The 72,089-nt window shown below is 38.6% G+C and overlaps 1 long non-coding RNA gene across 1 annotated transcript; it reads left to right on the top strand.

The window, feature by feature from the left end:
- Positions 1-30,108: 30,108 nt before the first annotated feature.
- Positions 30,109-60,320, top strand: LOC112946201. The gene is made up of 2 exons (XR_003249182.1): positions 30,109-30,155; positions 60,225-60,320. It is a non-coding gene; the product is annotated as an uncharacterized LOC112946201 (long non-coding RNA).
- The last annotated feature ends 11,769 nt before the right edge of the window (positions 60,321-72,089 follow it).

Below are 72,089 nucleotides of genomic sequence, written 5' to 3'. Positions count from 1 at the left end.
GGGAAATAGTTTCTTATTTGAGAGAAAAATGTGACTAGAAGCTACTGAATAACATGTGGAAAAATGCTTTGGAGTCTTGATCTGTTCCCTGTATCTGCACTGTCCGGGAGGAGTTGGCCAGAGGTGCACTCTGAAGTGGCGTTAATGCAGGAGACAGCTCAAGCATCCTGGCTTTGTACTTAGACTGTGATGACCTGGATTTTCTCTACATTCATTTAACTCTTCACTTGTTGCAATGTTGATATGTTAGCTTTAATCAAGGCAGTTTTTACCCAGTGTTAGAAATGTTTGTAGTGGAATACTTTACTTAGTGTGCCCTAATTCTTTCTTTCTTGACTTGTTTCTCATTTTTTTTCTATCTGTTCCCTCCCCCTGTCTTATTGAAAGTAGTGCAATGATGAAGCAAAGCATGAAAATGCAGTGTAATAATCTAAAAATAAAATAATAAAGCTTCCCCTCCTTCTGTCCTATATTCCTTCTCTCCATCCTGTGATTCATCTCGTAGGCCAATCTTGAACTGCAGTGTCCTTACAGACTATTTGATTGAGGTAGGAGAGCAGAGCTTAATTTGAGCTTAATGTGGTCATAATAATGATGGAGATGATGGGGACATATCAATTATATGTCCTCAGTATCTTTAGAATAATAACCAAATACTGTATGGCAAATGTATGTAATTACCTTAAGAGCTGCATAAGTAGCCTAATGTTTGTTCTTTTATTAATGATTAAAGATAATAGTAACAATTATTACAGGAAAGCAACACGTCTAGACGTTAAAAGCTTGTATTTTCACTCTGGGCACATACAGCAATCACAACAGGAAGTCCAGTGGTTATTTACACCTGCTGTGCAGGTAGAAGCTGATTTAATGTTAGAAGAAGTGCAATAATAGGCTGTGTTATAAAGCTCTATGCTCTGTAATGAGACTTGCAGACTCTAGATACAGCAGACAGTTTATTATAGTTTGTTTTCATAACATTCAAATTATCAAAACATACTTAAAATATGAATGCTTTGTAAGTATAATACAACAGAAGTATGTAATTTAAGAGAAAAAGGTGAAGCTGAGGTCAGCTGGGGGCTGCTGTTCCTGGGCTGCCCTCAATTCTGTTTATTGCTTCCCCTTTTCCCAGCAAATCCTGCATCTAAGAAGGATTGCAAGACCTATGTAATCATTGAGGATTTACTTCCTTTTATGCCTCAGAGCTGCTTCAGCAACAGTGCTGCTGTTTCATTTGTTTTTAAACATGCATGTAATGCACCTTTGCATGGCACAGATACATGTTATTGGGAAGTGCTTTGGATAACATGAACCGTAGATTGTTTTTCTCATTTGAAATTAACTTAGGTGTAGGTTCAACTTTTGTTCTTTGTGCTGACAGAGGCACAAATAGTTCTGCAGGAATCTGAAGTATACAGTTATGTGACTGATGTAAATTGAGATTCTGACTAATGAGGTCAGGTATCTTTGTTTCACATGTGCTGGTACAAAATTCTGATTTTCAATTTTGATATTAGAATGTAGGAAGACACTAATAGAGTTAGGGCTAAGTGAAATAAATTTTGAATTCTTCTTGCTGGCAAAAAAAAAATGCTTTTGTCATCTTTGACAATTGTAGAGGATGGTACTTGAGAAATTTACAGGTATGTCAATTCTAAGTGCTTAATGTTTCTTAAAAATGTGATGTGTATTGCAGTTAAACTAGTAGCTTAACTGGAATGCTTTAGAATTGTGATTTACTTCACAATGATACTAGTCTTTGCTGTAATTAAAAGTAGAACATAGAAAGAGAGAGCATATCTAACTGTCAAGCATTGCAAGAAGTAGTGCATTTGGTAATGGCAGAGTTTTATTAATGAAAGATATGGAAGGTCAAGAGGATTTTCTTTATAAATAGAAATTTTGATATTAAACTACTCCATCTAGTGGTTAACTGCTATACCTAATAATGTTTCTTTAGTGATTATTCCTTTTAAGAATTTAAGACCAAAATTTCTTTTTCCCTGGGAAGTAGTGTGCCAAGTGAACTCCACATGTGACAAGATACAGAGCTTTATTTTTCTTCAAGTTAGTTTCTAGGAATTTTACCATTTACTTCAATGATGGGAAACCTTATGTATTGCCAGAGATCTCTGATTCTCTGGCAGAGAAACACAATTAAGTGTAAATCATGTACTTGGTTAGGTGTGCAGAAATACATCATACCTTACAACACCAGACTGTTGCAGACTGTTTCATCCAAACCCGAAAGGGCATTTCTTGTGATAATGGCAAACAAACTGAATGATCTGTTAAAGTCAAGATGCCTTGTAAACAATTGAAATGGTTATGCCAATCAGAGAAAAAAGCCTGTGTTTCCCAGCTATAGAGAATAACGAAGAAGTTAAAAAGGAAAATATCCAAGGAAATATTTAATCCATATATCTCTGATGCCTTCTTTCTTTGCAAACCTTGAAAGGGGATATTCTGACAAAGCATAAGGGAGCTCTTCAGGAGACTTGAGACCGCTGCTGCGGGCTTGTGCAGCTGCCTTGTTACGAGGAACTCATGTGCCTCAGAATGCAAGCTCACGGAACAACAAAACAGTTTCATGGTAGTTATGTGCTATGGATTTTTTTGTTTGTTTGTTTCAGAAAGAAGCCCCAAACTGTGCAGCCAACAGTTGAAGTCCTGCAGAGAAACAAAAATATGTTAAAAACAAAAGCAAGAAAAAGTGCAGAAATAATTGAAAACTGAATTAGTCTTGAATTAAGTCTTAAGTTCAAGAAGAAAGAGGGCTTTCTTGGAGAAAGTCACAGATGCAGTGGACTTGTTGGCTCCCCATCCTTCACTATTTTTTTTTTCTCACACTTTTTTTTTTTTAATCTGCCACATTAATTTTAAAATCCTCTCAATCCAAGTCTGAATGCTCCTTCTAATGTTAAGATTTTGCTCTACAATGCTAGAAAGAATTGCACTTTATTCCAAAATACTTCCATAAAATCTGCACTCTGCTTTTTTTTCCAAACTTCCTCTCCGTGCTTAGTTTGGTCACTTACAATTGCAGTTCCAATTTCTGGTATATTCAAGAACTCTCTTTTTCTAATAGCTGATGGATTTGGGTAACTCTTCAGAGTTTCGGCAGATAATCTGTATTCGAGTTGTCTATAATCCATATCTTTCCCTAGTGCTGGTCATCCACAGCAGTACTGACAAAACACTGAACAAAAAGCTTTGGACTTTTTACCTTCTTCTTTTGGACTGGGGAAACTCAGAGGTAACAGGGACTTTTTTTGAACTGGTAGCATTCAAGGGGTGTGTTTGTGTGGGTGAGTGAGCTACTAAAAGTTCTACGAAAGTGAGGAAAGAAAACCTTTTGTTTGAATACTTAAATTGTTTCAAATACTTCGGGATCCACAGATCAAAATGGTTTATTCTGAAATAGTGACTTTCATGCAGTTTGTCACTTTGTATTGTTTGAACCCTTTACAGTAAATTAGAGCTATTTGATAAATACTGCTAACGTGGGTATGTATTCTGCCTGCTATGTTATTTACAATTGCATGTTTTTAGCATCTTCTCCTAAAGTTTTCTTTTTTAAGAATAATTTAGAAGGACTCCTCTTCAAAGTAGTTGGAAACAAATTAATGCGTATTGTACCCTTGAGAGGGAAGGTTGGTTCTTGCCCTGATTGCTTTGACAATCAGTCTGCATTTATTTTGAAACAAGATTTTTGGAATATTATCTAGCCTTAGATTGCACTATTGTGACAACATCATATTTTAAAAAAGGCCTGTAGTACCTGTCTTGAATCTGTCATCAAGATTCAATTTGCAAGTTTTGTCTCTGAATGTTACAAACTTAGATGTATGTTCTCAGGAGGAAATTGCCAGGCCCTGTTAGACAATGGTAATAAATGGCTTATGGTTTGGTTAACATCAGTGTTTCACAAATGCACGGATGCTGATGTTTTCTCAATTAACATTTTTCCTATCAAAAATAGGAACTATATTGATCTTCTGTCTTTGGTTATATTTAGTGTAAGGTATATTCTTGGAGGTGATCAAGGACAACATAACTTTTTTTATGTTAAGGTCTTTAGCTGTGAGGAACTTTTTTTTTTTAATCGTTTAGATTTCAAACTTGTATCCTATAGAACTGAACACGCTGGAACTTCATAATTGCTTTATCTGAAAATAGCAGAAACTTACTTTGAATAAGGGGGAAAAATGTATTTATGAAGACATTCTATTCCTTCTTGCCTTCTGAGGCAGGCATATTATCAGAGTATTAAGCTTTACAAAAATTTGCTTTGGGGCACTATTGCTTTTTTTTCTGGAGTTTCTGTATTATGTTTTTCTATTGATTTTGATCTTGAAGTCTTAAGCGTAGTAGTATTCGTCTGATCAAGAACATCTAATTTTCCTCATAAAACATCCTGGGTGTTGAGCATAAGCCAAGCAACAAGAATGTAGGGCAACTGTCTCAGCATTGGTCATATTCAGTATTGGTCTCCTCTCCTTTATTTTTCCTCCACAGTCCTGTACGACTTCCTTTGCATCTTGCATGAAATGTTTTTTTTTAAATATTATATAAATAATGCTTAATATATTTGAAGTATAACTACGTATAAACCAGTATATATATATATATATATATATATAATAAATAATATATTAAAGTGTTATGGGTCTCTCCTGAGGTGACTGGTTTTATATCTTCATGCAGTTTAGTGAGTGCACCTATGTGGGACTCTCAGATGTCCTTTTCTCTGAGCACCTGCTTTAGGGCACTTGAATAGTAATGATTTTACTTAGCTTATTCTGTGCTTGTACCACTCAAAACTGCTTTCATATGCCTCTTATCGAGTACAGTATTCCAGCTGCTGTGATATTTCCATAGTCTTCTCTAAGCCTTCTCTAAAATAATGGAGCAACTATATCAGCTCTACCTGTAAGCAGAAATAAACTCTGTCATTTTTTGTGGTGTGTATTACAAAAAAAAAAAAAGGAAAAGCAGCATGTAAGTTCTTGTCTCCTACATGTTTCTTCACTGTTGAACTCAAGATTTATTATTTACCACAATACAGTGTGGTCATGAGGAATCCCTTCCCAGTCTTCTAGCTAGTCTGACGTAATTTCCAGCTCTGTATTTCCTGTAGCTGCAGACCAGTCCATGGCCAGTCCTGGTGCTTCTTACCAGGTCTGCTGCTACCAAAGCAGAAGTGTGTATTCAAGGGCACATTTCCAATCTATCAAGCTCTCCATGAAGGCATTTTGCATCTGGCTTATGCTTCCAAGGAAGGATGAATGGAAGCTTTGCAAGTGTGACATGAGACATTCTTACACTTGTACCAGGTGGAATCATGTCACATGAGGCAGACATAGCTACATATGCCCATGTAGAAGTTCTGATTTTTCCAGCACCCCTGTAGTGGTAAGGACTGCTCAAATAGAGAGCAGAAAATTGGCGCTTAACCATAATCTACAATACTCTTTTTTTTTTTTTTTTTTTTTTTGCCAAAACCTCTCACACTTCCTCAGTGTTTATTGCTAATGTGAGCTTCCCACTGTTTCACTAAACAGGCTGTTTACAGCTTACTATTTTCTTTAACAGATTTCCATCCCAGCAGTTATTGCTAGACCTGACGGAATGGCAGCTGGAGCTGTGAGCCAGGTGTAGTGGGAAAAATTTAGGTGTTTAAAAAACCTTATCTGTTTCAATTGCTTTTTTTCTTGATTTCTCTAAGCTTGTTTCTGTTTTTCTCCAAAATTTGAAATGTGGGCATTTTCTCCTTTCCTGTGAATTGCAATATGCACATTGATGAGGAATAGAAAAGAATGAAGGTTTGCAATGGAAGCAGATACCCACTAGAAGTATGTGGCAGGTTTCTCTTTCTAGAAAGTGTCCTTTTGGAGAACAGCTGCAAAAATGAGAGCTGGTTTTCTGTTTAACTGTTTGGACAGGGATCAAGGAGATAGAAATTCTGCTCTTCTTTCTTTGTGTAAGGCCATTTCTATCTCATTTTCCTCCCTAATGGGAACAATAGTCCTTTTTTCAAAATCTTGTTTTTAGATTGTGTTCTTTTGGACACTGGTCTCTTTGTGTGTGTATATATATACAAGTCTGAAAAATAGGGTCATAACATACACAGTAAACCAGAGACTACTGAGTTATTTTATTTTGAAGTAGTACTATGATTTATTTTGAAGTAGTACTATGATATTCTTTTCAGTTTTCTTTTAAGTTTTTTTAAACAGCCAGGAGAAAAATCCTAGCATGCTTTCATGGCCATTTGAATTGGAGAGAATCTGTTTTATATCATCCATCTTTGAGGTGAATGAGCTTAGACTGTCTTCTTACAGTGAGTTATGCCAAGGCAACCCATAGCTTTTAAACCCCCAAATGCCAGACTGTTTGGGGATCAACTAGAAATGTACATTTTTTGAATACAAAGCTCCTATAAGGTAAGATGACAGATGTAAAAAAGCTTATATGTGGCTCTGCTCTCACAGTCCTTGCAGGCAAATTTTGCTCAAAACCAATACAGTGAACTTTGGAAAATGGCAAACTTGCCTAGTCTGTTCTTGCTTCTGGGAAGTTGTTTTCCTCCCCTCCTGGGCCTTGGTAGCTAATGCAGCAGTCCCCTAGTCCATGCGTGAGCTGTAGGCTCCTGGCTTCCTGCTGTATCCTTTGTAGCAGCTGGAACTTTCTTTGACCCAGTTTAGTTACTCCCCAAATGGGAGAAAAATCTTCCTATCCCTGCTGGCTGGTGCATCTCATCTAGTCTTTTGTGAAAACATTCACACTCACATGCAAAACAACTGCTGTTTGCCATGGTTTATTTTGCCTGCCTTTTTGCCCTTACTAGGAGGTCTGAACTCTTAATCTCTCTTTTTATGTTGACTTAGTTATGAATTTGGTGTTGCTTAGTACTTGGAGCAAACTTCTTTGATCAACTTACTAAAGCAGAAAGATAGATGAAATCTGCTTTCCAAAAATCAACTTGAGAGATAGTGGAAAGCACTTGGGGGAGACTTTTCTTTGTTCAGTGTGTTGAGCTGAGTGTCTTGGCCCTTTTGTTCCTCCGTCTCAGGGCATGAGAACTTTCTAGCTCCTCATTGAGCTGCGCATTTTATCATTGATGACCGAATGGGCAGATGCAGGCATAGGAAGTTAGCTGAATTATGATGTTTATTTCATCTTTATTTTAACTATTAAGACTTCAAAATAGTAATCCCAGCTTTGGCATTCAGTTAAATCTCACAGATGAATTGCATTCTATGTAATATCTTTCTTACGGTGGTTCTAATTCTACTGGTTTTGCTTGGGGAGAATTCTTATCCAGTCCCATGTAAGAGTTCTCAGATCAGCATTTAATGTTTGCCTCAGTTTAGTAATTGTTTTCTTTTATGCGACTTTTAAAAGCACTCTGACAAACAAGGAATGAACAGCTTATCTTATCAAGATTTATAGTCAATAGCTTTTGTAGTCTTGTGAAGAAGACATCTGCTGTGCAAATAGCAAGGTTAAAGTGATTGCGCATGAAGCACATACAAACTTCAGCTAGTATTTCATCCTGAAAACCAGTCTGAACAATACTTAGATAACTTCGCCTAATGGAAGCCCTTTCATAATCTTGACCCATAACAGTTTTGTCAAATTCAAGGTCAGAAAGAATTTAAAAAAGAAGCTTTATTTGAACTTTTGTAACCATGATTTCACATTTGTGAGCATGCCCTTTAATAAAAAATACTGTTGTTTTCATTTTTTAAAATTCTTATATAGCTCTCAGTCATAATAGAAAAGAAAATATTATCTGTTTGTTTAGGAAGTGTCTTCTAAACCATTACAGTTGCAGGCAAAAGGAGTTCATTTCAAATTGATGAATGTACTGCAAGTATTTGCAGTTGCTTGGTCCAGTCACTTTGTTGCTTTTTCATCTCTCTGAACAATCAAATGAAGCATCTCTGAAGATTTCTGATTGATGCTGTCAGCTTTGTACTGATATTACAGTTTATTTCAGCATATGTTCAAAGTGAGGCAGTAATTTTCAATCTATTTTCATGTATGCCACAGTAAAGCTTTTCTGTAAGAGCAGGCTAAGACTCTTGCCCAAAGATCCCTGCATTTTTGCATGTTGTGCATTTGTGGGTGGGAACTTTCACATACAGATCTTTATAAATGTGCATGAGAGAATGATGTATTGGTTATATTTCCTACTTCTGTTGTATCATTAGTGCATTTTTTTTCAACAAACCATACTGCCTGTGTATCTGTTACTCTGTCAAACTCTGATTAACTTGTTTCCTGGGAAACTCTGTGAAACTTGTTTCCGTTTCATAACATATGCATGAATGTTTACAGCCTTGTTCGGGAGTGCGTCAGGACCCGATCAGGTAGTTTGCCTGTAAGAATGCTGGAGTACAGGAAGCTCTGCTGAAGAAGCTGTTCTGTTTGGTTCTGTTTTTTACCCTACAAAGGGAACTCTGACAATATTGTATCATGAATTGCTAAACATGTTTTTTTTCTCAGTTTACAAGGAAAACAGGGATTATCTTAAAATAACAATTCTGCGGATTCACATGTAGATAATATTTGGCTGAAAAAAAAGACATTAAGTTCCCAGAGAAATGAATTTTGAGCTTTGCTTAAGCAATATGAAATTGTATAAAAATTTAGCTACTGCTTTGTTTACTTTATGGAGGCATTCAGGGAACAAGTAACTTTATGCAGCAACATGAGAGGAGTGCAGCCTTTTGTATCCTTAGAGCCTGTGGACGCAGACTCTGCAGGAGATCTGGGGCTGCACTGGAAGTGGCAGTAGGGCAGAGCTCTGAGGTTCTCACAGGAACCTCCTGCAGCCCCTAGCAGAAGGGCTGGCTGCCTGTCGCGCTGCCGCTGGCTGCTGGCCAGCGCGGTGCCCCCCTTCTGACGCCGCTCGTGAAGCATGAAGGATGAGCTGAGGGCCTTGTGGCAGCAGTAATGAATCACGTTTCATCTGTGGGTTCTCGCCCACAGTACTGTGGGAGGCTCTGAGGAGAGGGAACAAGGGAAGAGACACCACCTCTTATATTTAGATTATATACAGGTGAATAGAAGCAACCCTTTGGCTCCCACCACCCCAGCAAGCTGGATTGCTGATGTCTTTTCTGGCCGAAGCAAGAAAGAAAGAAGAAAAAAAGCATTGATTGGCATATAGTCTTGCCATGTTTTATGTAGAAAAATCTCGTATGTGCACTTTGAAAGCTATCCAAAATATAATTATTGAGAATTTTTCTATTTTATTTTTCATTTAAACTAAAGTGGATTATCCTGATTCAAAAGAAAAATATTTAAGCCCGACCTTACCTTTCATTGGCAGTGGTGAGGATAAAATATACTCGTCAGTTCTAATATGCTTAGGTATTCTCACTTAGAAAGTACTTAGGAAAGATTATGTCAAAATATTAATTCTGAAAAATGAAATGCTGATCCTTTTAAAAATTCATTGAAACACAGTTTGTTAAAAAAAAAAAACCCTGTCTTTTGAGATCAAACATTCAGTATTGAAAATTTGGAAGTGAAGCATAAACACAGTGAAACTTGTCTCAGGAATATTGTAGGTCATAAAAAAACGTTAACTAAGGCCCTCCAGTGAGGATGATCTACCAAAGTTATTTATTTTGAGAAGGAACGTGAATACTCTCTTACTGTTGGTATGAGATTGTGAAATTGTTTTCTACTTGGTCTCCAGTTGCTTGCCAGTCGCTGCAGTGAAATAGGCAAACAGTTGCATAAGGAAGTCTGGATTGTGCTGGGGTAATTTACATGTTTCCTGTATTGTTTCAGCACAAATTACTATGAAATGAATAGTACTTTTTCATCAGGATAGATGATTATAACTGCTGGGTGAATTTCTCTTTGATATTTTGAGTTTTGTATGATAAGGAAGTATCCAAATATACTCTGTAATTTTATCTGTTATTTTACTCTATTTTAAGCTTCAGTGTGTGTGATCTAATTCTTTTTTGCCTAGTTAATTGAAGGACACAAGGAACCCTTGGAAGTTTCTTGTACTGGAAAAGACAATGTGCATATCAGAGGGGCTGTATCCTGTGTACCTTAATTCATGTGACCATTACTTGAACAAATTAACTTCATTTCCGTGAGCAGTGTGCCACTGGTTTCAGCTTGACTACATTTGCAAACATATACACTCTGTAAGCTTGGTTGAATGAGGCTTGATTAGTGTATATGGAAAATCCTCTTGTTGGATTAAGTGGAAGTTGAGCTGGGCATACAGTGTGCAGGGATTAAGCTCCCCAGTGCTAGTTGAAAACACATTCTTCCAAAAGAAAGGCCTAATGAACAAAAATGCATGTTTTCTGGCTAGGAGATGCAGGGAACGGTGTGGAGCTCTGCTAGACAAGGTTGCTACTGGCCAAAGAGCTTGGTTCTTGGTGTGACACTGTTCTGGTATTTGGTTTTCAAAGGCCTCAGCCTTGCGCTAGTCACAGACCAGTACGTGGCTCTGCGTTTTGTACTTCTGTGTCCCCTAACTCCCTCATCTTGAGTACTCAGCTCCTGTAGTGGTTGTTCCTCTGTGTTTTATACCAAGTCAGTAGCTCATGAGATATTCTGAAAAAAAATCTACTTCCATTGCAGGTGCTACTTTCTTGTGGGTTATAATCATAATTAAAGACTTTCAGTATTCAGATGTTTGCAATTCTTTATTCAGTCTTCATATATGGATCCTTATAGAGCTTAGCTAAGGCATTTTTTCAGTGTTGTGTGGCACTGTTTTTTTTCAGTACCTTGATCAGAATGCTTTCCTTTTTCTTAGATAAGGAGAATACACTCAGTCTAAAATTGTCTTTTTTGATTGTTTAATTACTCTGGAAAAGTTTTGTGTGACATTACAACGCTTCCCTTTCCAGTTTTGTCATGCAAAGTGATAAGCCAGGCTCCTGCTTGCATTTTGCAGGGTTTGCCTTTGGTGGGCACTGTGCCACACAAAGCTTTGAGAACAACAAACCTGCGCACTGGCTATGAGAGAGAGGAAGGTCTAAAATACTCCCCTTCTCCTATTCTAAGCTGTGACAATAGTCTCAAATACAGCATTTGTTAGCACCTCTGTCAGCTCTGTTCCTCTCCCAGGAAGTGCTTCTCCCAGACTTCCTTAGGAGGTGGAAAATTCCCTTTGAGGAAGTATGACTTGTGCTCCCGGGAGAGACAGGCAGCATTGCTGCCTCAGTGTCCTCCCTGTGTCTTGTGCTTCAGGCCCATTAATTGGCCGTGAGGGACCTGCCCTCTGCTCGCAGGGAGACAGATGATGGCCGGGGTTAGTCAGTATTACGAGAAACATGTAATGAGCAATCCTGCCTGGAGAATTCGGCAGGGATAGACACGAGACACTTCAAGACAGTTTTCTCAAAGTGCTCGCATTAGCCTGTGAGCCAAGGTTAAAAGATGAGAGAATTCTTCATCATAAACTGGAACCTGCTTCTTGTGTTTATTGGAAGCTTGTTTTTCTGAAGGTTAAAGAGTGCATTTTCAAGAGCTCTGATAGCTAAGCAGAAGTAGCATGCGCTGTCTTGTTCTATTGCTTGCAGACTGTGGACTAAATTCAAGCTGGTAGTGACATAAGACAGTAGCTGAGAATACCTGAAGGTAACCAGAATATAAAATGACTTCTGATTCTAGAATCCTTATGTAAGTAATCCTTGGAAATCAAATTGTTTGCACCCTTTGGCAGGCAGTGCCACCAGAACTAGGTGGAGGAGCCCATCTTTCCCAAAGTTTTAGGATTAAATACCGAGTTTGTAGGAATATGTCTCGAGCTACAGTGATACTTTTGCTGTTCAAAGTAGGTTTTTGAAATAATTGTTTCTCAATTTTTATCACGCTGTATAAGGATGTGAAAAAAAAATTTTGCTGAATCCCCTCATTCATTGGGAAAGGCTTTTGTTTAGGAAAAGAGGAAGTGTATGGGGGTGGGAGAGAGAAGGAAGGGTGCACAATAGATCTGAGCACGGTACTGACTGTGCAGGAGCGGAGCTATCAGCAAAGTGGAAAATAGGAATCAGCTTTTGCTTCTAAGGAAAACAACTCCCAGGAGGAAGCAGAAGTCCATATGTACCACGTAACTGCTGATGTGCTATTCAGCTCTGCTTCCCGCAGCATGAGGGAAGTTCAGCTAATTTTGTTTCTTAAAGTGGCACACATTAAATTATGGAAATTATCATGTATGGTATTTAACACATAACATTACTGGTATTAGGGAGTCCTTTGAAGCTCTGTGTGTTTTTGTTCTTTCTTCTCCACCTGCAGTGGGGGTGCTGCCAGCAAAAAAAAAAAACAGAAAAAAAATCTCTTATGATAGAGGTCAGAGGGGATATTAGAACATTCCCTGGCCAGACCCCTGTCCCAGTGCAGGGTCAGCTGCGGCTATGGTGTTTCACACAGATGAACATCAGTGCTGAAAAGTTTACGATTTCTGTAGGGAAATTTCAGTGTTTAACCAGCCTTACCTCAGTACCCAGCCATCCTTATCTAACCCATGCTAATAGAGGTGTGTTTGCCTTGTTTGCTGATTGCCCTGATTGCACATGATTAGCAAAGGTCCAACACTTTGACCTTTGGGTCCTTTCTTTCACCCAGTTAAAAGGTGCTGATGCGCTCGGCTTGCCCACATTAAACAGTAATTTTTCTGTTCTTGCAGAGCCTGGGGGATGGACATGTGATGAAAAATGCTCTTGCAGGGATGAAACATCATTGCACCTCGGGACTCCTCTGACTTCCTTCCACCAAGGGAAGTTCAAGTAGAGAGATGGGGCACGTGCTGTGGTCATGAGCCTGGCACTAGTTCTGAGCCTTTGCTCAGCAGCCTCTGTCACTAAGTCTGCTGTAGAATATGTAACAGAAAGGTCTGCACCTCTGACGCCTTGCTCTTAGGGGAAGGACCAGGAGCTGCCTCTGTGCGTCTCAGAACCAGCACTTCTGGCTGGCTGGCCGGAGTTCCGTGGTTTTGATTTGCTTGTATTGCTACAGCTTCACAGTGAAGTTTGAGGCCAGTAAGTACAGGGTAGTGTGTAAGTTCAGCACAGGCATCCATTGTTATCTAAGGGGTTTTCTCTTAAAGTATAGCTCTGATCAGGAGGCTTCTTTCAGCTCTGCTCTTACAGTTTAATATCAAAAGCGCAGCTGTGTAAAATGAATGTTAGTTGCCTGCCCCCTAGCTGAAGTAATTTTCAGAACATGAATAAAATGAAGGTTTCCAGGTAATTCCAGTATAGAGCTGGAGGAAGCCTCGTTCAGACAGGTTCCTGTTTATAGACTCTTCTAGGATTCCTTATTTATGGGTTTCAGCTCAGCCAAGCAATTACTCTAAGAAGTAACACATTTGTGTATCTACGTATCTAAAAATATATTTCATTTCTAGAAAAAGTAGAAAAAGAAGTCTAATTTTCTGTTCCTTTTAATTAGATTGATATAACATTTGGAGATGCTAGATTGTGAACCACAGTTTTTATCTCAGATATTACTGCAGCCAGTAGGGTAGTGCAGAAGTCTGTGAGCTATGTTGTAGGGTCCTTTTTGCACTGGTAGAGGAATCAAAAGTAACTAACACATTGCAGGGTCACCTGAAAGCACAAGATAGTAATACATTGCCAACCAGAGCCGAACGAAATTCTAATGAGTTAAAGCAGTGCTTACAATAAATTTGTATAGAGTTGTACTTAAAAATGTCAACAAGACAAAAATTACTTTAAAGCTTGTTTTTGTCAAGTATCCATGAAATGTTATCAGAATGGACTCTCTTTTATAAGACTGCAATGGCAAGGTACTTAAATTACCCTTAAAACAGTCACTTTCTCACAATATTTTTTTCAGTGTTAATTATTCTTTATTCTAATCTGGAAAAGGATAAAATTATATTCTCTCTCTTCTTATCACCACTTCTTACACTGAATGGGAATCACAGGTCCTGCTCCGTAGCTGTTCCCAAGAGGAGATGATGACACCATTCTAAAGGCACTGTCTGCTGCAGAAGCAGAGGAAAAACTGGATGCAGAAACTTGACTGGTTGTCTTAGAGAAGTAATTGATCATATAAGATAACATTGATCTTTACTTTTACTTTAGTTACTGCATTCACGTGTTCCTACAATAAATGAGACCTTCAGGAATGGATGGTCCAGTCTTTTATTTTTTACCTAGCAATGATGCTGTAGTTTGTGGATTAGAATATACAGATGAATCATCTTGCTAAATATATGTCTGCTCATAACAGGGGATGTCACTGTAAAGAATGTGCAGAATAGGATCTCATCTTTGGTGCTGGAGGGGCCATTTACTTTGATCAAGCGTATAGGAAGCATTCTGTATTATGTTGCACATGCTGTGTACACTCGGTGAATTTCTTGCTTTGCGTGCAGATACTGGCAGAAAATATTGTAAGCATCTGCTGATAACTGTATCTTCTCGAGTTAATAACCAAGATTCATCATTGGGACCGCAGACCCTCAAGGAAAAGAATCATATTGTTACATAACATGATCATTAATTGACTTACGCTTTGAACTTAATGTTGAATTAGTGTCCTAGGGCAAACTTCTGTTAAACATCAAAAAGGCTCTGTTTTTAAAGGGTGTGTATAGTGTAAATTGTACCATTTGCAATCATGAAAAGTCAAAAGTCCTTTTGGAAGAATTATTTTGCATTTTCTTAAAAGTTTTGCTCAACGGAATTCCTCACTTTCTGGATGAAACAACTTTATTTCCAATTTACAAGACCTTGCTGGGAGGTGCATGAATTGCAACCTGTCTACTCTTAAATGCACTAATTCGACAGCGTGTTTGTGAGGTACCAGTGGTGCCCATGACTTTCCTACAACTTAACAGAAAAGACAAGCAACCCCTTTGGTAATTATTATAATTAATATTCTTTTCCCCAGGCAAAATGACTCAGCTTTAAACTGGCTGTACACATGGAGTTGAAATCCACATCATTAAAAAATTGGTCTCACCCAAATAATTATTATAACAGAATAACCATTAATGCTTGTTTTTGGCCAGTACAGAAATGGGTATGTTAGAAAATTTGATAAGAGAAAATGTTATTGGAGAAACTAAATTCTCTGTTTAAAATATCTTTGTGAATGTCATGAAGTGATAAATTGAATATCTTTTGGAAGAAGGTATCTATGTGACATGTTCGATAACTATCAAATAAAATAAATACGACAGTGAGTTGACTTTGGGATGTTGACTTTGTGAACAGAACTACCTGATTCTCACTGGCGTCACTCAGATGAAAAGAGCAGAAACCTGGATTCCAGTGAAACTCAGACTGAACTTCAACAGGAGAAGGGAAATGGGTTTGTCCTTCTGTTTATTGTGTGTTTCTGCTAAGTGACCTACTTGACTTCAGACTGAGAAGTGCTGCTATGGTATTTCTGTCCTACAGGCAGAACAGAATGTTAGAGACTTTACATGGGAGCCAGTAGCTGGAACTTCAGGGTGCTTTGGGTTTTTGCTTTTCTCGACTGAAGGATACGGAACATCTGGAAGTTCAGTACATGAGAGGCTAAAACCTAAGGCAGGGATTCTGCCCTGGTGTTTTGAGTACTCACGCAGACATGGGCCATTTTTGTGTGGTTCTGTAAGCGCTGATGAGCTGTCAGGTTCATGTGCCTCCATTTTAAGAGAAGGATACGTGTCCTTAAGTCTCAGCAATCAAAGTACACTGAGCGATGAGAGAAAAACAATATGTTCAGAGAAATTAAATGACATTCCCAAGACCAGGTAGAAAATCAGAGAGACAACAGTCAAACACTTTATCAAACAAATTATATCAGTATGATATTAGAAGAACTATAGAATGCTTATATTATAAATGGATTGGTTATTTAATAGTAGTTAGTGCTTAAACCATAGAATTGTTGCTATTAAAAAAAATATGTTGGGAGGAAGAACTATCCATTGCCTGTCCAGCACTGTACTAATTCATTCTTCTTAGATTCTTATTGGAATGGAAAATTAGAGCCATGAAACGATGTAGAAACAGAAAGAACCTTCTTTTCCTATTTTCAAAATAAATGTTCCACAGGTGAAGTACAGAGTGGTGTTGAAGAGAAGCATCATATGTCTAGTGACTCCCAGTCACTGCATTTTTAACCATGGTGGAAGTTTTTCTCTATATACAACCATTCTTAATGCTTTGCTTGTTACTAATTGGAAAAATACTTTCTGCAGCTTTCTGAGCTCTACTGTTTACTGTCTTGTTTTGCTTTGTACATATATACCTATATATAAAAATACAGCTGACTTCAGAATCTAAACAGGATAATTAATGTCCACTAATAGCTCTGACCAAGGTTGAGAAAGGCTTTTTTATTGCTATTATTATTTTTAAGTATACAGCTGATACTGGACAAAGAGCTAAGGTCAAGAATCGTTTACTATTAGGGGTGCTGGCATGTAATTTTATGAAAGGTCAGGAGTTAGGGTATTTGTTCCCTGATGCAGAATATTTTGTGAAGCAGGAGGATGGAGTAGAAAAGTCTAAAAACCAGGAAAATTGAAAAATTGAAAAACTTGGAAAATTGAAAGTCAAAACTCATTGGGTTTCACATTACTTTCCTGGAGAGAACAATAAAAATGTCTCTGATCTTTTTAATACTGACATAGCACACCAAGATACAAGAGTTATTAAAATCTAGTGCAAATCTAAGGTAACCCTGCAAAAGTGAGCAGTGCTTGTATGGTTGTACAAGCAAGGGTAAATGTTAACCAGTGTCCTTTGTGTTGCAGTAATCGTCTCATGTAGTCACTTCCTTAGCCTGGAACGTGGGTTAGAGAAGAAGGGGTATGGGGAGAATAGATGTCTCAAAAAACTTAGACTGAAGTCCATTTACAAGTAAAATTCTTCATGATTTTTGTGGGAGTAAGAAGGGCAGTAGGGAGGGACTTCAGACTTATATCTAAAACTATTAGAAATTTGACTGTGTTTAGTTGCCAGTTTAAGTGATAATCAGATCAAAATATCTTGTATATTTAGCAAATCTAGGGCTTTGGAAGCTGCTTGAGATTTGACCTTGTGCAAATGCTTTTTAAATTACTTAGAATCATTTTATAAATCTAATTAGCATGTGATAAAATCACTTCAGCTCATCTCATTTGACAGTAGTCCTTTAAAATAGCACATGAAATTTTATTTGTTTATTATTCCAGACTGCTGTCATATTTATATGAAAACTTCAAAAAGAGAATCACCCTAGGTAAAAGTGATAAGCAAATGAATCAGAATTGCGATATATATCAGTATTTATGTTGGCCAGCACATTATCATGTATCTTTTCTGAGTACAAGTAAACCATGATCTGCAGAGAGAGAGAGAGAGAGAGAGAGAGAGAAAGAAAGAAATCAGTGCTCTGCTTGTAGGAGATGCCTTTTAATCAGCTAGACCGGTTAATAACTCTTGCTGCCTTTTTTATTTGTCAAGGACTCAATATTTTTTCAATATGAGGTCTGCTTCAGTGTGCTTTAAATGGCAGTTTATAATTAATGATACTTGAGTGTGTCTCATTTCAAAAATTCATACAACATTCTTGGTTACAATTTATACATGATTTTAAAGTATAATTAACATTCAGCTTTACAAGATATATGCAAACAGATATGCAAATTTGGAAATAAATATGCAAACATATAAAATGTTGTTGAATTAAGTAGTCCTTAACATTTTTAATGAAATCAATATTTTATTCCTATTTTGCACACATTTTTGAGCACTTAGCAATTTGGTAGGTCTCAGACTTTCATGGGTCATGTCTGATTCATTTATGGCCCCTCTCATTTTCCCACCTCCTGAACCTCATACTTTCCTCATGGAAAGCAGGAACTAATGGAGAATCCCTCTAATATAATGTGAGTCCTTTCAGTTACACTGTTTGGCACTTTGAGATAACAACTTTGACCTGTTCCCAAGAGAAGTCAAATAATCTTTATAAAATCTTTACTACAGAATCATACTAGAGATCCATCTAGTCCTGTCCACTGTATGCCTAACAGCAGCCAGAAAGCAACACCTAGAGGAAAATATGAAAATATAGGTCAAGTATACCTATACCTAAACACCTGAATGCTTTTCTCTCCTACAATCCTTTGTGACTCAAGAAATATCTACAGTGGTTTCTTTGCAGTTAGTAACACTCCATGCAATTCTGACATATATGAGTTGTATTTTGTACCTTGCCTGTATGGGATTTTGTATTTAACTGATAAGAGAGAATCTAAAAAACCCTGGAATGTGGTTGTGGTTACTAGTAAATTATCAGGCATTAGTCATGTGAGACTGTTGGATGCTTCAATGATGTAACAGATAGATCAGTTATGGTAATGTAGTAATAGTTTGAACTAGGAGGTCAAAAAATACTGGTACCTGAAAACTCAATGTGCTATCATGTAATGTATGTAATGCAAATTGAAGAGAAGCAAAGAGCACAGATAACAGGTTGGTGTCATAAACACCAAAGGTTACGCTAGGTAGAGTCACATTTGCTGTTGTTTGTTTCTGTATGGTATTCGTTTGCATGTTGTTCAACTATGGAAATAATAGGACAGATAATTTCTAATAATAGTAATAATTAGTAATAATAGTAAAAATTTCTCATCATGATTTCTGCAACTGCAAGAATGACTAGGTCATCAGCCAAGGTCCAGCCCCCTGTGCCTGGCTTGAAAGGTCGCTAATCAGGGCCACACATCTAGCTTTGCGTCACTGAGAGCTACTACCTAAACCGCTTACATAGGTGAATAGCTCTGCTCGGTCCGGGGTTGTTAATTGTTTAAGACTTGCTCCTGTTAGTAAAGCTTTTAAGATTGTTTCATTACATTTATTCAATAAACTCGGGGATTTGTTTCATTTATTTTAATCCACGCATCTGTAATCAAAATCATAACTGTATCTCTAAAGAAACATCATTTAAAAATAGACATGTGAGTGCTGTTTTGATGGTTGCAAACTGCTACTTGAGATGCACTGTTTTGGTTACGAGCAGCACGGGGATCTGTCCTTGCTGGTGCACGCTCAGAACGCTGCTTCAGGGCAAGTGGTGCTGGAGTATTTACTGAGAGAAGGTTGCTTGTTTGTTACTACAGGTATAGTGAGTGAGAACCGTACAGATGCTTGTCTCCATCTGTCGTAGTTTCAATGTTTTTAGCTTATAATTGACTAAAACAAAGCAGACCCGCTGTACTTACCAAATCATGCTCAGAGCTGCGCACAGCGCTCTGCCTTCTTGCCAAATAACCTTGTTTTTTAAAAGTCACTGTGTGCTCAGTTGCTCGGTTCCATATGTCTTTTGTTCTTCCAGCATATTTCCAGGGCTAGTTTCTTGCAACGTCGTGTTTCTGTGGGCTGGGTTTCATTTCAGCTGATTGCCCCATTCCCTCTTCATTCTACCGTAATTAGGTTTTGAACTGTCTCAAATTCTCCAATGGAATTATGTTAATCTGGAAATTAACAGCAGCTCCGTAATTGCACAGGGCTCTGTGATTCGCAAAGTCTTCGCTTGCCTGATGCTTCTTTTGCCCTCGCTTCCAGCTAGGCCAAAAAAAATGGATGCATTTTAAGCCAATGTAGAGGTGGTGAAATGCATATACACTGAAGCACTTTCTTCCTGGAACTCCATTACTTGGAAAGCAACCTGAGGGTTTTCCATAGGCTGTTGTATTGGCAGTAACTGCTAAAACCCAATGAAATATGGAAGCATGATTTTTGATTATACTATAAATGGGGATTATTTCCTTCAGGCAGGTGGAAGGACATGCCAGCTGGACTTTACATTTTGGCTGTCAGGAAACATAAAGAGCCAGCATTATAATTAGCTCACTCAAATTGAAATATGTTTTCCTTCGCTATATCATTTTTTTGCCAGAGCCTGATCCAGTTCCTGAACGCCGCGGTTGCCCTCAGCCCGGGAGAGGGGCAGCACCTCGTGCGCATTAACCGCCGCGCAGCAGCGATTCGGGCTTGCTCCGAATCGCAGGCATCATTTCTGAACCCGAAGAAGAGCAGGGCTCAACCATCAGTCAAGAGAAGTTGTTTATATCTGAACAGCACCTGGTTGCAAGTGTTGTGAGGTGGGACGTGGGGGATCCAGCTGTGCTCCAGGTGCTGCCTGCACAAAGTGACGTTGCTGGCTGCAGTCAGGTGGTGGGAATGTAGGACTGGTAGGCAGAGCTGGAAGGACCCTTGCCTGGGCCCTTACAGGGAATGTCTGCTACGGCGTAAGTGCGAAGTTCTGCCAGGGTCCTCAGTGCTTACTGGGACACCTTTAGGGTCATGAGGATGGTTAAGCAAGTCAGAGTGTAGCCTCTCTGGGCAAGTTTTCATTCCTTCAGTCACTCTTCTGATCTTGATCCCAAATTCTGTGTTCACATGGTTCCTTTCACCTGTATTTGTTTTTCTAATGATGTTGTGGTTGGTCACCAACTGATATGGTGGCTTCTTGTAGTGAACCCATTTCAAAAATTGATTTTAGATACTTACTCAGCTACTTTGAGGATTAATTACTTGCGTATGTTGAACCCTTCCCTTCTCATAGACCCTTCGTGAGTTTCTTTTCCTGTTTTGTATTGAAAACTGTTTTACAACTCTCCATTTTATTCCTCTCTCCCCAGAATAATAAAACTTTCTTTGGGAACAGTCTCCTTTGGGTGAGAGTCTGAGAGAAGATTCTTGTGCTGGGAAGAGGGCACATTCAGAGCCTGCAGCACCCATGTGAGAGCTGCGCAGCTGCCACCACAGACACCCAGCGCTTCCAGCCAGGCGCGCTGGGCGAGGGCAGCTGCCTTGGCACCCTCCAGGTAAGTGTCCAAATTAAGGATTTCACTGAACAGCAGCCAGTCACCTCAGAGTGCTGAAGGGCACTTTAAAAATTACTGAGTAGATCCATTTTAGTTTTTATTTCATCCTTATTTAGTTATTATTTCATGCTTAAATCATATAATATGTCCCTGGATTGATTAACTCCCTCCAAAGGGCAGTTTAATGCAGACTTGACTTCCTAAGTAATAGAGGTCCGGTATCTTAGTTTTGCTTAGACCTCTGAATAGGCACTAATCTGTAGTTGTCATTTCTATCTCTGCTTTCTTCAGTCAAGAAGAATGACAAAATGGTGTTCTGTGGAGTGTTTCCATCAGATCATACCGAAACACTGATCAGAACAAAATATTGAGGACTAGCACACTGGAAAATAGTTATAAAGTTGTATTACTTTAAAATGATTGTTGCTGAAAATTCAGAAAGATTGTAAAATGTTTTCTTTTGAGGGATCGTTTTTTCCTTTTCAAAATCAATGGAACATAGATTTGAGGGAAGTGGTAATAAATTTTAATGTCAAAAAAATAAGGATCAAGGTGAGAAGTTGAAATTTGTACCATTCGAAAAAGGAGAATAGTACCGGTTTTCATCTTTCTGTTCTTGAAGTCCTAGTTGCTCTACTATAAAGTCATATTTTTTCTCTAAGTTATACATTTATATACTTGTAAAAGTGGTATTTTCTTTTGTTTCTCTTTGAAGTTTGGTGTGTATAAGGAAGGCAGTTGGTTTCCTCATGTTTTATTGGCTTACATCTTCATAACTCAGTTAATATTATTATTATTTTTAGCTAGTTTCCCATAAAAATACGTAATACCATTGGAATTCTTTTGGTTGTTCCTATTTTGATAGGACTGCATTTTGTCAAGGTAATTATGATCATGCTTTCTAAAATCTCTGGTAAGTAAGATGTGCTGGTAGCAAATGTCCTTCTAATTGTGGAGGGCTGGGGAAGAAGCATATGCTTGAAGAAAGCTAAAAAGAAAGTTTTGGTGTGTTTCCAACCAGATTCTAGCATCTCTGTCCATAATAGCACCGGTAAGCACTGATTGCTCTGCTGATGTCCCTACTGATCTGCTACTGAGCAGCAGATACTAACAAAAATCTGTAATTGCAGCAATTCAAGCGCAATGCTGAGTATTTGTCTTGTTTGATTCCTCACTGTATTTATACAAGCCAAGGTGTCCAAAGCTTACACAAGAACTAGGAGACTTTAAGTCAGTTCCATCTATAGCAAATTATTTTTTTTTTAGTTGCCTGCTTTACTCTGTTGGCCTAGAGTAGCGTGTGGTTCCAAGGCTTCTGTGCTGCTAGCAGAGCAATAGCAATTAATGACCTTTTTTAATTGGTGGACTTTGCTGTGAGCTTAGGCCACGTGACAATAGACTTCTCTTAATTTGTGCACCCAGGGACTCCAAGGGCTCCACAATAACAAGCACTATTCTACTCTAATGAAATCATCTGCAAAATCTAGCTGTTGATTTCCACGCCAGGAGGAGCATGGAGAAGGTCTTTGACACTTCCCTCAAAAACTTGGCATTAACCGTTAGCCTGTATATAACACTCAAGAAGCCTTATATGTCTGCAGAGAAAAAGAAGCTAGAACCTTGTTTCTGTGGGAAACTAATACAATAGGGAAAGCTGTGACATAATTAAGGTTAAGTCTCATGCCTGTACAAAAGGCTCTCTGTGCTATTTGGTGGCTTTTATACAGAGATGTTGGTGAGTAAACCATCTTTTCTCTGAACTTACCATTGAATAAAGAATCCTCAAAACTAAAAAGAATAAGACCCATGAAAAAATAAATAAGCAATAAGCTGTGCAGTGAAAAAAAATAATGGAAAACTAGGAAGAGAGAGAAAAATGAAGATGATGAGGTGCCAAAAAACAAGGTGCCAAAAAAAATCAGATCTGTCAAACCAGTACTAGCAGTGATCCCTAGTTCCTCATTAGTTGCATATATACTGCATATTGCCAGAGCACTTTAGTCCCACACTAATTTACAAAGCATTTTGTTAAACAACGTGCCATGTATGGGAACCATCATGTAATAAAGACACAAAATGTGCCCAGAAATACAGATCTCCTCTCATACAGTGATGAGACCAACAATCATTATTCTTTTTGTATCTTTTGCTGATGACCAAGGAACATTATTTGTCAACTTCAGCAATTATTTAACTGTGACATTAATATTATAGAAAGGCTAAATGTGTATTTAGACAGTGCAAGTGATAATGAGGAGAAACCATGTGCCAATGCAGCTGTGCACACGTGATTAAGGAGTCCTTTCTGACAGGTAAGTCAGATAAGTTTGGGAAATGCCACAGTAGAATTACTGAGTTGGTGGGGGATAAATATTTCGGCTTTGGGTTTATGGGTACAGAGCATGTGGTCAGCAGTTGGAATTTGGCATGCAGCTGCCAACTCTATCCATTTTAATGCACTAACTCATTTCCTTGATGTAGGGATTTGGGGGTGGGGAAATAATTTCATAAATTATGTCATAAAAAAATCTGTTCCATCTACTTTACTCTGCATAGCCATTGCATCAAAACCATTTAAAACATATCGGTCCAGGTTCATCTGTGCTGTAGTTCTATTGATTACAGTGGAGCTACATCAAAAATATATCTCTCTGCTCAATTTAAATCTAATGACTGGTTAAAAACTGGGGGGAGAGAGCTCTGCCTAAATCCAGTGCTGTTTTATCCTTATGTCAGCATTTAATTCCATTTGCATATAAGCCTATTTCCGTTCCCTAAATTTAATTTGTTAGAGCTTGGCCCTCAGCAACAACAGCAACAACAAAGTAATTGCATCCCGTATTGGGCAATGGTGCCAATACAGCATGTGCTATAATAATGTCTCACACAGATTTATAAAATGTAGTCATTAGCGACTTTCTGCCTGGTAACAGCAATATCTGGACATCCAAAAAAAAAAAAAAAAAAAGGTGATGAGCGACTTCATGAACATATGACTTATCTAATAATATCTAATAATAACATAAGAAGAAGCATTTGTTAGTATCAGCTATTAGTTATGGCCATTTCACCAGAGGAAATGAGATAGCTGTGTCTTATGTTAGCAAAAGGAATCTTCTCAGAGTTTAGTTAAGATAAAACAGGCACAGGCTTAGTTCTTTAGCTACCTCAGACATCATCTTTGACTTTGCGCTTCATTGCTGTGATGACTTAGCAGGCCATTTGAAAATGGCGAGAATGGTTGTCTTTATGACCGTCTGCCCTGTTTGCTTAGCTGCTGTGCCCTGCTGCTGTGTTATGTGCTATATTCTTATAGTACCTAGATTCAAACCATGAAGTCAAATCTTCATTGGACCTTTCTCCTAGCCATCATATAATAAAGAGGTGTCTTGATGAACTTGACCTGATTTACAGTTACTTGAACTTTGCATTTCCAAGTGGAGCATTGACTACTTCAAGTTTGTATGATTCTCTATTTTCAACTTCTCCGTTCTGAGGAGACAACCCAAATCAAAATATTAATTAGGATTTACTTTGAGTTTTCTGTTTCTAAATTCTAATGCATTCTTGCTAGTAATGACTTTAGATTCTTTTATCATGTGACTTTGTACAACTTTGAGATCCACTGAGAAAAGGTGAGTTCAGTGTAGCCACTTGTCAAAAAAAGTTACTGATGCCAAGAGGAAAAGATACAAGCCTGGAGCACTGTGTGATGCTGAACAAATGACAGAGCCTGGAAGAGTATCAGATTCCTTGAATTGTAACTCATGCTCTGTGCCTAAGGCCACATCATACACATAATATAATCTCAGGGAGGGTGAATATATATATACATCTTCTCAATTTCTGATCTCTGTGTTCAGATAAATTCAGATATTTCCTACACATCACAACAGTTCTTTTTCCTATATGTTATTCCTCCTGTCTACAGGAAACCCAACCATTACCCTTTTTACTTATTCCCATTTCCTCTTCATGCACTCACAGCCAGTACACTCAGTAGGATTAGAAGGCACTCAAGACCCTTCAGGAGGTGCTTACCACTTTACAGGATTAGGATAAGCCTGCCTTTGATGTGCCTGTGATCACACCCATCTGTCATAACTGAACATGGAGAATTAGGCTTTATTTTTGTGTAATATTCTAGTTATGCGTAAAAGGTCAAATATGAAATTACTTTTTTTTTCCTGGTTTGCCTACTTTTCTTAAAAAAAAATAGTGAGAATGTGTTGACTTTTTTTATTCATACTCTAAGGCTTAAAAACTAAAAAAAAAAGATATTATCAGAATGAGCAAATAAGGCTGTAGTTTCACTTGACTTTTTTAAGCTGTAACAATTGCATTCCATTTCACTCTCTTTCTTCTTCTTCCATCCATAAATTCATTGCAAATGTCAGATAAGGCTAATCCTGCATGTGACATTACTACAGATGGGTACATAGTGGACTTAAACTAGATACTGATTGTCTGGATAATCTGGATAAAAGCTGGTAACTCAAACGAAATCCATTTTGTGTATTACTCCTGCTAACAGTTAAGGTATGAATAAAATCTTTTTCTCCAACACTGCTTTCCATAACTCTCTTACTTTCTTCTTTTTATAGTCGAAAGTTTCTTGTTTTGGAGAGGATTCTTAGACATCTCCCACTGTCCTTCTGCCTCAGGTAAATCATGCACGTATATACAAGTATATGTACAAGATTTGGGAGGAGGGCAGTCACTTTCTAGATAAGAACAGGTTTTCCTTTTTTGCTAAGGTACCTCTGGGTTGAGACTTGACACTTACAGGCACACTTGAACAGTAACTTTAAACTTCATATAAAGATGTTTAATGGAAATATTAGGAAGAAAAAATAGTTCCTGCCTTCTGGTTGTTAGTGGCCTAGAACTCTGACCGGACCTGCTTGGAACCAATTTTTCTGTCTGCTCACAACCAGAAATATCCTGTCTTACATGGAATTTGCTCTGAACATTATGTATCCCTTTTTTGTGAAGCTGTTCTACTAAAACGGATTATAAAAAAGATTAGATCATTTGCTTAATGGTGTTTGTATTCCATACTGGAGGATTCACAAAGAATAGTCAATCTGAAAAGAACTCTGTGTTGAGCAACCATTTATTTACATGAAAGCATCTGATTTGGAGTGTCCCCGTGGAAAACAAAACAAAACAACATGGCTATGACAATATAAATGTAGAGAGAACTCCACTTTGCTTTTCAAAAGTGATATGCTATATTATATGATACTTGTGCCACTGGTACCTATTCTAATGAAATGGGAGGATTCATGGATATAATAGATTTAATAAAGAAACAGTTAAAGGCTGAGAATGGGAGATGGCAAATTTGAACAAATCCACGTAGTGAGGCGTGGTTCTGAGACCGCCAAAACCATGAGGACAGCTGGAAGTTGGGGTGGCAGCTAGAGATGCTAATAAAAGTACTCTCATATACTCAGGTCAAAGGGGATGCCCTTTGACTTCCTTCTTCATTCCTGATGGCCTCAGTGTCTACTCTGTGGAAATCCACAGAGCCTGGATGGCTTCCACTGAGGGAAAATCTAACTATTCCCTTCATGTATGGCAGTGATAGATACTGCTGTCTGTGGCCAAATAATTCTCTGCAAATTGTTAAAAATGTTGAAAAGACCAATCTGTATTTACTTTGTAGAGCATAGTACAAGAATGTCAGGCACAAGCCTCTTTCAGGGCGATCAGTAAAAGCATCCCAGCCAGATATTTTCTGTCGTTGAGATATAGATATATAAAAATAAATAAATATATAGATATGCACTGTGATCACATGCCATCGTAATTGCTGTACATTATAGGATCATAAACCTTTATAGGAGTGAGGGTAAATACTTCGATCTGAAAGGTTAGCCAAAGGAAGGCAAAATTACTGCAACAGTTGCATAAAGGTGAAAGAGGTACTCGCATGAAATTACCTGAAGTGTTGTGATCAAGGAATCAAACTCTTATGTGTTTTGTGGCAAATGAGGTCCTGGTTGGATGATATACATTACACTAAATACTGTGATTAATAGGCATAATGTTATTTTAATGTTTGTGGTTATCAAAGAATGGAAGCAATAATTGGACCTAATTGATAGCACTGTTTGAGTAACCTTTGACAATTACTTTTTTAAATGTAAATTTTTAGACTGTGACTTTAAATGATAGCAGTTCCTTGATGATTTATTTTAGAGGCTTATAAATCTATGGAAATAAAAAAACATTCTTTTAATGACTGAGTAGAAGTGGTTTAAAGACCTATACGTAGGGCAAAGACTTTGCCACCATCTGTTCCATGTTGGAAGAAATGTCAAATTCAGCAGTGCTGTATCTTGGATGTTGTAGGTTTTGAAATGCCATTTCAGCATGAAAAAGTCTGATTCATCAAGACAGAAACATCATTTCCAGAAATGCTGTTTAGTGGAGTGTGCGTATATGGAAAACATGTCCTAGTATAGAGAGGGTCCTGCGTTATGGGTGTTTTATGATTCACGTATCTATAATTCATCTTTTGCTTTTGAAACTTAACACATGTTCTAGCTACACTGATATGTGTATTTGCTTATTATAGTTAATGGATTATTCATCCTCTTTGTCCTTGACATAATCCTAAGTATGTGCATAAAACTCTGATCATGTTGCCCATAAAAACCAATCAGCCCAGAGTTGTTCTGCAAGGTGTTGAACATTCACCCAGAGCAGATGGTAAAGATAATGTTTAATAAAGAGTTAGAGGATTAGTTGGAACAGAAATAAGCTAAGAGAAAGGGATCATTTCATTTCATATGAAACTCCATGACATTTCATGTACCTAAGGACTGATTAAAATTGCACCAAAAGCTGCTCTTTTTGGCCAGTTTGTCCTAATACTGACCCTGCTTATGTTGTCAGCTGCATGTGTTACTTTACTATTCTGTGAATAACTCAAAAGAAAGCTTTTCTGGTTCTCCTGTGGCTAGCAAAAGTAATTCTTAATTAAATAAGAATAGGAGAGGAGATAGGATTCTGCTAAATGTGTTGAATATAGTTAAGCAACTGTTAGCTCTACTGAGGTTTAGAAGAAAGGCTTTCTAGGTCATTTAAACATAGGTTCATTTTAATGGTAGTTTTCGTAATGTGTAGAGTTAAGCTTTGGATTACCTCCAATATTTAGATGTTGAATGAAAAACAGATCAGGGCATAGCGTAAAAATAATGTTTTAGCCTTGTTTTAAGAGAAAGCAATTTTGCCATTAAAAAGGTGTAGTGGAATAACAAAACCTATAAATTTTACATATTGTGTAATGTTTATAATAAAGCCCTAAACCCAGAAGTAAGCAAATCAGCCCTGATCTAATCAGACAGCAGAAGTATTTTGCAGTTAGAGTATTTCTTGGCACAGGGTTGTCCTCTAGCATTATATATCACTTTAATTCAGAAGCTTTGACAAAGCCTATCAGGTAGCGGTGCAACAGAAGCCCCCTAAGTGTAATCTGCTGGTAAATGCAATGTCCTTCGGTTTGATTACTGAATTTAAACTCATTGAGCCTGTTCTCATAAGGACGCAGAAGTGCTTAGAAGAAAGCATTTGGAATGGCTGCTGGGAAATGGAAGACAAGGATTTATTTGAAGACTTATGACACAGGATAGGACAAGATCAAAATCCAAGCTACCATCTTGGTTGCCTAGTTCAAACTGTCTTTAACAGTAGAGCACTGCTAGCTGTTCTGTAAAGAAGAAAACCCCAAATACTGTAAAATCAGTGTAACTGCCTTTGCACTGAAGTAGACCAAAACCTCAAATCTATCAAATTCTCTCAAAGCTTGATGGCTTGGATAATAGCACTACGTATTAGTTTCAGAATTGAGCTGAAATCTCAAAATGTGATCCAGGCTTTCTAGCCACCTCCTGCTCTTTACTTAAGACAGTATTTGACCATAAAACCTACTGTTGCTGCCGTTTTATACCTGAACTTGTGCTTCTGGTGATTTTGCCATTTATTCGCTTTTGAAAATGTTTTATATGGTACCTCCAACAACAGTGTTTAAAATAGTCTGTAATAGCATAAAAATATTAAGAAGCTGCTAAGGATTAACTAGAAATAAATGAAACTTTAATTTTACTGGCTTTAGTGTTTGAAAACTGCTAATTGTTGTCAAGTAGTTTAGTATGAAAGTACCTAGTAAAATTATTTCCAAACCTCTTTATGTTTGCTAGGTATTTATCTATGCTTCATTACAGCCACTTTTTGAAACCACAGTGGCAAGAATAAAGCTCAACAAGAAATCTGTCAGCTGATACACATTATCAAAATCAGATAATGCAGCTTGCAAGCAGGGATTCTATCACACAGTTGAGATGAGACATAGATAAGTCTAAAGTAAGTTACAGCTTTATCTCAGCATAACCTTGAACCAGATGCCCTTTCCAGACCCCTTCAGTGCTGTGCAATGTTTGTGGTGCACTACTGCTACGCAGTAACAAACTGCTAAAATTGTCAAAATTCAAGAAGGGAGGGAAGAGGCCTTAGAAAGCAAGGTATTAAACAGATCTTTCAAGATATCATTTGGATCTTAAATGTTTTTTAATTGCATGCACACACACACAAACCTACATTAAGTGAATTTTGCCATAGAACAAGAGATTAAAGTATAAGGGAACTTTGTTGAGTTAGACCTTCCCAACTCAGTTATTCTACTGACTTCTCTGTTAGTTGAATAAAGATCACACACTGAAATGCACTGCCAAGCAGATAATTTATTTTTAACTTTTTCATATTTTTTTCCATTGAAATAATATTCTCACAATAAAAAACAGAAATGAATGGGTAAATATTTTAATTCTTTCCCAGACTAATGCACATTGCACATACTACTTTTCCCCATAGGGAAGACAAGCCAGGAGCAGGAATATTTGTCAATGCTTTTTTTAATGACAAAAAAAGCTCTCATTTTTTATCTCATTTTAAGCCAGATGAACTCCAAAATAATAGGATCTACCACATATATATAAAAGCAAGAGTATAACTAGTCTCTTTCTGTCTCACTGCTGAGTTTCTTGCTGAAGATATGTTTTACCCATCTTCTAGGACCTAATGGAAGCTAATGTCACAGGTGCATCTCAGCCCGTAGTCACAGGTGTTTCTATTTAAAAGAATATGGGGTGACTCAGTTCCTGCTGCACCTGTAAACTGTTAAATTAGCCCTAACCAGAGTGGTCTGGTCCTCCTGGCTGCAATGGAGAGCAGCAGAGAGCTTTAGGATCAGCGCTGGTTCTTCCTTTGTGTGCGATGGAACTGCAGAACAGTGCTCAGCCTAAGGAGGAAGGTAGGGGCGCATTTGGGTTCTCTTTCCTTTTGTCCAGCTTGGGATGGATGTTAGTTGTCCTGCTGAACCTACTTTCTAGGTAATACCCTAAAATTCTGCCCCTGTATTGCTTGCTTATAGAAAAATAATAGGCAATCTGCTCTTTTAATTTGGAAGAGGCTGGAAGGAAACCCACAGTCACCTGGAGTAAGCTATATTTTTTTCCCCCAGCACTTGTGGTTTCTGCCTTTTCCAGATGTGCAAAAAATTGCTAGTGCAGAAGAGGAACTAGCAAAATCCATTAGGAAAAGAAATTTGCAAGGATTGATGTTCTTTCCATGTATCAAAACAGAGCTTCTTAAAAAATAGTGAAATTAGGAATATGTTGATATTTCCCTGAGGTTAAGTGAGGGAGTAGGATGTGTCTGCAGTTGCTTACTTGTTTGTAGTTTCCTGAGAAAGAAAAAAGAACAAAATTCCTTTGGCTTTTGTTTCGCTTTTAAAAGCTCTGCCTCTTCTGAACACAGGCAAATGTTTATGTAGGAAAATCAAGCCTATTACGTTTCTAATACAGAAAGCAATGCAAGTGTGATGCTTGTAGTCTTTAGCAGATAAATATTTACTGGAGGCCCAGATTTTTCTCAGCTGTGTTCCTATTGATATAGCAGAGCTACTACTTGTGAGACTAAATGTGCTGGATTTGATTTTGCTACTGGTTGCCACTTCTTGCATTTTCTGAGCATGAAAAGTTATACCTTTAACAAGTGTCCTTTGTAGATCCTAGAAGACAACAGTAAGAGCTAAACAGAGTCTCCACGGTGGCTCGTGTTTGCTTCACAGATCTCTTGGGTCCCTGTTGCTGCTTATCATTTCTGTCAGATGCTAAAAAGGTGACAAAAGTGGAAGAAAGTGCAAACGAAAGCCGCAAAGGGTAGATAGTTGCTCTGTGTACCTTTAAATGGCATTATTTAAGCTGCTTGGCCTACCTGGAAATCAAATTGAAAAGTGATTTGAATGGAGCGTGGCAGGAATAGGTATACTTATGAGTGCTAGTATGGAGTGGAATTGTCTATCAAAACTAAGGAAATCATACAAGTAGGGAATTATATCTTATTTAAAAATCATCTACTAATATGTATGTAGAATATAAGTATCTCATTGTCTAGCTTGGTAGAATGGTTTGGAGAAAATATCATGTGAATCAGTAACAGTAAAGCTTTGACTTTGTAAAATTGAGAGCCATATATTAAAAATCAAAATAAGAAGAGGCAAAGCAGGAGTTAACATATGGCAAGATTGCTTAAGGTGAAGAATACAATTTCTCTTTTAAGGGAATGATCTTTTGTTACTGAAGCAGAGTTTGGTGATACCAACACAGGGCAATGCCATGGAGAGAGAAGATAAATTTAGATTGAATGATTTCTCAGTTAAACGGGGACCAACGGGGAGTTTATAATAAAACAATTTACACTCGCTTTGGAATATGACAATGGCAATTTTTCTTGTGCTGAAAACAAACTATTACTGATGTATGTTTGTGACCCAGCAGGAAGTTTTCTAATACAGACTCTTGCCACATTTATTCAGTAGCAGATGTAATTTGTCCAACTTGCCTAGTAGTATATAATATCATGTATTATTACTCCTGTCACATCTTTCTATGATGCCTAAGTTCCAGTGAAAGATTTAGAATCCCTTGGAATTCCTCAGAAATGACATATGTCCTTCAGTTTTAAAGGTTTAGTTCTTAAAGAATTAGAATCACTTCTCTGGTTTTAGAAAACGCTTGATACTAGGAGTATTGATATTACTCATGTTTTATATTTCCCGTGTCAGCAGGAGGGAAGGATGTCAGTATTGAGGAATCCAAAGTCTAAGGTCCAAGCTTCTGTCTGCATGTCAGACAGGGCCAGATGGACTGAACTGTTGGGTGGGTTTCAAGACCCCTTTTGTTCAGAGGGAACTAGGAGCCCTCCCGCAGCAGAGACAGTTCTCTGACTTTCTTGCTTCCTAGGTGCTACCAAGGGAATGGATTCTGCACTAGAGAAACAGCTGGTTTCTGTGTTACTCTTTATTATTATTATATCTGTAAACATTCTGGTTATATCTTCTGATCCCGAGGAAGTCGTTGTAGGAAGCTGTGAAAAAAATTATCCAGGATTCAGGGCATTTTCACAAAAGAGGGATTACCACAGTAGTAAGTGGGTGGGTAGGCAGCTCAGTGACCCTGCTCCGTCCCACTCACAGAATCACAGAATATTCAAGGTTGGAAGGGACCTCTAGGGATCATCTAGTCCAATCTTCTTGCTCCAGCAGGCACACCTAGAGCATGTGGCACAGGGTGGCATCCAGGCAGGTTTTGAAGACCTCCAGAGAAGGAGACTCCACAACCTCCCTGGGCAGCCTGTTCCACTCCCTTTCTCTGTATGGCTGTTTTTTAATTCCCTGATCCTCACAGCTCACTATGATAGATAAATTTCATCGTCTCTAGATTCTCTTAATGAAAGTTTCATACACACTGTAAAAATATTTACCCCTTTAGAAGAATGGGGTAAATATTCCCATCTCTTTTTCCTTCCCTCTTTTATTTCTACTTATTTCTACTTCTGAGAAAAGTATTTCCCCCTTCTGGGGAGGAGGAATAAGAAAGAGCCAGAAAGTTTGGAATACCATCATTCAGCTGTGAAATGGAATGATTCATGTGTGTATTATGCAAAAGAAAAATATCCATTGACTTTTTTCTTTTTTCCTGTTAAAAATCTCAAATCTGTTGTTGGATCATTTAGATATTGCTGCATATAGGACAGGTGAATTAAAGCATAATTCACAAATAAATATAAAATGCTTATTTGAGTGAAATTTAAATATACAGAGAAAAGGAACCTGCATATGCAAGCCATACTAATTATTAAACTAAAACAAATATTGCTTAGACCGATTCAGTTATTAAACTTTGATACAATCTCTTTGGAGCTACGCTGCACCTGGTAGAGGTAGAAATACAGCCTTTAATAAAAGGAAAGAAATTATTTACCTCTGTCTCTGGATCCAATGTAATTGAGGTGCTTGTGCTGTCCTGAGTGAAGGAAAAGATGCTTATTCTGCACTATATATAGATTCTTCTACTGTGTTCTTTTACTGACTTTTTTTTTTTTTTTTTTTTTGAGAACTGTGTTCAGAAAAAAACAGTATGTCTGGTCAAGAGAAGCTAGCCATCTTCTCTCAGCAGCTCCACTTGGGTGCTTGGGGAGTAGAGGTGGTGCCGGTTCCTCCTGCTTTGAGCAGTGTGGCCGCAGGGATCTCTGCATGGTGCAGCTCTGTGTCACCCTGTCTGCAGGTAGCTGAAAGCCCAGACCTTTAATGGCACAAATGAACATGCAGTTCAAAGAGTGTGATTTAGTAACAGAGTTATTTACAACTGCTAATGTTAGAATTTCCTCAAATAGAAGAGGTTTTGAGTCACTCATGCCGCTTTGTTAAAGTCAAATTTTGTCAAAGACCGTTCTGTTACGTATGAAGACTTGTAGATGGCAACGGGCTGCTCCAGTGCTGAGTTCACATGATATTGAAGTGTGGCAATATCTTGATGATATTATTGTGAGTGCACTTGGCAACTGGTGTGTCTCAGCACAGGAACACAGCCTTCCTAGTGAGACACAGTAACAATTTGCCTGTCAGAAAAAGGATTTGTGTTTTTTTTTTTCTTTTTTTCCCTCTAAGTAACATTGTGTTACTGTTAAAAACATAGACTGCATAGACCAAAGGACTAATGAATTTAGGTCCAGCATTATCATGTTAGATGTGTGTTATGTTTGAGAGCAGTGGTGTGGGGTGGAACTCACTCTGGGATGAAACAATTCAGGTGTGCACGGATCCTAGGATTGCTGGAGGCAGTGGAGGTGTCTGTGTGTTCTTCTCCTGGCCCATAGAAGCTGTGAGCAATTCGGGACGTAGCTGGGGCAAAGGTAGGAATCTTCAGTGGAGACCAGAAGAGTTGGGCATTGCAGTTCTGGTGCAAGTTTTGTGAGCAACTTCTCTTAGCAACTCTGAGCCATGCTTCGTGTAAAGCTCTGTTTTGCACTCCCTCTTTAGGTCCTGAGCCCAAAAATTTGTGCGTGATTCATTTTAAACGCGGTCCTGTGGATTTCAGTAGGGCTACTTAAGGCTGAAGTTAGGCATGTGTTCAGAGTCAGAGCCTTAGGTGAGACTTGTGTTTCTTTTGATGGGAGTTTTACCTGTGTGCGGACTGAGGACATGTTGCAAAACCCACCTTTGACACTCCATGTGGACTACTGTAACTTGGGAAAAGTTAACTTGGTGACAGAAATGTCTATTGCAACTGCTTGTATCCTCATCAGGTGCAATGCTGTCTTACTATTAAAATTTCGTGTTCTGGGTTGATATTATGATGCATGTAGTAACTGCTGTATAACTATTAATGCCATCGTTCTGAGCTCTCTCTGCTGCTTTTGGATTATTTCATTTGCTGTGTGACTGAAGGGATGGTACAAATACTCCATGTATGTGTTTTATATCACTGTATGAATTGTTTTATAACCACTGTCTCACTTTGCTGTATTGCTTTGCTCTGTTGTGAGGTTTGGTCTGTTCCTTACAAAATCAACCAGGATGACTTTGAATACTAAAAGACAATAAAACCACTCACCACCCAGATGTTCAGAGTTGTGTGCTAAGCGTGAACTGGAAGTACTGGTCAAAAGCTAATGGTGTTATGTGGCTCAAACCCCCAGATTCTGGAGTGTTCAAATAAAGCCAGTTTCAGGTTAGTTTTGTCACTTCAAGCAAAACCAGAGCTACTGCACATTGGTCTAGGTGCAGAATCTGCCAGAGACCTGGGCTTTGGAGGGTTCCCTTAGTTTATAACATTGACATTACCGATGACAGTAAGAGTAACTGACAGTATATAATGACATGAATCTAGATACTGCGGTCTCTATTTGAATAAGTGTTTCTTGAAGTGAAAACAATTTTGTATTTTTGGGAGAATATGTCCCGCACTGGAGGTGGAGGATTGGCTGTGCCGGGCGAGTGGGGCGCCCGGGCTGTGCCGGGCGAGTGGGGCGCCTGTGGCAGCCGCTTAGCAGTGCGGTGTCTTTGCAGGCAGGAGGAGGGCAGGGATTGGGGTAGAAGGCTGCAGGGCTTTGTGCTACATTGCAACGGATGCAGCCGAGTACCAGCGTGGTCTTTAATTATGGGCCCAGAGATGCTGCAGCTGGCAACATGTTCCCAAACTGCTGCCTGCCTGAAAGTGGCCTGAATCAGGGTTTGCCCCTGTTCACCCCAGTGCCATCCTGTGCTAATTACTGGGGGTGCTCTGTGTTACGTTGCTTTAGAAACATTTAATTTCAGAAAACAGTGAACTAGCTTTAGGTCCACAGATGCTACCTCACTGTGTTGCTTTACAAAGCTAGAAATAATTAAGAAACGTTGAAAGTTCATGGCACTGAACTGCCATGTTGCCCCTCTTCTCTAGCACCAGAATGCAAGGTCAAACTTGCAAATAGGAGTCGCGACATTTGGCCATGAATGAAGCTCCAGCCTGTAAGAAGGGTGGGGGAAAGGGCACAGCGTGGAATTGCTGTGGTGGTGGCAGGAAATCCTCTTGAATAGCCGTTTTTTTTCTCCTCCTCCTGTATTTCCATGCAATAATTGTGTTAACTGAGATAGAATTCAATCTCATCTCATAAACATTTTTTTTTTCAGTATGCCACACAAAATACTTCATTCTTGTACTTTTCAAATTTTTTTTTCTATTTTACTACTGGTTCCTTATTGTTAACTTCATGCAGGGCAGCTTACAGCAGTGAAAAATATTTGGCTGCTACTGAAGTGCAATAGGCTCAAACTGGTGACATGGAAGTGAAAAACTGTATTTATCTGTGCCTTGGGTCTCCCTCAGCAGAACTTATCCAGGATTAAAATTGTTTACCAAGGGCATTAAAATCACTTAAATAATTCTGACGCAAGCTAAGTTTGGATCGTTCTTATTCTAACGCATTCTCATCAGCCAAAGCCTCATGATGAAAAAAATGTCACTAGTCACTTTGGGAAGATTAAGGCAGTACTTTTAAAAGTGATCGGAAATTCTGTGATGTGTGGGTGTAAAATAAAACCTATTTCATTTTTACTGAGGTCTTCAGTTTAAACTGTTGAAGTACAGTTCTGTTCCAAAATGCCAAAATGGTATGCTCTTAAATTTGAGCAAGTATGTATGAAAAAGCGTGCAGAATGTAAGTAATATAGAGCAGATACAGAATATTTCACCAATATTTAGTAATTACCTGAATCTGTTTTCTGTTACATGACACTATTTGCATTTGCTTTCGAAGCAAGTCATTTTCTATATGAAATAAAATCATGACTCCTACTTACATTTAACATCACTTCTGCAGCAATAGGATGAACTCTAGCATATATTTAAAATGCTTCATGGAAATCAATTTTTGAGAAGACTCCCCTGAAGTCCAAAATCTTTGTGAAAAGATTTGCGAATTAGATTTCCAAACTGAGAAACAAAAATTAAATGCAAAACTGCCTTGCTGTGCTTGAACTTCTCTTTTCCTGAGCACTTAGTCTTTTCATTTTGATAAAACAAGTGGGTTGACTTAACCCACTAGTATGTAGTACTGGTATGCAGATATGAAGCCTTTCTGAAGCATATAATTCTCCTGTCATAAACATAAATGTCACAGATAATTAGCCAAATTGGCAGAGAAAAAAATTCACATCTGTGCAAGCTGAAATAATTTAATATTTTAACAAGGTATACTAAAGTTTCTGTGAGTTTAAAAGTCCTTATTTAAATATCTATTGACAACTTCTTTTATGTACTCAGTACACTAGCTGCTCAGCAGCACACTGTCATTTTAGAGCAATTGCCCAGCAAACTTTAAAATGCTGTCACAAAAAATTGCTAAAACAGAGGTAGCTCTTTAATTTGTCTGCCACTTTTTCTGTCATTCCTGCTGTACTTTCTGTTGAGTGCAAGCTTTAGCTGTCACATCCGAAGTGCTTCCACGTATTTCTAGAGGTTGAGTTAAGGCCGTGTTGCCAATTTATTCTGCAATGTTAAGGGAAGTTTTAAATAATATTTTCTGTTCACACTCCTTTTGCTTGTATACTTTAATATGGAGAATTGAAGATTACTCATCCTCTTGTTAAGAGAAGCAATTTGGGATTTTTAAATAGAATTTCACTATTGATGATGATTCGCATATTTCATAGGAATATGTGCATGTGTATATAAAAATCACCCAAATCTACAAAAAAAAAAGTGTGTGTATATTAACATATAAAATACATCTGGGTAAGAATTGGCCACTAGTTGGTGCTCTATCCAGGTAGAGCGTCAAAGTATGAAAATTGTCAACTTCTTCAGGACGGGAAGGAAAGTTTTGAGAACTCCCTTGCTCAGGATTCCCGGTGGCCGGGATGTTCACCTGGACTGTTAAAAGGAGAAGGGGAACAAGCTTGGGAGCGCGGTGCTTCTGCAGCAGTCTCTGGATTATTCAGATATGAACTACTAAAGCATCTGAAGGCTTGAAATGTCATGTGATGGTAAAGCTCATTTCTTTGCAATTCCAGAAGCAGGAAGCTTCTTCTGCATCTCTCTTCTTTGAAACTGGAGGCAGGAAGGCAAATTTTCATTCATTTTTTGTACTTTTTTGTGCATGTAGCAGACTTCATAATCTGTACTTGTATTTACATGCATACATTTATGTGGGCAAAAAATATTGAAGCAATGAATTTCCTCTAATATCTTTCTCCCGGGGCAAGCTGAGGTAGACGTAGCGATGTCACACGGTGGTTTCTGTGCCAGGGCCCAGGCAGAGCTGCTTTAGGGCCACACAGTAGTTGTGGGGCTGTCGGGCTTCCAGGTGGTTAGTCCTGGCCTTGGCCAGAGGTGCAGACTGTGAGGGAGGAGCAGGAGGAGATATCTGGGGCTGCGCCCTGCCTTGCAGAGGGAACTTGGCTGTGGTGCTTATTGCTGACTCTGCAGTTGAAAATGAGTGTGAGCCCTGAAGTTGATCAGCTTGATCAGCTTGGTGCTTTTAGCTCAAGAAATGAGTTCCTACTGTCTGCAGCTCATCACAATAGAAAACTGCGCTGGGAGGCGGCTACAGTTCCGTATCCTATGGTATCATTTTTGTTATTTCTTAACATTATTTTCATATTTTGTTTTCAGACATTTGAAGAGCAAAATGGAAAGGATAAATTTACTTTTTATAGGATTAATTTTAAAGCAAAAAATATATTTCCGTTTTCAACTATATTTTGATTTTCACCTTCATTTAATTCTCCCTCTAGTTGCAAAGTGAAAATGTAAAAAGTCAAGTAGGATTTTAGTGGTGGATGAAAAACTTCTTACAACCTTCAAACTAGCTAACAGTTTGCACGTTTGACTGTAGGGGGAGTGAATATTCATAATAGGAGAAATTTCACAATATGAAGTGACATTAGTAGATAGTGGCAATCTGTAGATATCAAAGAATGAGCACTGGCACATTAATAACGATCTTAAAAGCAATCTCTTAGTCTAACATCTTAGTAACTATAAAACTACAACTTCTCCACAAGTCACGTTTTTGAACTCCAAACTATCTTATAAAATTTAACTAGAACACATTTTTTCTTGATACAAATGAGCATATTAATTTCCATAAGATATTATCTCTTACTATATATTTAATTCACATTTGCTTTCTACACCCGCCAAAATAATTGCTTACAATACACTGACATGATTTTATATGGCTAATTAGAGCAGTGCATGGAAAAAAAATAGGTTTTCAGGTAATATTGAAATTAAATATGTTAATCTGTACCTCAGTGCACACATTTATATGAGCTTTAATTTGCTATATAAATTATAGTTCTGTGTTTATAAAGTGCCCTTGAAAGAATGTCCTGTTTTTTGAATACTAATACCATTGGGAAACAAATATACAAAGCTCTTAGCTATAGGCTACATTTGCATAAATTAAGCCAAGTAGTCAATCTCTAACAGAAGATACACTTTAAAAATATTCTACATACAGTTGATAAGAATTTGTGTATTTAAGAATTACATTTAGTTATAAAATTGTTGTTTTCCATGATGAGCAGGTGGAATTTGAACAATGAGCTATAAATAGGATACTAAATAGGCTGTAGTTTATCAGCTAAAGCATTGAACACACAATTCAAAAGGCTCTGGGTTCATTTCCATATGAGCTAGTAGCAAACGTCTCTAGTTTGTTTTATAGTTTTATCCTGAAAAAAAGGCTGGCAATGCTCTCAGTGCAGCTGCCCGGTGCATGGTATGTACCTTGTGGTACGACTGCAGTGACATCTGCCTCTCCCCATGATGATTCTGGTAACCTCAGCTGAAAGCTGTGTAATAAGTTCATATTTTGAAAAAATCCTCGCTGTTTAGAAAATTCTTGTTTTCCCAAATGAATTCAGTTAAGATTCATTAATGATGTGTAGGGGACATTTACAGAATATGTGACGCTGAATGTGTTCCAAATTTTACATTGAGTTTACACCCTTATGCTTTTAAAGGCAGTGGTCAAAACCTTCTCTTCTGCTAAGAAATGGCAATGAATCCTATACTTGAATCAACTCCTTGACTGGGTGCAGGAACTTAATTTCAGTTAATTGCCTACTTAGGAACAGTCTCTCTCCTGGAGGGACGTGGCTACATGTTGTGGAACGCATAGGAAACCTTGCATGGCATTCAAAATGCAGCACTGAGAGTGCTTGTCTGTTTTCAAACAGCATCTTAATTTCATTTTTATTTCCTTCAGCTTTGTATTGGTAATGCAATGTTGTTATGCTCTTGCCAGGCATGGTATCAGTGGTCAGAAATTTTCAGATGAGTCTGGTACTTCAGCACTTAATATTTTGGGGTTGTAGGTTACAACTTCCTTTGCAATCTTAAGAGGCAGCATGTAAGAGCCAACTGAGTCTTCCTGGTAGTTTCGGATGTAAGAACAAACAACTCAAACTTAATTTAACCTTCAGGCTGGAAGAGTAAAATGGTTTTCTAAATGAAAAAAGATAACCTGGCATAGTTCACAGTGAAGAATTACATTTTTATTCATTCCCTTTGTACAAGGTGATCCAATGATGATGAACAAACTAGGGAAAATTATTCCAGAATCTAGTGACAGCATTGTTTGGTTTTGTTTTTTGTTGTTGTTTTTGGGTGGAGCTTAAATATAGAATGAGTCAAAACTCTAGTTATAAAAACAGGGATAAAAAATGAACGCCTAGCATTTTTTAACAGGCATAGGATCTGTTTAAGGCATAGTCAGAAGTGTACGCTACAGCTTTTTACCTATTTAGTCTTGTTACTAGCAGAGTAAAAGCTATTGAGAACCAAACAGAAAGGAAAAGGGAATGCTTAAATACGTAAAATTCCAGCAAGAGTCAACATAGGCAATGTAATGGTATAAGGCTTGAAGGGAAATCTCTTGCAGGAAGAAATCTGGTCTAAAAATATGACAGAAGTGCTGTGAGCCAGTAAACTTGTAATTTTTCTATTTTAGAAACATTACAGAATGCTTAGCTGGAGTTAACCATCTTCAAGGCCAGTTAGCATAGAAGGCTATCATATGCATTTCAAGATGCAATGAAAATAAACAGTTGGAATGGTCAAAGAAAACCTGTTTCCTAGCAATTAAATTGGCAGCTTGGCTATGGTTATAGAGGGAGACATGGCAGCTGAATTATAAAAGCAAGTACAAAAAGCTCTAACATAGCTTTCTAGGTTGAATTAGTCTGAAAAGACCTTGGTTAGATCTGCTGAGTTACTCTGTGGTAGGACCTGCAACTGCCATTTACACCCTGTAAAAATCAGGGGAGGAAGAAAGAGCCTTAGTCTCCTCCACTCTTTGCAGTGGAAGCGGTGCAATCTGTTAGCCCATCAATATTGACAGCAATTTGTTTCTCTCTGAAAACTGATCAGCTGAGATCAAGTGAAGCTGACAATAGAACCATTTCCTGCAAGACTTGCTAAATTGTGTCAGTCTCTTCTGGGGAACACTGGTGGACAAAACAGAGATTATATAGATAGTCTTACAAGTGGAATGGAGAGAGGAGGAAGAAAGGACTACAAAATGATCATAAAAACTTGTCCTCTCAGATTACAGGTTTAGGAAGGCACTGCATCAATCTCAGCATCTATAACTTAGTGCTTCACTGACTTGAGAGCTTAACCTGATTCATTTGCAAACAATGTTTTGGATGGAAGGATGAGTAATTAAAAACAGAGTTCATGTTTAAAACTGAAGAGTATCTGTACTAATAGGTGTATCAAGTGTATGTTGAAACCTAAGCATAGAGTCGTCTTTTTTTTTTTTATAGCCTAATATTACTATAGGGCATTAAAAACAACCACAACACTTGCTTCTGATACAGAGTCCTTTTAATTAATTAGCCAATGAAGGTCACTCCTTGAGTCAATGAACCAGAGTCATTGGACAGGACTGGATAAATCTAATTATTCTGAGTCCTACTATCAGGAAAAGATTTCTTGATAATGACTTCTAACAAATAGCAGCAATGATAGCTGCTCAAAGGGGAAGGAAATAAAAGATTTTTGTTCTTCAAAATAAAATTAATTTTATATCAATGATGAGACAACTATTTCTTGCTTTTTTTAAGCCCATGACTACATCTCCCCACATTTTTTTCATTTGCTTTGATTGTAAAGAATATTTTTCAGGCCTGTCAACATACTTTTCCAAACTTGCTATTTTCAAGAAATGGCACTTCATTTAGTCTCTAATATATTCTTGTTTCACACGTTTTTGGCACATATTCACTTTCATTGTTGAACATATTTTAACACAGAAAATGATGAATCATGATATCAATGCTATAAAACTAATTCTGGAGCTGTCACATCGCACTGAACCTTTGGGCCTTGGCTGGTTGAGAGCTTTGGCTGGCAGTGAGGAAAGAGGGAATGAAAGGGAGAATCTTGAATTTAATTTACTAGTCCGACTGACTTTTATTTTTTCCTCCTAAAATTTGGCATGCTGTTTGCCTTAGTTGTTCACACTAGTGCTCTTCCACCTTGAAACTTCACCTGGAATCAATTTTTCAAGCTGTGGTGCAGCTTGTAGACCGAGACTCCCTAGTCCTGCTCGTGGAGCTTGGTACTGTGCAGTGGGGGTGCCTTGGCTGGGATAACTGCTGTGTGCACCCTGTGCTTCCTTGGGATCTTGGCTGTTTGGGATCGACATGTATATTTGGTGTTCTCTAGCACTGAAGTTTCCATTCTGCTTCAAATGAATGCTGTTTGCAAAGGTGGATGCAGAATCTGGGCAAAATAATGCAATTAAAACGGAGTGCCTTGTATTTTGGGTACATAAAGTATTGCATGTAGTGAACAGTTCTCATTTGCTGCAGTGTGTGATTGCTCTGAGAGATCTCTGAAGGCAATGCGTTAAATGTTAAATTATATCTATACGTGAACAGTTTGGACCTCATCTTGTAAATAATCCTAATGGAATAATTTCTTCCTGAATGTTTATTTTTGAAGTGTTTCTAAATATTTTGGTTGTAATATCATAAAGATATTCCTTCTCTGAGTGCTTTCCTGTTTGCATTTGCAGTGTGTAGCATCCACTGCCAACCTCTGCTTCAGCTCGAGGAAGCCACGTAGCTTGTTTCTCTTATCTATTTTTTGTGATCTGTGAAAATTTGCATCTCTGTGAAAAGCACTAATTGATGCCAGGAAACACTGCAGAGTTGGCTCCTTGGGACCAGCTAACTCAGGGTAAAATGATTATTAGTAGCTTAAAAACATTAGTTCATGGCTACCAACATGTGAGCTAGGTGACAAAATGGCCGGCAGTTTAGACTTGTGGCAGTTGTTCCTAGGTGACGGGCTCTGCCGAGCGCCATGGGTGCGAGCCGAGCCACGAGGCGCTGCATCAGTCTGAATAAAGTATAGATGGTTCCCCATATGGCCAGCCTTATTCTGATGAATAAATGAGCGCTGGCGCCAGTGCCAGGCCAGGCAGGAGCTCCAGGTGTGGAGCTGACCCGGCCAGGCCTCCTCCGGGCCGAGCATGGGGACAGATTGGGACCTCACTGTAGGTAGGTGCGCAGCAAGGCCAGGTGTGGCCTGGCCACCAGGAAGGCCACGGGGACAAGCAGTGCCTCCCCCCGGGCCCACTGCCCCGTGTTGGCAGCCCCATATGGAGCCTCAGGCTTTGGCCCGTGGGCGGCCATGGCTCACGTGGGTGTGTGGCCAGAGCGTGGGGCTGGTGGCAGCTTCACCCTGGAACCCCCCTGGGTAGGGACGCGCGGGAGAGGGCTGGCCGCCGCGCGGGTAATCACGCGTCCCCCTCTCGCCGCTGATTTGCAAGAGCAGATTGATCAGAGCGCACGGCTTGATGAAATTTGCTGTTATTGTGCCCATTTTTAGCAACATCTTTTATTATCTTCATTATTCATTTACAGGGGACCGGCATCAATTATGCAAATGAGTTCACAGACTTTGCAGATTACTTCATTTGCCGCTATTGTTTGTGGAAATTTAATTATTAAATATTATTAAGCTTGCGTTTTCTTCAATTTTCCGAGGCTTAGTTTCATTTGATTTTTCCTCCAGCTGCTCTTGTTTCCTTTCAGTGCCAAAACAGCTCCTCATCAAAGCAGCGCTGGCATGTGAAGACCAAATAAAATCTCCTCAATTTAATAATTTTGATGTTAGTCCCTTGTTCTCAGCTGCTTGCTCAAAGCAATGCAGAGAGAAACGCAGAGCACATTCAATTTAATGAGCAGAAATTGAATTCAAGTTTGTTCGGAATTGACTTCAATTAAGCAGAGTCTTAATGATAAATTAATCTCTTTTCTTTATTCCCTAGAATTTGTTTTTCAAAGTAGGAAATTGGACGACATTGAAAGACCAAATAAAGAATACCAATTTTAACTAGATTATGGAACCGATAGCAAAATTTAATTCTTTATAGTAACGTACTTGGACAAATAGCATTCACTCTGTGGCATGTATTATAATTTATATTCATTGTTACCACTCACACTTTCATGGCATGGATAAAATGGCAGTTGAATTAAATATGGGCTTGTAATAGACTTCAGAGTTTTAATCTTTATTAAGAAACTCTAATTGAATGCATAATTAGCTTTTCAGGGTCTAGGAAACTAGGTTTAATATCTATGTGGGCTGAAAACATAGATCAGGAATTTAAGAGCATTTTTTATGAGTTTATTTTTTAGGAGAAATTATCTTGTAACATGGCTTGTATAAAAAGCTGTGTTTTAATTTCATTGCAAGAAGCTACGTATGGAGGAGCAGTAGCAAGGTTTTATTGTGGACCTTCAAATGCTCAAAGACAGCCCTTCTGCTCAGGGTCAATGGTGGGGAGTGCAGCCTTCTTTCATTAAACCTCAAGATACCTCATGCCTGTCCCCATTAAAACACATAGCAGAACAAGTCAGTGCTTATGAACAGTGACAGGGCTGGGCCCTGTCCATTCTCTTATCCTTAGCCACCTTAATATCCTCATTTCCCTTATGCTTATGATATGGCCATCGGGGCAGTTTCTTTTTTGACATTTCAGAGAACAAATCATTTTAAAGTGATGAGTGATTTGAGTGCCTATTTTAGGGATTGATTTTGAAACATACTTAAAATGTTCAGAAATCAGGTCTGGGTGTCTGGAGCTGATCAACTGTTTGCATAGATGATTTTAGAAATTTTGATCACTTTGTCTTTTCCACTGAGTAGAGGATTAAGATACTGCTGCTTGTGGTTGCATCTATAAGATCGTTGTTAGACAAGGGATACTTCAATCAGTCTCTATATTCTGTTTAAAAATGATAAAATATCCATTTATCGTACTAGCATTTTAGAGTTTAGAGGCAAATGTTATTTGCAGCAGTGTTGCAGGTAACTGAAATAATGTGTAGTAAGACTAGTTACAAATTCAAGGGGTATCTGATTCTGCCTGTACATCTCTGTGAAGAGAGAGACAAAGTTGTGAGAGCTGAGGAACATTCTATCTTCTGCTTTTCCTGCACATGCTTTTTTGTTCTCTGGCTCTGAGGAAAGGTGCATACGGCTTTTTAAGTAAGAAGTAACAAATTGAACCATTTCTTTTAGGCACGTTTTATAGTCTGCACTGAATTCCTACTGTGTATCCACATTGATCTGTTCATGCTTCCTTTAAGATTTTTGCTAGGTTTTCTTGGTATGAAGGACCAAGAACATGTGAACAGCCTCTTTGCATGGTACACAGTTCAAAATAGTTACTAAAGACTTTTTAAAGACTTTTTCTAGAGATTAATTGTACTGCTTTAAGGCTAGTCATATTCTGAAGCATATGGAGCTCCAAAGAATTGGCCTCCACTTTCTGAATTTATTTTTTTCCGTAAGAGTGTTTCTTTTTATGGAAAAGGCATCAGGGGTTTTCTAGAAATGATGAGGAAAATGTTAATCTGAAGTGCCTATGTGTTATGTTTCAGTACTGCAGTTATATAGAAGGAGACAGAATCAATATATCTACAGGCAATGGCTCATATATAGCAGTATTTTTTTTTAATGTAGAACTTGTTTTGTAGAAGTATTGAGGTGCTCATGGTCACAGGAAACCATCTAAAGGTCTTCGCAAAATTCTCTAATTAGTGAGAGATGTCAAACCTCCCTCAGTCCTTAAAGCCTATGTGCCTGATTAAATCAGTTTTTAGAGATGACACTCAAGTGTCGCGCATGGTCTAACAGATTAACTACATAATCTAGGAAAAAAGTCATTAAGGTAGCATTGCAGGTAGTATTACTATCAGAAATACCAATACTTTCATAGTGTGGTATTCCCTAGTCTGTTGTGTATCATGGATTTTCTTACCAGTCTCTTCATAACACAAGTTTTAAGGCTTTTTACTGTTTGTAGCTTTCACACACTAATTTTAAACTTTGACTATTAAACCAAGTTCTTCCTCTCTGTCATCATTTGTAATGATGTTTCTGCAGATAGGTCCACCTACCTTCTGAAATCCCAGTTACCTGATTGGGCTTGGGTAACGTCATTGCACTCATGTTGATACTTGTGCAGATCAGACTAGTAGCCTTTGTTTCAGCTGAAAAAGCCCTGCAGGGCCCTACATGTGGTACAGGGAAATAGTGTCTTCAAGTTATTTGTCTTGCGCTCAAAGGAAAGCCATATATCAAAAGCAGAATTTTCTTTTTCATCTTAAACTGACTTTCCTCGTTTCAGGATTGAATCTACTCTCAGTGACCATGTCCTTTGCTTTTGCTTCTAATTTGAGTATGTTTTTACAGGAAGTTTGGCTCTATTCAATCTTTTTCAAGCAGAAGTGAGGTGACTCCCTAAACCAAGCTAAGCCAAAGCCATTCCCTAGATAGAAAAGGAATCTTACCAACTACTTCAGCTAGTGTGTATGTTCAGTGTGAGGATATGCTCTACATATATTAATATATATTTCAGAACAAAATAAATGATTTTACAAATTTGAATCAATTTTGGCCATGCTAATGAATATTATAACTAGTGAATTATCTGGTGGTCTTCTCAAAGCATGAGAAATGACAATGGGGAGGGAAATCCATTGCTGTTTTGTTCTTGTAAGAAAGATGGTGGGAAGGGATACCGGTCTGAGGAAGTTCTTGCTCAGTAGTCTTTACTCATTTAATAGCCATTTACTATAAATCTCCATTTTATTAGAATATTATTGTTTATTCTGGTTTATTTTTTGAATGTTACAAAACAATACTTTTTCTACAACCAGTCTTGTCTGTGTTTCCTTAGTTAATTCCTTGCTAGATGGATTGTGTTCAGTGCTGTGCCTTTCTACTCCATTTTCTTCTGTATGTTTCTTCAACTGTCCTGACGGTAAAAGCATGTGGCAAGTGCGAGGTTAAGTATTCGAGAAGTAAGAAATGTCACACTAGCACAATCCCTTTAAGAGGCATCTCCTGACTGCATCCTCAGCTACTATTTCTGAAGTACAATTACCATATCACTTCAGATAATGTTGCATCTTGTGCTGTTGAACACTTCATATGTGCCAGAGAGTCTGTTAGTTGTATATATGAGAAATAAATCATCTATTCCAGCTTTTTTTTGGCATGTATGAGCCAAATCTGCCCATTTTCAGCTACTGGCCATCTCTATTCCTTTGGATGGATGCAAAGCACAGGTTCCCAGATCCAGCCTCGTGTGGGTAGTGTCTAGAGACTTGTTTTATGATACAGTGGTGCAGCTGGTTTTAGCTCAAATAGTAGAAATGAAGGGTGCACTGCAGGTACGGCATTCAACGTTCAAGGCTGTCTGGTGATCTAGGTCATTATTTTTAGTAGTATCTGTAAGGTGGAAGAAAACTTTTCTCTGTACATTTTGTTTGTTTCCTAAGAGCAGAGAAAACATTCCTGATTTTTTGTCATCTAAAAGCTACTTTTATTTGTTGATCATGGCATGGTGGTCACTGTTGCTGTTCAGTTTGGCTACCTGTTAGATATCTCTGCAAGTTCAGGAGCGCTCTGAGGTGTGCCTGGCATTTGTAGGGTACTTGTGTTTGCAGCTAAGTTGGCTTCAAAGGAAAATCTCATCTTGAAATTGAATGCAAGGCAGCGGTGCGGCTGCTTGAAAAAGAATGCCTATGGTATATGACTGCTGACCAAAATAATAAAATATCTACTGTAGAGAGATGAGAATTTAATCATATAAAAGTCTGTCAGTAAAGACATACTGGGCCATTATGGCAATGAAAAATATTGTAAGATATTACATCTGTCTCTGAGGTTGTAGGAGAGAAACATGTTATTGACAAATCAGTGATTATTAGGCTGTGCTGTAATGTAGACGAAAAAGGTGTAAAACTAAAAGGATTTTGAGTTTCTGTGCAATCATGTGATATTTTTAACATAGTTTTCTGAAAAAAATCTTGAACATGGATTTCTTTTAGATAAAGAAAAAATATAAAAATAAATACATCGTTATGTAGTGCTTTTGTCCTGTCAGTGCCAGAAGGCTTGACTTCATGTGCTTCTAGGAGGTCTGCCTTTCTTCCTAGAGATATATATATATTTTTTTTTCTCGTTTTTTTTCCCCCCCCAGCTTTGCAAACTCTGAGTAGGTTTTATTGTGGAAGACCCTTGCTTTGATGGGAAACTCATTTTAAACCTTCTTTCAGAAAATATCTTGCTTTACACAGGGTCTTCTCATGAAAGGGCTGGGAGAAGGTTCCTGTGGAAGTTTCCAGGGAAGGGGACCAAGGTTTTCCCTTCTGAGCTTTCCTGCGGACTGAAGCCCGGTCTGCAGAGGGGAAGAGCGCTCGGCCTTTCCAGCTGCTGCCGAAGCTTCTGCTTTGCGAGGATTAGGGAAGTGGGGGCGTTGCAACTGCGGTGGTCATCAGGCTGTGTTCCCTGTGTGTCGGGCTTTGGATTGCTGTTATTGTTGTCAAAGATGATGAACCTCTCTGGTTTATACATGCTGAGTGTGTATGTCCCAGTGTTGAGTAGTGGCAGAATTCCGCTCTTCATTACGCCATCTAAACCAAAGGCAGTGCAATTAGACTTAGTCCTGATTAAAGCAGATGTAAGCAAAAGCAGAGATCTTCCTAGACTAAAAATTTTTGGACCACTTGGGCAGCACTTGTTAGAGATTATGGTATAGAGTAAGTGCATATTTTTCTTTCCCGTAGCTATGTTCTGCAACTTCACTGTAGCCTAGGCTCCAATATCAAGGTTTTATCAAGAGCTGTTAGAATGAAAACTTAGAGAAAAGAAGCATAGTAGTGTTGCGTAGAACTGTTTCTTGTTGGTTTTCATCCTTGCTCTTTTAATAGCTATCCATAAAATTGCTGTGTGATGTTTACCTTGTTTGCATCAAGCGACTATACTGTGAGGTATGTTTTGTTATTGCTGACTGCAGGGTTTATTTCACCTTCCCCTGGAGCCTGCTCTTGGCAGGAGACACGATGTTAGACTAAATGGTCTGCTATTTTGATCATGTATGGCAGTCCCTGCTTTCCTAAGTTTGTGCGCTGTGCTGGAGCCTTGAAACTCTTGCATTAGGGATGGGATACGGTTGCATTGCCCCAGGGATGCAGGATTGAAGTACCAAAGGAACAAATTAACAGGATGTCACATTAAAATAATTTTTCAAATGTAATTTAGGTAACTAGATTAATGTGAATTTAGGAATACTTAAATATAACATAATCATACCTAAATGATGTGCAGTATAAACAATAATTAAGGTAGAAAAATCAAATTTATGTTCAAAAAAGGGCTTAGGTGTTGGGTATTTGTTTATCTCGGATCTGTTTGTATGAAAGAAAAGAGTCAGAAGGGGGTGCTTTAGATACCAAATCATGTCTCATCCTGTGACCCTTGGAAATTTTGTAAACCTGCCTTTCTTTTCTGGCTTATTCCCTTGCCGCAGCTGGTCAAGGCCTTTTGTCCAATTTTATCCAACATGAAAATGCTGAATTTCTTCGTAGGAATGCAAGTGATGGGATCACTGACTGTTATCATTCCTGAAATGACTTCTGTAGTCTAGTGACCATATGTATCAGTACTTTTGTGGGGTGATCATTTCTTTTTAAACTGTAATGCAAGTTATAAGTGTGAAAAGCAGGAAAGTGCTAGAAGACAAAGAACATTTGAACATAATGAAAATATATGTTGAATAATCTGAGAAGAGATTTTACAAATGATTTGTGAAAAGCAAGGAATGTAATTCCTTGTAATTCACTCTAATTCATTGATCAGGTTACCCTGGGAGAGCTGCCACTCCTAATTGGGCCTGGAGAAAAGGCAAAAATCCTTTCCCTCCATTTTCATTTTCCCCGTTAAGAGAATTCTTATTAGTTTTCTTCAAGAAATCCCTTAGGAGAGGATCTGCCCAATAGTCTACAGTTTGTACTCTTTCTCTTATCGCAGCAGTTTTTTATATTAGTGATTTGCGTCACTATTACATCACTTGCATAATGAACAACTTGAAGTGAAAGCTCAAAATCAAACTCTGTAGTTTATTAGATTTCAATACCATGTAAACCATCACTAGCCTGATGACAACTGGCTCCACGTATAAATGAGCAATTTTGTTCAGTTTTTAGACATTAAGTAGTGATTGCTGGAGAGTCCATCCTACAGCTTCCAGGAAGTTTACCTAATGTCAGTAATTCCATTATATTTTACAGAACAGACTCAGCAGTTTCCTGTCTGCAAACTTTCTCCCTGTTACTGTGCAATGGGTTCCTTGATAGTCAAACTATTGACAAATAAGGGGAACAGACAGGTGTTTAATCAAGGCTCTCCTTAGATGACAAATGAAGCAGTGCAGAATATAGCTTATGACTCTGTGTAGTACTACTTAAGGGAGAACATGCAGCTCTGTGCCAAAAGTTCCATCATGTGAACTTTTGGATCCGGAGCTTACCCACAACTGCTTAATTGGTGAGGGAGATTCAACACTGCGAGCACATATCAGATTGATTTACAGCCTATTCAACACTACTAGCTTTGGTAGTTTTGCAAAGGATGAGATCATATGCTAGCAGAGAATTTGTCCTAATTAAGTTATATATGTGTACTGTACCTAATATGAAAACAATCCAGAAGTAAAACTAGAGAGGAGGCATTATTAGATTCTGTTTCTCTAAAGTTCATTTTGTTTCTGTTAATGTTCATCTTGTAAATGTCACCAAGAGATCTAAAAAAAACCTTTAAACTTGCGAAGGAAGAAGATGAAAGTAATTATTATTTGAACTTTCATAGACCTCACTTGCAAACTCCTTTAAAGGAAATGTAATGAAATGAAGAAAATGAAGATCATGGCTGATGAAAGCAAGTCGGAATAAACAGAATACAAAAAGTTGCAGGATAACAACAATGAAAACTTCTGTGGAAGCTGAGCAGTACTCCTGCTCACGTCCACAGAAATGTGTTTGCTGTGAGACCAGAATGAAGTGGTGCGTTGTGCAGAAGGCAGTAGGACTGTGCTGAGGTGCCTTTCCCATGGATAGAAAGGCGCTCAGCAAGAAAGAAGTCTTGCTAAGAAATGCACTGACAATCCGTGCACTTTCTTAGTGCTACTTGCAGATTTTCCTGTCAGGCGTGGGAGGTACAAATGGGACCATATGCATGTCTAGGAACAGTGGTGTCACTGCGGTGAGTCACCTCTGAAGAGCAGCACTGGTGAAAGTGCTGCTTTCCCCTAATGGGAAGAAGCTCTAACTCATGTCTGAATATCTCTGTGGTAGTTGGTTAATGGGGAGTTCATTGAGAGAAATCTGAGTGGGCTACGCTTGAAGTTTGTTCTTAAACAGATTGCCCAGTAGCCATCACTATCCTAGAGGCAGGCTCTCTGGGGCAAGGTTTGAGGAGGATACAAGCTGTTTTTGCTGAGGATGAATTAACCTGGTTTTGCTCCATCAGCACAGCAACTTTCACCAACACTCACCTCTTGGGAAGCTAAAACAGATTTTGGGCTGTGAGTGAGGGTGATGCTTGTTACCCGCAACTTCTAACTTCTATTAGCCTATGTTATTAACTCTGGCAAAATCTATTTCCCACTGCAACTTCTCAGTAAGTCTAAGTGTATTATTCAAGACCAAAACTTGAGGTACGTAAAATAACCAGCGGTATCATACCCATTAAGCTGTCAGCTTTCGGCAGGGCACTCGTGATATTACCTATGGCTTCCTGTCTTCCTGACTCCCTCCAACAATCTGCTCTCCATCAACTGATTCTCTTATGCCCCAGAAACTGCTGTCAGTGGCCGGGCGGATGGCTCATTTGACATGCCTGTCATGTTGTGAAGGGTGTGTAGGAGCTAGATTAAATGAAGAGAAAGCTGGCTCATCTGCCTGCCTACCCAGGAGCTTCAGGTCAGGGAGAGCTTTCTCTACATTAGGACTGCAGTAATTGGAGGAAGAGAAAGGTAGAAGGGAAAGGACAGCTCTGCAGTGAGGATGGGAGAGGGAGGCAGCGACTGGCTGGGGATGGCTGAAGTACAGGTGCTGTTGGAGTATAGGAATAATAGCTCTTTTTCAATGCCACACTGGAGTCTTTGGAAACTTTTAAGGAAGATAATTTACTGTCATTTTTTTCAACCTTAGTCTGTTAGCACAGCCTTCTGCTAATGCTTGCAGGCATTTAACTCTTCCTGCTTCTCAAGAGTTGGAGGGAGAAAACAGAAATAGGACATTGTGGGAGAAATGTCTTCTCTCTCTCTCTCTCTCTCTCTCTCTCTCTCTCTCTCTCTCTCTCTCTCTCTCTCTCGAATTACCCCCCCTCAGCCCTGGGCCTTTCTGTGACCCTCACAGTCAGGTACCCAGCACTTGGCTGAATAATTCTGCACTGTCTGGGCATCCGCTGCTGCTTTCAGTAGTTTTATAATGCTCTCAGATATGATGGTGAGGTAAACAGTGAAAATTCCTGGCTCATTTTTGAATAAAATGAGAGGGCAGCATTTAATATTGTCTTAATGAAAATTCATCTCTGGAAAATAGTGGAGAGAGTTATTTTTATGCAAGGGTAGATTTTTTGATGCCAAGACAATAAAGAGAAACCACAGTTTGTTCCACAAAGCTTGTATCATATTGTCAGCACTTGTCCATATGGAAAACATATAAATTGTCATGAAAACATGAAAATGGGACAATTTGGTAATGTTTTGAGTAGACTTTATAAATATCATATGTATTTTTAAATACATAAGTGATGCAGTTTTGAACACAAAAGAGCCACAGTTGTGGCAGCCAGATTTGCTGTGTTCCTAGAGCAGCAAAATTAGCAGAGCTGCAAATGTGATTATTCCAAAGTTGTGAATTTGGATTAAGTCAAGAAAAAGTATAGTGAAACTAACAGATTTGGTGGGCAGCCAATAAAACTAAATATACATTCTCTTTTCACAGGTGGTCAGAATTTGTGTGTGCATTTCTAGTTCTAGTTTTAACTGAGCTTTTGTGTTAGACCTCAAGCATTAAGCCTGACACCTACCTTGGTGACTGGAGCAAATCTTCAGCTCATGAGTGGATGGAGTGGATGAATGGGAAAATGAAGCTATGCATTAGCTGCAAGACTGGCTCAGCATGCACAGAAGGGATGAGTCAAAGGCATTCTTGCATTTTCTTTTTTTTTCTCCTTTTACCTTCTATTAACTGCCTTTCCCTAAAGTTATATGTTGAATTTGTTATTTTTCTTGAAAGAGACACAATAACTTTGTTAGCGCTACTCTACATGGTGTTTTATGCGGTGTGTTCCGGTGGCGGAAGGGGACAGGAGGCTAGGAGGTGTTTGGCAAGAAGAGGTGTTTTCTCAGGACCTGTTTGGCCAGGGGTTCCCTCGCACAGCAGGGTCAGCCAGTAGCACAGGGCAGGTTTTGTGTAAGCCTTCTGACTCACCTCCCTGTTCATCCAGTCAGCAGCATTTATTTTATATTTTTTTCCCCTACCCTGTGAAAGTCATTCTCTGTGAAGTTTAAACTCTCCAGAGCACATCAAATATGCGTAGCTGAAGTCACTAAGTACTGCTCTACCACAGTTCCTAATGCATTACATTTTAAGTCAGTATAGTGTGTTCTGGGTCTTGAAAGCAGTGTCATCTGCCTGTGCTAGGACTAGTCCATGTCTTTTGGGGACATCTGCATGAGAACAGCCCAAGTCTCTACTGCATGAAGCCTTATTGGACAAGCAGAAACCACCCTACCGCCTTCTGGTGATTTTTTTTGCTTAGTGAATGGGAAGTTGTCGTTGTGAGGTGTTATTTCCCTCTGTGCATTTTTTTTTTATTACTTTGCAACTTGAAGCTGTGAGAATTTGGTGCTGAAGTTGGGGCAATCTGACTCAAGATGCCTGTGCTTGTAAAATGTATTCTAGGGAGATTGTGTGGAACTCGCAAAGGAAAAAGACAGCTTGGATTAGCAGTGGTACTTCCTGTTGCTACTGACAATGACAAAAATAATTGTCTGTCTTCAAGAAAAGTTTTAAGAGTCTATGAGATTCGCACTTATATAGAAAATAATGTTGCAACACTTTACAGCTAGTAGCTAAGAAGGGATAAGATAAAATTCTACAGCATTTATATTGTAGTTTGCAGACGTATCTAATCTTCAGTGGCATGAGAAATGTTGTAGAAATGTATGTCATGGAAAATTACGGCAGCATCACACTTAAAGCTGTCCTCTAGAAACCAGGTCAACTTTCATTGCAATACAGTAATATATATCCACACTATAGAGGTTTTTTATGTCTTATAATGGAGAGAGAGTCTAGATCATAATATGCTTTCATCTGTTATTTTTATCAGATTGTCTTATCTTGTTTGTCCCATGAACAGCTAGAAAATATTATGATAGGAATGGCTGCTTTATTTAATACAGATCAAAAGGGCTGGATTCTGCTTATGTTCAAGTCGGTGGAAATTTCTGTCACTGATGGGAGTAGTGTCAACTGTCCGATTCCTATTCTACATTGCATTAATGCCCTTTATAGTGAGACACATAGGAATAGAAACTGACCTTGCAAATCAGGAAAATGTTATAATTGGAGAGATTTTAGTGCTGTATCATAGTCAGCAATTAACAAACTTGTCAGATCTGTTCTGTCAATGAACAGTTGTGACCTCGTCATGCTGCAAAACCCAAGTTTTGGCAAGAGAATGAGCTAGAAATAAACAAACATGTTCCTCTTTCCCTTATCCTTTCACTGTTTAAAAAATAATTGTCCTGTTTGTGGAGAAGTGATAGCGTGAGACAACTTTTCTATAAGTTCTTTTGTTGTCTGAGAGGGAGGTTCGGAGACTTCCCTTCACCCAGACACAGATTTTGAGTAAGCCTAGGATTATCTGGAAAAAGCTGCTATCTTTATCTTCTGTAATTGTCCCAAATCACCATTCGATGGTGCCATTTCAGGTGATGATATCATAGTAATTATTCAAATTACTCTTTGTATATAGTGGATAATTCCAGGAAGAGGATTAGTGTTTCCGGATCTGTGAATAAAGTCTTTGGCAAAGCAGCTGGCAATAACTTTTTGCCTTTGATCTGAAAGGGAGAACATAAGTAGGTTCAGAACATTTTCTTTCACCCAACCAATCCTTTTGGCTTTATGATGGCAGCTTCTTTGGACTTTATACCAGCAGTAATTTGCTTAAACAAAAACTGTTTTTTAGTTTGGTCCTTAGTGAAGAACTTTCTTCAACATTTTCTATGCTTTAGAAAGCATGGGCTGTTTGTGTGAAGTCATGCAGGAGTTCAGCTGAGTGAAGTTATTAAAATATATTTGGGCAGAGGATGCAAAAGTAGCTACTGAACTTGTGAAACCAGACAGATGTCAGCCGTTCAAAGTGTTCATGGTTCCCATTTCAAGTCAAGTGATACATAACAGTAGCGAGCAAGGAAAATTAGTTTGTATCTGAAATACTTTAATTAAAAGTAATAATTATCATAGACCCAGGGTGCTCATGAACAGGATTGATTCTGCTAAATCTTACTCTCTCATCAAATTAAGTTGCTGTTCTGCTATGTTCTATTTCATATTTGATTACTGAAAGGTTATCAAGTTAAATAGGACTTCTACCAAAACCAGGTCTGTATTTTGAATTTAAACAATACTACTTTTAAAGAGGATGGTGTTAGGGAAATTTTCTAATGCAAGATTTTACAATAAAAATCCCAACCTATGACCCTGTATAGCAGAAGCTAAATACTCAGGGTAGTAGTTGGAGGACTCTCTTAAATGAGACACACAGGAGCTGAAACCGCGGCCTTGTGTGGGCAGTGCTCAGCGGAAGGGCTGTGGGCAGTTTCTGCCTTCGTTGTGTTTTCTCCTGCAGGCTTTGCTTGTGATCGCAGGTTCCTGTGCAGAAACCTGGGGTGCTCCTTACCCCGAGTGTCTCCGGGGCCCCCGAGGACCCTGCGGGCTGCTCCTTGCAGGGCCGGGTGCCGGTGTGACGAGCTGCTTGTGTGCAAGGGCTTTGCAGGGCTGCTGCGCTTTGTCTGCCAGTTAAACAGCTCCGCAGCCGGCTGGCTTGTCTCACTTCATTTAAGATCAGGCAGCTTCTTTTGCTATAAATGTATAAGTCTAGCCTAAACTGTAATTCTGCTTTAACTTGCAGATAGTTCATGTATTTCAGACTGCACTTCAGAGTGATCTTGGGATTTAGGCAAGTGAACGGACACCATCAACCTGCCTTTCCTAAGAACCCTTGGAAGTGAAGTATGACACTGTACTAAGGCTGTGAGAGTGACAGGGGTTGCTATCACAGTAGTTGCCTACAGGAAAGGGTTGTGGTTGGATTGTCACAGCTTACTGAAAACAGACATAAAGTAATGGTCGATTTAAAGCACTGCCTCTTCATTAATGCTCGGTAAGACAAGGAAAGCAGCACAGAGCAAATCTGAGTCTTTTCCCCTTGAACTTGAAAAGAATTGGAGCGATGGTCCTGAAGCAGAAGTGTCACTTCTCTTTTTCTGCGGGTTTTCTAGCTTCGGTGGGCGTGAGAGAAGGTTGCACAAGAGAGTGGATATTGTGGGCAAGCCGAAGTCCTGACCCAAGCAGACATTTTAACATCTCTTTGAATTTGTCTTGGTACTTGGCATTGACATACTTAAGTCTTCAACAAAATTTAGGCATGTGCTGAAGTTGATTGCATCATGTGAGAAGCTGCTTAAGATTTGATTCCCCTTTTCTTCCTGGGTGAGCAGAGAAGCAGCAGCACCAGGCAGGGCCGAGCACGTGGCTTCCCACGGACCGTCCCGCTACAGGAGCGAGCTGGAGCTGGCGGCAGATGCAGCAGGAGCCGCAGCTTCCCCAGGGGAGCTGTGGGGGCAGCGGAGCGGCCACAGCGAGCGCGTGGGCGCGAGGGCAGGGCCTGGGCGCCTGGCCGGGCAGCGGGGGGGCAGCTCCCGCCACGGAGCGCGCGTCACGCGAGAGCCGCCGGGGCTGGGCCTGTCCGTGCCGTATCTGGTCCTGGGTTGTTTCTGCATATCCCCGTCTGCTCTCATGGGAGAATCACCATCGTGTTCTCAGTATGGTTTCTGACAGCCAGATTTTGAGTGAGCTAGACAGATGTCCTGGGGACAGGCTGCCATAGTGGAGCATGCAGTACATCTCCGTTTGGGTGGAAAGACAGACGTGACCTGGAGTAGTCACAGAATCTGACTTTCAAAGTTCAAGAAATAGCTCGATCTGCTTTTAGAGTATTTTGCTTGAAATTAAAAAATGAGTGTTCGGATACTGCAATAGAACCAACCTCGTAAGCAAAACAGCTCATCAGATAGGGAGAAAGAACATAGCACAGGAGTCGTTCTCTTTTTTTTTAAATACCCATTAAAAAGAACACAGTTACTAAAAACAAAATACACACAAAACTTTCATAATTACTAGGGATTCCAAATAGACTTGAATTCATTTGATTTTTATAGACTAGTAGTCTTTAACCTCGGCTGCAGAATCTGAAGTGTACCTGTTACCTACTGGTAAATTAGTTATCAATCCCTTGGGCAGTATTTTTTAATATCAGTATTATATGGTGGATGATATAAATCTTGTGTGCGGTATTATTAGCTTAGGCAGCTGCTGACTTAAAAAGGCCAGTTTAACAAGTCACCACTGTATTATGTTTAATTAGGTACAGTTTATATAATGAGGTGTTCAGTTCTAATGGAAAGACATGCTGTGAGCAGCACATCTGCAGGAATAACTATTACAATCAGCATTGCAGAGACCCATGGAACTGCAAATTAGACTTACTTATCTAGAAATAAATTACATCCCAATGCCTTCATAAAGCTCATTAATTAATTCCACTGGCATAAAGGTCTTTTTCTTAATTTCATGTTCCATTAGCATAATAAACACAATTTGAGTTACAACAGTATGATCAGTTTAATGGATGCTATTTATTTTAGTTTTTTATTTAAAGTCCCGGTAACATAGAATTAACATCAATATGCTGTTTGGTCCTTTATTAAAAATTCCCATAGGATAACCAGCACAGATGTTCAATACAGCATCATATATTTGCTGCATTTTATGACTTCACTAATTGGCCATATGGAAAGGTGTTGCTTGAGTTTAATTTCTCTTTTTTTTAAATCTGATAAATTATATGGATGTAATAGTCACAATTGGTTAGTATGTAAAGTTGGACAGGTTAATATACACAGCATGCTGGAAGCAAAACAAGAGTAAGCAAAGTTTTTATGTGCATTGATTAATAGTAAATAGGACTAATGTACTTCACAATATATTAAAATGAGTTTCCCTAATGTGTAGCTCCTGACATAATTATAATTCTTTAATTTATGCAGACACTGTATAATCAGAAGGAAGTGTTATCAGCTTTCTGTTTAGTCACAGTTAGGTTATAGACAATGTTACAGTTGTTCCATTCAGCTTTTTATGAGCCTCACATTTCACAATCAACTACATTGTTAGGAACGTTTAAGATGAGATGTTGGATGCTGGTAAAACAAGAGACTTCATTGTCCAGGCAGCTAGTGCTGGTTCCTTTGAATCTGGTATCTGTATTGAGGTGCTGTGTTGGTTTCTACTAGTCCTGGAAATTGTCCTAAGAAATTTTGTTCCTAGCTTATTTTGTCTAAGATTTGTTTTAGCTAAAACCTGCCAGTTAATGTAACCAAGCAAATTCTGTCATCAGCTTGTTGTGTACACTGATCTAAGGCCTGTTTTTCTATTTCTTTGTCTTTTTACTCCTCTGTGCGTTTAGTAGCAATGTCCATCGCTGCAGACTTCTTCAGCCTATAATGTGGCCACCTTCTCATGTTACAGAGTGATTTTTGGATAATGCTTTTGTGCCATATAAATCCATCATCTGCTTCTTCACATAAAAACTGATTTCTGTCATTACATTGTAATTCACCTATTTCTCCTCCACTCACCACAATCATGTGAACATGAGTCATCTATCTCGGCTATTGTGATCTTCTATTACATTTCCTCAATTATGGTACTGGGGAGAGCTGCAGCAGAGCTGATGAGAGCAAGTAGCTTTAATTCCAATGTGTATGTCTGTATGGCCATACACATACATAAATATATACTCCTCAAAGGTGACGTGAAAGCATTTTGATTTGAAAAATGCTCTGTAGCTCCTTAGAGTTTTCAAGCCTACTCCCTGCCGTGGGCACCCACGCTTGCTTGTCTGGAAATCTTTACAGCATTTGGGGTATAACTAATCTTAAAAATGAGGCATCTTTTTGCTTGGAATTTAGCTCTGTCTTAAATGGAAACTGTCTTGTTATGTACAGCAAACAGCAAGCCAAAGAGGAGTTCCTTAGCACAGTCACTCCAGTTAAACATAGAGGCCGTTGGAGTTCCCTTTGGTGCAATCTCTTGTCAGTGCCTCGGAGCTCGGTGCCCGTTTGCCGGAGCGAGGAAGTTGTACCATCAAACAGACATCTCTCTCTGTTCTTGTTGTGAATTCTGTGTGCAGGGCAGGTGCTTGAATGGAAGTTTTTAAATGAACGCTACAAGTCTGCAGGACCTGGCAAAGTGACAAAGAATCAACATTTTCAGATGTTTCGGTGTTATGGGTCCTACAATGCATGCATTAGAGAGAATGATTTTGCACTGAAGGACAAAGCTGACGTTATTACACAGCTGCATTGTCTGTGCGTGCCTGTTACCGTGCGCTGCACAGCCGCACCACCCTGGAGACAAAAGAGGTGACAACAGGGGATTGATTCTATCCGACAATTAAGAAACAGGGGTGTCTTGAGCTTGTGCAGTCTCAGATCCTTCTGTATAGCCATACTGTGTATCATGGGGAGATGATTTTTGCTGCTGAGCAAAGCTGGCCTTATGTGAATGTACTGTCACCCTTAGAGAAGGGCTTCAGAAGAGGGTTGACGAGAAGTAATATGCAGTACAATGTAGTGAAGAAGTGGAGAGTCATTCAAGTTCAAGCACAACAGATTTCATAGTACAGGACTTAGAGTCTTAGAGACTTAAGTTACCTTGTCTGGTATGGCTGGATAATTCTGGTCATAAAAATCATTTTTTGTCCCAGTTTTGTATTTTTTATGATCAAAGCTTGCTTTGCTCATTGTCTTGCAGGGCTCAGCTGAAGTGATGTCTCAAATTTTTTTAGACACTTGGGAACAGAAGAGAAGGAGATAGAAGACAGGAGCATAGCTGCCTCATTACTCTTGGTCAAGGCTGAGGTAAGAAAACAAAGGAGGAGCTCTGGAAATACCAGGTAATACAGACCTTTGTGTCAAAAAATGATGTGAAATGCAGTTTCAGATAGATTAATGTACCCCTGTCAGGCTTCGTTTTTTAGGCTATTTGCCTATACTTGTGGCTTAAGGTAAACGTCACATCAGTGAGGGGACACAGAAAAGCATGGCTACAAGTCTAATTTCATAGATGTGCCCAGTAATAAGGGATAAGAAATTTCTTATTTAGAACAGTATATGGAATAAAAGTGGAACTGAAATGCTTTGTATTACAGTCTTACTGAAAGCATGACCAGATGTCCAGCTGGTAGAATTGAGTAAAATATAGTAGAGTTGAACATATTTCTAAAAGCCATCCAATGCAATTATTTTTATAAGATGTTACAGATGTTTTATTTGTACCTCATATGATAAATATTTAAACAGAAGAAATGCTTTTGAAAAGTTTAAAGGACTACATATGTCAGTTTTTCTAACAGAATCTATTTTCCCATGTTGTTTGTAACTTTGAACCTGAAGGTCCACATAGAAATGAATATATTAATTTCCGCTTATGTGTTCTATAAAGCACCGTATACTACATGATCTTAAAGAAGTAGCATTTAGTACCACACGGAGGCCTTGGACTCCAGCCAACCTATTGTGGCTTTCTGCTTGTTGATTTGTTTTTCACAGTTCCTTCTTGGGTTGGGGGGAGGAGATCGTAGAACAGAGAGAAACAAAACAGGAACACCAATATGTTGAATCTACACTGTGTGACCTTATATTTAAGCAGCCTGTTTTAATTAGTAATGGATACTGTTGCACTCAGATAAACATTAGTCACAATTGAAAGCAGCACCTTATAAGCAAAGGATTTGCAGAAATTTAATCTGTATAGCTCAGCTCAACTTCTTAAAGAAGTTGCTTTGTTCTTGTCATAATGCTTGAAGTTAATGGACAACTTAGCTAGAATTGCTGTGTGTCATACAGTGAGTGAAGAGGACTGACAAAAAGCCATTAGCGTCCAGAAAGGAAAGACAAAGGCAGAAATTATATCGCTTCCAGATGAATCCTAACTATTCCCCAAACTCTGTATTAGTATGACAGGCAAGAGGCAGGGCCATTAATCGAAAGGTCAGATAGTGCAATTTTAGCCAGATGTTCTTGATTGAAAAGGCGTGGAAAAATTATCTAGAATGCTAGTGTTACAGAATCTACAAAATACTTTTTAAAAACTATTTTAATGGCTCGATGGTCTAAGTGACAATTTTACCTGTCATACTAAAAGGGAAAGTTAGCTTTCAACACTGCTTATGGTGGAAGTATTAGAAAAGTTGGGTTATGCTGCATTCTGAAGCTATTTGAAAAAGCTTTTAAATCTCTCTCTTTTTTTTTTTTAAAGTTCTTTAATGCAGTTAAAGTGTAAACCTGAAAACCCTTTACCAGTAGTCATGTTCTCAAATTGATTTAATGTCTGTCTTGATAACTTTCTTATTCCTGAGGATATATCTTGCTAATAGATAAAATTCTTTAATACTTTAAAAAATAGTAATTTAATAATTAGGTTTGAGGTTCTAACTGTAGATTTTTGAATTGGTTTCATGAATCATATATACCTTTCATATTGATAGATTTAATGGTCCACTATCAGCATCAAATATTGAGTGCAAAAGAGGTGCTTGAAGAAATGCAACATGCAAAACTCCAGTGTTGATTATCTGTATGTTTCTGAGAAAAACTTGTCTTACATCCTTCTCTTCAAATTTGCTGTTAAATATGATTCCAGATTTTTTTGCTGAAGACCATACATAACTTCTTTTTTTTTACCATTTGGTTCCTCCCTCTCCCAGTCACTAAGCACCACGGGTATTTGCAGGCAATGGTTGTGAAGCCAGTTAGGTAAGAGCCTAACTACTTAAAAATTTACCAGTCTGGAATTTCTGAGTTAAGGTAGTGTCAAAATTTGGGGTGGAGAAAGAGAGGTGAAAAATACTCTTTTCATTAAGCAATAAAAGTTGTCCATCCAAAAACAATAATATGTTTATGGCCTTACAGTTAACACTGGACTCCATTTGCTCTCAGACCTTGTGTCAGCTTTGTTCTCCTGCCACTGCTTTTTCTTCTCTGCTTTGATTCTCAGTGTTGCACATGAACAGTTATGGAAAGATGATTCTCTTGGTATTAACACATTGTTAGTTGGGCTGATTTATCTGCTACTTGAAGCTTAAATGCATATCCACAAGCTGTGGTAACTCCACTGTTTCCCCTGAATGAAGCAAATGCCAGTGCTACATAGCAAGAATCATGAGCTAGAGACACTGCAGCTCAAATCCCTCTGTCCACGGGCTCATGGTCACTCTTGAGCACAACTTCAGGGGAGAAAGTGCACGGGCTGCAAAAGTGAGAGGTGTCGTTAGTGCTGGCTGCAAAATAATTACTCACAAGTTGTACCAGCAAGTTGTGTTCCTCTGTAGAGGAAGAGTTTCTACTATTCTAGGCTAAAATTTCTATTTTCCATCTTTCGTGTACTTTTGCCTATATCTAGGAAGAACAATTCTGAGATTATGGAACAAATGTGCAGTCAACTATTAGTATTTTGACTTAACACAAGGAAAACTATGATATTTTAAGGATTGGTTTAAATACGTTGGATTTAATGATCTCATAATGACTTTTAGGCTTGAAAATCTGTTATACTATACTTTTTAATGATCATTAGCTTTCTGAGACTTCTTTTCCATTTGATTGTATTGGAATGTAAAAATTATTTGTTAGTAACAAGTCATTATTCTGGAGGATAGAGAAGATACTCTGAGGACCAAAATACACAAAAAGCTGGTGATAAAAGGCTGATGTCACCTTTACTACTGTACTCCTAAATTTTCTTACATACTAGATTTAATGAAATGAACTGCATTTGTAGTATGTGCAAACAACTCCCTCTTTGTACTACTCCTAACTAATCTCTTTGTACTTTGCATGATGACTTCTCTACTCTTGGTGCAACTTGTTCAGGAAATATCAGTGTCCGTTACTGCCTTTATGCTTAGATATTACATAACTGTGAAAGGAAAAAACAGTAGCAATCTTCCTGAATATTTACTAACTTAAAGATTGTTGTCAGTGTAGTGCTCTGAGAAGGAAATCAGTGACTGTGTATTATGGAACCTGCAGCTGCAAGGGTTGTATTCTCTTCCTCTCTGTTAGGCCACTTTCCATCCATGCTCTGAAATGAAAAATTCCTAGTGCCCAGTGTGTCAGAAATGGCACCATTTTTTCAGTTATGTTTTATTCTTTTCCTTTTGCAATTTCTCATCTTAAATTTTTGACTTGTCCGGAGGCTTTTATCAATCAAATGTGACATTGTAATCAGTGAATGTCAGATGGCAACCAAGAGCTTGTGGCACCTTACAGGATTGGGTCCATAATGCAAGTTGATGTTTGAAGTAGATGGAGAATAGTTTTAAAGATGTCTAGATTTCAGTAAGAAGTCATCAACTCATGACAAAGCATGGCCACATAGCAGTTTTAAGAATATATTCTGATATCATGGGAGGACTGGGACATGGGAGGCTAATTATCTACTGTATTTCTTACTTGAGATAATGCTTTGCTTTACTCCCTCGTAGTCTGGAAAGCACTGCAGGTGGCATGTGTGTAGTGAATATAGAAGGAGAGCCTGCAAGTTTTGGTGTATATCGCACTTTGACTCTCCTGTGACAGCTTAACTTGTTACTACTTGATTATAATTAGGTACTTGATTTTCATCAACAGTAATTTCTGAGTGAAGTACCTCATGTGTTGTTTAAAGTAGCTTTTGTTTAGTATGGTTTCACTCTAGCTGAGAACATCTACTTCTCTGCCTCATTTTACTCTTCTGTAATACATTGTGTAATCTACCTACCAACTAGGTGTCTAGTGTCCAAAAACACCTGGGTAGCACTTTAAGCTCCAATTACTTCTTAGCAGTAAACTTCTATGAGTATATATGCTAAAAGATACTGACCTCTGAACATCTAACACTGAAATTGATGTTTTACACCTTAACAAAACAAAACTCTAAGATCATCTTGGTTCATCTATTATTGTCACCTACCCTTTTTAAATCTTATTGTACAATTCTGATTTCAAAATCCTGCAGTTGTCTTAGATTCTGCTCTCTATAGAGCTGCCCAATATTAATCAAAGATTATCATCTGTTTAGGGATGGGCTGTTGATTCTCTTCCTTTTGCTGGCTTCAACGGGATATAGCCAATGTAACCAAAATGTATTTATGTGCTTGCCCCAATGTCTGGAAGAATGCAGAATCCTCCAACCAATGCGGAAGGTTTTGTGACCTAGGCTCTCTTGGAGAAACTTGGAAGCTGCTTCCATTTACCTCCATTCTGGTGCAGAATGCTCTCGTCTGGGCGGTTGAGTCTGGCAGCACCCAAGCATGTGCACGTGCTCAGGGGACTAACGTTCACTGAACTGTTCTCTGTGTGAAGCAAAGGTAACTGTTAGAAACTGTGAACTGCATAGTTTTATTGGAGATTGAAAACTTGGGCAATCTGTGTATATAAAATGTATGGATCCTGGTTGCTCTTGTGTGCTGTGCTGGAGACTGCTTGTGTCCCTCATTCCAGTAAAGACAGCAGCTGGCAAAGATGGCTGCGGATTGTAAATTACCGAAACTTTTAAAAAAAAGCTCAAAAGGAGCGAAAGATATGAGGAAGGAAATTGATTGTGCTGCTCCTCAAGGACAAACAACTGATCTGGAGGGGAAAAAGGGAAATACACATTCCAAAAAATTGCCGAACTGGTGGAGAAAAATTGTTAGGTACAGAGAAAGTACTTGTCTGAATGAGACCTGAGCCCAGCAAGAGGCTCGGGAAAGGGAAACACATGTAGATTTCTGATGTGTCTGTGTGGTGAGGGTACATGCATGCACTTCTCTCTGTGTGTGTATGTGTACTTGTACATGGGAGAGCCTTGTGCTGCCTGGAAGAAGAACTGTGTATGGAAATCTTGTCCAAGCTTAGTTGTTTGCTGCCTTTTGCCTTTACACGTGAAGGAGTAAGCACAAAGCTAGACATCACATGAATTTAGGGGAAGTCGTGCTTGTGCCATATGGGAATGTGGTGGTTTAGCACTCTGCTTGATGAGCAGAGCAGCAGTTCTGAGCGAGGGTAACAGTGCCGGTGCAGAGAGACACGAAGAGACGGACGGAGGCTGAGTGAGAAGCAGGACACGGGGCAGGGACACATGGCCAAGAGGAGCCCTCCTGGTCTGCAGAACAGCTCTGAGTTGGCAGCACGTGCCCTGTTCTGGGTAGTCTGGCTCACCCCAGCACTCGTGTCCTCACACACGTAGCCGCTTGCCCCTCCGGAGAGCTCAGGTGGCGTTGCACCTGGTTCAAGAAGAGCTATGTTCTTCTGCGACAATGAAAGGGTATTTTCTAAGTTGTGGAGGTATGAGCAGTGTTACAGGACAAATATATGTGTGTAGCCTAGAAGCTAGGCTTTCCAAAGCATAATAATAGCATTTTCTGTGCATTCCCCAAAGTGGTTGAATTAGTTTTATACAGTTTATGTTTTAGTTTTTCTTGAATGGGAAAAATTGATACTGGTAGAAGTCACATGAGTACATAAAATTTCAATCTCAAATACATGTGAGGGCATTCATGTGGGAGTTTTGGAATGAAAAAGAAAGGAAGAAGCATCTGTATGTATTTGAATATAATCTGTTCTGAACCATGACCAAAGTGGCAGAGGTTGAAGATCTAATATCTAAAACTGCTCAAGGCTGATCAGACTCTCCTGCTCAAATTTGTTAGCAGTTTCCACTGACTTCAGTGAGAACAAAGTTTAATGAATAATGAAAACTTTTGAAAATTAAGCAGTTTATTTTCTCATCTGTGGTTGACCTATTTCAACAGCATATCCCATCTGTTGCTCCTGGAAATATAAAATTAAGCAAAACTTTCTTAATTTCTGGAATCTGAATTCACCTTTGCTCTTGTCTCCTTGTGTAAATCCAGCTGCCTGCTGGTGAGAAGCTGGTTGTGCTTGTGCTAGTCAGGATGTGGTGATTCCAGTAGTGGCCTCTTGCCTTTGGAACAGCTCCTGAAAGAGCCTCCCTCCTGCTCGAGCTGGTCCCTGGCCTTGCTGCTGAGTTACTTTCTTAGCAGGAGAGTTCAGATCCGCAACTAACATCTCCAAAATGAAGAATTTGAAGAAAGTAAGAGTTAATATGTAATTTCTTTTATAGCAAATCTTTCCCTTTCAAAGTGAGCCACTTCGGGAAAGTAAATTAGCTTCAGCATTTTTACTGAAGTTGTGTATTTAATGGGGAATTTTGTATAGCGTTCTTGTTTGCTAGATTCAGATAGCTACTCAAGAGTTATGCCTCAACAGCCCAAAGCCTTATTTCGTGAGAGCAAACAATGATGTTTGTCCTTTCTGTCTGTGTGCTTTTTATTTTCTTTCAGGATGCTTTTCCTGGTTAGGATACCATATTCAAAGACTTTGCAGTCGTCTAACACAAGTATTTAGATATTTTATTAACTTGAACCAGAAACAGAAAACCATGAATGAAGATGCTGCTGTGGCTGGGTGGTGAATTTCAGCATAGGTGATTTTTCTGCCCCCAAATGAAGAGGGATGGAAAAAGCCTCACTGGCTATTAAAGATAGGAAATTGTTACTAGTGTTACGTGATCAGTTCTCCAGTTGTATCATGAAAATTTTTGTATTAACCATGTAAGCTCTGCCTGAATTGGCTTGAGTCTGGACTTGCTGTAGCTGGGTTTGCACTGTACTGCGTTGTGCAGTTTTGCTGTCTTGACTGGCCTTGGTTTAGATTCTCTGTACTTTGGTGACACAAGTGCCTCTCCTCTATGTTACAAGTTCATTTCCTTTATTGCATATTATCTCTGATTTTTTTTGCTTCATCGAGGTTGTCTGTATTTTAATACAGAATTTTGTTTTGATACAGACATTATTTATTAATTTTATAATGTAAATTGGTAGGCAGACAGGTAACTGTACCTATTAAGAGAAAATTGGACCTGGCAGCAGTGGAAGCTGCAGGCTTGATTTCTCTTAACGCATAATATAGGTAAGATACTTTACTCCTTAGTAAAGAACACATACATGGGGAATTAGCACAGAGTAGCTGTAGTATTGCAGTATCACAGTCCTAGTTTACTGGATCCAGTTTGTTTATTTGTGTGTGCTCTAATTGCTCTCTCTACCTAAAACTGTTTCACTCAGTCTGATTACTCAGTGTCTCTAGCTCATTGCTGCTGAGGAAAAGCTGTACAGGGGACAGCTCCAGCAGACTTCATATTTGAATCTGTTTCTGAAATGCTTGTTTGCATCACATTCATTTTCTAAGAATACTGCAACCCTGAGCTAGGTGTGATGGCAACAGGAAGGAACAAATCCCATTTTGCTGCTAAACTCTACATTTATTTTTGCATGGGTTTTCCTTTATTTGTCCTTTTAAAATAGGTTTATTTTATTTTGAGGGAGATCCTTTGGGTGCAGAGTTAGGGGCATACAGCTTGTGCGCCGTGCGTTTGGGATTTGGAGAGTCAGGTGTTCATACAACTCCTGTAGCTTTACGTGTCTCCATGAGTGTGAGTCTAAATTTTGAAACGAAGTGACACACAAAGCTCCAATGGATTGGTTCCCCAACACCTTGTCATTTATTTTTATGGCTAATGGCTTTTTTAACATTCCATTTTCTACAAGTTTTCCTTTGGCAGAATTAAGCAGTGCACATGAAGTGCTTTAACCTGACTTTGATGCACAATCAGTATCAGAAGGAAAGATCTTTTATCTCAAGACTGCAGATCAATTACCTTTCTAAACACTTACCTCGTAATTTGTGTTTAAATTAAAAAGGAGGAGGAAGGAACTACAATCACCTATACGCAGAAGAAGAAAAATAGTGGAAAATGAAAGCTGTTAAAAAACAAACAAAAAAAATAAAATTAAAGAAATAAAAATTAAGGTATTAGGCAGCCTGGACCTGCCATTGGAGAGTTAGATGCAGGTGCACAATAATTGCATAGAATGTATCAGAGGAAATGCTACCTAATGTTAAAAATAAAAAATAAAAATTCTCAATTTCTTGAAACAATAGATAGCTAGATTGTTAATGAATTAAATATGTGGCAACTTTTAAGCGCAGCACAGCTGCTGAATTGTCAGTGCAGGTGACTATCATCAAAAGCCTGCTGATGATAATATGCTCAGGATGAAATAACCCCTTGTTTCAAAAAAACACGCTCTAATATCTTACATGAAGGTCAGTCTCATAGATTTAATTCCTTAATATTCTAGGTGACATTCCCATTTTCTGAAGTATGAGTCTTTAGATACATAAGTCTTAGATATTGTAGTATCTGGAAGGCTTCTGTGTGCAGCATTGCAACTAGGTTGAGAAAATCCTCTTATGGTACATATATGACCACTAGACCAAAGCTTCAGAATTGTTTTTCACCAGGACCCACTGGAGGGCATATTTGGGCTCTAAATCTGAGTGTGTTTCTTCTCACAAATAACAAAATCCTGTAGGACTTTAAAAAATAATTTAATAGAAATATTACCAGAGTTTAGTGTAATCAGTAGAATAGAGTTAATGCTAAAAATCTGTATTACAGCTATCTTCTGTGTTGATTCACTTTATGATGTATTTTTCTTTGCAATTGAAGTGACAGGCATTGAATTATTGTTTCAAGGTGGAAGAAGTGAAACTGTTTTATTCATCTATTTCCTCACAGTGTTAAACATATTAGCTTAAAAACACAGGAACCTCTGTCTTTGAAAACTAACAAAATAGTCAAAGGCAGAAGAAGCCATTCAAAAATCTCTTTTAATAAAAGTTTAAAGTCTTCAAAATATATTTGCCCCTCGAGCAAACTTTTTTCATTTAATATTGTATCTGTTAATTAGTGCTTCAAATTTGCAAATTCTTTATTGGTTTATATCAATGTAATACCCAAAGCTCATCTCATTGCCAGATTTGAATGAAATATGATCCTGTTTATTCTATTAAAACGAAGGCTTGAAATTGTTACCCAAATGCCACAGGAATTCTTGCCATTTTCTCATCAAATTCCTCATCAGATTTTTTGTTAAAGTCACATTGTTTTAGATTTTGAGCCTTGGCATTTAAATGAAATTCAATGTGCCCCACTGGAGAAAACATCTGCAGGGACATATTATGTACAATATCCATTCCAATCAAGCAGGAGTGTACTGTGTGACTGAATGAGAAGCTTATTCTTACTCCACTTAGATTTACTGCGATGCAACTATTGAGTCAATCTGTGAGAAGAAATATTTAGAAAATTAAACTAGTACAACAGGATTTTTTTTAATACTCAAAGCAAATACTTCCAGATGCACAATGCTAATTTAAGTTTTTTTTTTTTTTTTTTTTTAATTATTTTCTTCCAAAGAGGCTGAGTTTGGTGCCAAATTCCCTGTGAAATTCAGTGGGATTTGGGCATCTGAACCCTTTGGATGCCTCTGTAAATCCTTTCCCTGATTGATTAAGATTAAGGCTTTTCTTTGATTATAAAATTCTGATATGTAGAAACTGCAGGGAGTTGGGGAGGTGGTGTGGAAGATGAGAAAAGACTCATTGGGGAGGAAGCACAAAGGGAAATCAGTTTTGTAGTAGTACCAGTAAATACATTCTCTGCAATCCTGTAGTATCAACCTGAGGTCATCTATAGGATGGTCATCTAGAGGATGACCTGGCCTCTGCACAGAGCCTCTTTTGGAAGCAGCTACCTGTGGGCTGGAAAGGGCAGGATGGAGGAGCAGGCCCATCTGCCTCCACAGCAGTGGTGCCTGTTTGTGGAGCCTGCTTCCCTCTTCCTAACAAGGAATTCAGACAAAATAAATCTCTTAAAACACATTTATGGGGAGAAAGATCTCAGCAGTGTTCCATCCTTGGATGTTTGCAGCACTAAATAGTGTGAAACACTGCGTAACCTTATCTGACTGTAGAGCTGGCTCGGCTTTGAGCGGGAGATTGTCTTGGTTCCAATCTCTTGCATTTGATAACCAGAAAGTATTAATATAGTGTTAATATAGTTAACATTAGTTAGTTGATCCTGACTGTCAGAGCAGACCTGCAGATAAGTTTCACAGATAACATTGGTCCAAATGAGGTAGATCAGATGCCGCTAGACTTGAGGGCTCTGTGCTAACAGAAGACAGGGCTGGTACTCCCTATAGCTAATTTTATAAAAAGGTCACGTTAAACACGGGTTGTAATGTATGGTCTTGAGAGGAATATCTATTAAATCCTTTTATTTCTGATGTAAAAGCATTCAGGAACTTTATCTACTTTGCTCCTGTTGTGTAAAGGCAGATACTAGGTAAATAAACGGGGTAGAACTGCCCCCCTCTCCATCAGGACCCCTCTCTGCTGCCCATGGTGGCCATTCAGTTTTGTTTATAATTCTCATGTTGTTGCATTGAGATGTGTGAAGAGAAACTGCCAGTAGTGGGTCTGTCACCTGAGAAGCTGTGCAGGTGATTTGGGACTTTCTGGTGCCACAAAGGGGTAGAAGAAAGCTGCTCAGAAATTATTTGCCATTGCTCTTCTGAGTAGCCCTTAAGGGTTGTGCTCTGTGGGATGGCAGCCTGAGTATGTTGTAAACACAGATGGGAAGCATGGTAAAAACGGTGCCTCTGTGAATATTCGGTGAGGGTGCAAAGCTCCATAAAGAGGAGAAGTGTGAGCTAACTCATCAACACGCTTGTTCCGGGATTCAGCTTGCAGGAGCGAGGTGGCCGAGGAGCTGCTAACAGAGTAGATAGGCACGGCGAGGCCAGATTGTGTCTTTTCTCATAATGGTTCTGTCTTTGCTGTATGATCAGTAGTTCTGTGCAAAATGTAGTGCTAAAATAGCAACAATTCCATGTTTTTCTCCCATGTTTGTAACTCATTATATTTGCAGAGTCAGATCTTCATATCTGAGATGAATTTCTGAACTGCATCTTCAGCAGATTGGTGTTTGAATGCTGGAGTCGGGCTCTTTCTGGCTCAAGCACGATTACCACTAATGAGCGTTTCAGTAGGTATAACTCTGATTTTAGTTATAACTATACAGTGTAATTAACTTCAGTACATAGAATGAGGGGAAGGCTCCCCCCTCCCCCTTGTTGGATTATTGGATTGGTAGAATATGGTTTTGCATTTTCATGAAAGGACTCTAATTTTTAACAATATATAAGCTGAATCTATATTACTTTCTTTTAGTTATAGTTTCTCTGCAGTGCAAATGTAAGTAAAAATAGTTCTTTAACATTTGTTTATTTTTGGTCACTAAAATGAGTAGTTTCTGAAGATATGTTTCTGAAGATATGAATTTTCGTATCAGAAACAAGCTTGGTGAATAAGCAGTCACTATTTTTATAGGCAGAGTACATATTCAAAATAGAAAGCTGCTAATACCACAGAGATAAAAGGATAATTTGCACTAATTTATGAAGCTAATTAATCAAATGAGCTGAGTATATTAACCAGTTGGTGATATTTTGCTGAACAGGATCTGAAACAGCCAGAAACTGCTTCAGACTTTGTTTTTTATTACAGTACATACTTTAACATGTATTCTTACTTTCTTAGTGATGTCTCTTTAATGAATGCTGACAGTTTAAATTTGTGTAAACAAGAAAAGAGAATGCCCAGAGTATCCTGGCAGGTTCCCTTTGTACCATATTGTCTTAATGAAGTCCTGAGAATACCAAGA

This window comes from Nothoprocta perdicaria, unplaced genomic scaffold (genome assembly GCF_003342845.1).
Source record: "Nothoprocta perdicaria isolate Ctin4 unplaced genomic scaffold, notPer1 scaffold_20, whole genome shotgun sequence".
NCBI lineage: Eukaryota > Metazoa > Chordata > Aves > Tinamiformes > Tinamidae > Nothoprocta > Nothoprocta perdicaria.
The sequence above is the reverse complement of the archived record's forward strand: the minus strand, read 5'-3'. Positions and strand labels throughout refer to the sequence as shown.